At 37.7% G+C, this 72,089-nt stretch overlaps 4 protein-coding genes and 1 pseudogene across 4 annotated transcripts; 1 reads left to right on the top strand and 4 right to left on the bottom strand.

Annotated features, from left to right (window-relative positions):
* Window positions 1–10,506: 10,506 nt before the first annotated feature.
* LOC100763442 lies at window positions 10,507–11,434 on the bottom strand (annotated as a pseudogene).
* A 9,084-nt stretch (window positions 11,435–20,518) lies between these two features.
* On the bottom strand, window positions 20,519–21,460 carry LOC100763150 (olfactory receptor 145-like). The gene has a single exon (XM_027412245.1). It carries the CDS (start codon window positions 21,449–21,451, stop codon window positions 20,519–20,521), a length of 933 nt encoding a protein of 310 aa, XP_027268046.1. The 5' UTR covers window positions 21,452–21,460.
* An 18,457-nt stretch (window positions 21,461–39,917) lies between these two features.
* On the bottom strand, window positions 39,918–40,856 carry LOC100762859 (olfactory receptor 145). Its single transcript, XM_027412244.1, has one exon. It carries the CDS (start codon window positions 40,848–40,850, stop codon window positions 39,918–39,920), a length of 933 nt encoding a protein of 310 aa, XP_027268045.1. The 5' UTR covers window positions 40,851–40,856.
* Window positions 40,857–46,578: 5,722 nt separating this feature from the next.
* On the bottom strand, window positions 46,579–47,508 carry LOC100762573 (olfactory receptor 8B3-like). Its single transcript, XM_027412243.1, has one exon. The coding sequence runs from the start codon at window positions 47,506–47,508 to the stop codon at window positions 46,579–46,581; it is 930 nt and encodes a 309-aa protein (XP_027268044.1).
* Window positions 47,509–63,876: 16,368 nt separating this feature from the next.
* On the top strand, window positions 63,877–64,809 carry LOC100760648 (olfactory receptor 145). The gene has a single exon (XM_027412242.1). The coding sequence runs from the start codon at window positions 63,877–63,879 to the stop codon at window positions 64,807–64,809; it is 933 nt and encodes a 310-aa protein (XP_027268043.1).
* The last annotated feature ends 7,280 nt before the right edge of the window (window positions 64,810–72,089 follow it).

Below are 72,089 nucleotides of genomic sequence, written 5' to 3'. Positions count from 1 at the left end.
GCTTTTTGACAAAAACGCTAAATTTATACAAAGGAAAAAAGAAAGCATCTTCAACAAACGGTGCTGGCACAACTGGATTCAGACATGCAGATGATTGCAGATAGATCCATATCTATCACCATGCACAAAACTTAAGTCCAAATGGATCAAAGACCTCAAGATAAATCCAGCTACATTGAACCTCCTAGAAGAGAAAGTGGGAGATACTCTTGAACTAATTGGTACAGAAGACGGCTTCCTGAACATAACTCCAGTAGCACAGACACTGAGATCTCCTATTAATAAATGGGACCTCCTGAAACAGAGAAGCTTCTGTGAGGCAAAAGACACAGTCAGTAAGACAAAAAGAACAGCCCACAGAATGGGAAAAGATCTTCACCAACCCCACATCTTTCAGAGGCCTGATATCTAAAATATACAATTAATTCAAGAAGCTATCCACCAAACCACCAAACAATGCAATTAAAAAGTGGGGTGCAGAACTAAATAGAGAATTCTCAACAGAGAAATCTAAAATGGCTGAAAGACCCTTGAAAAAGTGCTCAACATCCTTATCCATCAGGGAAATGCAGCTCAAAACCACTCTGAGATACCATCTTACTCCTTTCAGAATGGCTAAAATCAAAAACAACAATGACAATCTATGCTGGAGAGGATGTGGAGAAAAAGGAACACTCCTCCATTGCTGGTGGGAGTGCAAACTTGTAAGACCACTTTGGAAATAAGTATGGCAGTTTCACAGGAAAATGGGAATCAGTCTACCTCAAGATCCAGCAATTCCTCTCTTGGGCATATACCCAAATAATGCACATTCATACATCAAGGACATATGTTCAACTATGTTTATAGCAGCATTATTTGTAATTGCCAGAACCTGGAAACAACCTAGATGCCCCTCAACTGAAAAATGGATAGAGAAAATGTGGTACATTTACACAATGGAGTACTACTCAGCAGAAAGAAGCAATGGAATCTTGAAATTCGCAGGCAAATGGATGGAACTAGTAGAAACCATCCTGAGTGAGGTAACCCAGTCACAAAAAGACAAACATGGTATGTACTCACTCGTGTATGAATTTAGACATAGAGCAAGGATTACTAGCCTACAGTCCTCATCACCAAAGGAACTAGGAAACAAGGACTCTAAGAGAACAATTCTTGGAACCCAGAGAAGGGGAAGGGGCAGGATCTCCTGAGCTAATTGGGAACATGTGGGTAGGGGAAAGGGAGCTGGGAAAATGAGAGGAGGAGGAGAAGAGGAAGGGAGAGGAGGAAATGGAGGGGCAGGAAGGTTGAGTTGTGAGAAGAATAGAGGACACCAGGATGAGAGATACCATAACAGAAGGAGCCATTATAGGTCTGAGGAGAGATCTGGCACTAGGGAGATTGCCAGAGATCTACACGAATGACACCAACTGACAATCTAGTCAATGGTGGAGAGGCTACTATAAATGCCCTTCCCCTATAATGTGACTGATTACTGCTTTATATGCCATCCTAGAGCCCTCATCCAGTGACTGATGAAAGCAGAATAGGACACCCACAGCTAATCACTCTGGTTCCCAGTTGCAGAGAAGGAGGAATGAATAACAAAAGGGTCATAACCACGCTGGTGAAACCCACAGTAACAGCTGACCTGAATCAGGGGGAGCGCATGGACCACAGACTGATGTCTGGGAGGTCAGCATGGGACTGATCAAGACCCCTGAATGTGGCTGTCAATGAGGAGGCCTTGGCACTCTATGAGGTCCCTGGTAATGAATCAGTATTTATCCTTGGCTTAAGAAGGGACTTTGGGAGCCCATCCTACATGGAGGAATGCTCTGTCAGCCTGGACACATGGGGACAGGCCGAGGCCAGGCCCAGGATGATATGACAAACTTTAGGGAACCCCCATGGATGGCCTTATGCTCCCTGGGGAGCAGAGAATGAGGTGGAGGGATGGTAGGGGCTTGAGGGGAGGGGAGGGAGAGGGAGAAGGGATTGAGATGTGAAGTAGCCTTGCTTCTAATTTGAATTAATAAAAAAATAATCTCTTGGGGAAAAAAGAAGCATCTGGGGAAAAAAACTGAATTTCAAGAAAATATCATCACCCAACTATATGACTTAGCTATGATGTCCTTAACATTCCTCTGGTTTCTACTGATAGATGACATAATTTCCCATTTTTTAATCTTAAATTTCTGTTAAGTTCTGTTTATCTTTTGTTCATTTGGCAGAAAATTTTTAATGTCAATATTTTAAAACATTCATTGTTTCAATGACACTTTTTCTGTTATTTATCATTTTGTAAACTCAGTTCAAATCTTAATTATGGCTTACCTATATCTGTATTTTTCTTCTGATATTTTTCTGGCTAGTGAAAAGTGATATAATATGGCTGTTCAGCTATAGCTATGATGTAGCAGATTAAAGACCCATGTAGTCAGAAAAAGAGATAGACAGAAAAGACAGATTCAGAGAAACAAAACCTCTAAACATTTTACAGCGTATTTAAAAATACATGTAGGCTTGGGGAGAAAAGAAAAAGGATAGAGAAAGTCCTTAAAAAAAGATAGAGCATCTGGGCATGTTGGCATTATAGGCATACATACCTATAATCCCAGCACTTGGGAGGCAGAGGCAGGTGGATTTCTGTGACTTCAAGGCCAGTCTGGTAAACAGAGTGAGTTCCTGATGGGGAATGTTTTGTGTATGTTTATCTTATTGATTATTAAATAAAATACTGTTTGGCCAATGAGACTAGGAGTCAAAGAGGATTCTGGGAAATGTAGTAGAGAAGTGGTGATCCAGGCAGGAAGTGACATAGCAAGGAGACTCATATTTAAAGAAGGAGAGACAGGAAGCATCCCTCTTTTCCCCTCCGCTCCTGCTCCAGCGGCACAATGTGATCCATCAGTAAGGAGGGAGGCCAATAAGGCATCTGATAAAATAAGTCTTACAACATATATAGATTTATGATAGTTAAGACTGAGCTAGCAGATGAGGAATCTTAGTCATTGGCCAAGCTGCTTTGAACTTAATACAAGTTTCTGTGTATTCATTTGGGCCTAACTCGGGTGGGCGGCTTTTGTCAGAAAGATTTATCATAACAAGTTCCAGGACAGTCAAAGATACACAGAGAAACCCTGTCTCAGAAAAATAAAAAGTAAAAGAAATAGAGTTTTTTTAAAAAGGCCATATAAAGGTGGAAAATACACAGTCTAGATATTATATGTTATTGTGTTGTCTTTGAATTGTTTGATTGCTAAACAAGGAGTAAAGGCTGCTAAAAGACATTTGATTATAAATGTTTCTGGATTCACTCAATGTTGAAAAATGACTTAACTTCAAATTTAAGTATAAGTACATGTTACTTTGGAAAAGCAGTTGTGCTTTTTGTTTCCACAGAAGAAAAGCTGTGAATTCCTCCCAGACTATTATGGTTTGATCAAACAAGGCCCCCTGAAGCTGTGACCCATGTGTTCCAACATCCAAAACAGCTGAGACAATGCAGCCTCACAGACCACTACAGGCAGGATTTGGCAAGGATTTTGGGCTTTCTCAGGTTCCCCTTGGGACTGACAGCACCTGCAAATAGGAGGAAGGAATTTGGAAAGAACTACACTCACATTCCCACATATTGTTTATAAATGTTTGTTTTCATTTAAACAAGGTTGAATATAAATTGTTAAGGATCACAGTCAATCTCTTTCTGAAGGAAAAAAAAGGAATATGATATAGAAATGAATATTTTGCATTGGTATGGATTTTGGTTTATTGATACAAATTTAAGGTCAATTTTGTTATATGTATATTTCTACTCTTGTTTAGCTATTGTGTTCATGCAGCTTTTTTAAAAATGCAATGTATAATTAAAACCAGATTATATATAGTCACCTATAATAGCCAAAACTTAGTTATGTTAATTAGGTTTTCCAGATATACAAAGATATATTTCAAATGGATAGGTATTCTTCAAAACCTTTCTAAGACCAACAGAATATGACATTTTAAATTATTTATTAGGATTTTTCATGACAATGAGATACAAATTCTCCTGGTGATGCCAATTATGTCAGAGAGGAAGATGGGCATCAAAAAAAACTCATTATGAAGTCTGCCATCAACATGACAGAAATAGCCATTTGGATAAGAAAATGCTCTAGCCTGGACTGCTTTGACAGCATGCTGTCCAAACTAGACAAGCAGGTTACAAAGAAAAGTAACTGCTGATCTTGCCAAGGGACAGGATGGTCCTTCAAGATTCCTGCTTCATCAAAAAGTCTGCCAGACATTATGGGTCTATAGACTGAAGAGGGATGCCATAACATTACAGAGGAACTTTGGGTAACTCTCCAGGCAGCAAGATGTCTCTGTCAATTCTAGAGTTTATATATTATCCTTCTGGTGTCTCTGATGGAGTTGAAGATATGAAGTCATGGTTATGGTTTTCCTTAGTCATCATAAAAGATAAGTTACATATAAAAGCTTACACTCACAAAGATAGGGTAGACGATAGAATATTTTCATTAAATTTTGCCAAATGTTTTTGAACTAAATATTGTTAACTATAGTTCTTGCTTGATAACTGTTTTGTTATGCATAATTTTACTATGTTAAAGGTATAAACTTTTTTATTTATACAGAAAAGAGAAGATGATGGAAGATATCCTTTTGTGTGCTGTGAATATGTTTCTCTTACTGGTTGATGAATAAAAGTGTTTCAGCCATGACTACTCTTTTTGCCATCCTAGAGCCCTCATCCAGTGGCTGATGGAAGCAGAGACAGACATCCACAGAAACACACTGAGCTGAAATCTGGAATTTAGTTGAAGAGAGGGAGGAATGAAGATCGAAGGGGTCTGTACCAGGTTGGAGAAACCCACAGAAACAGTTGGCCTGAACAAGGGAGAGCACATCGACCCCAGATGCTACCTGGGAGACCAGTACAAGACTGATCCAGCCCACTGAACATGGATGTCAATAAGGAAGCCTCTGCACTCCAGGGAGCCTCTGGAAGTGGATTAGCATTTTTCCCTGGTGTAAAAAGGGACTTTGAGAGCCCATCCCATGTAAAGGGATACACTCTGGCCCTGGACACATGGGTAGGGCCAGCACAGGAAGATATGGTAGACTTTGCAGAGCCCCTGTTGAGGGCCCTACCCTGCCTGGGGAGTGGTGGGTGGATGGGGTGGGGGTAGGTTGGGGTTGGAGGAGGAGGGATGGGGTGAGGGGAGGGAGAGGGAGAAGGAACTTACATGTGAAACAAGCTTGTTCCCTAACTTGGATTAATAAAAGAAAAAGAGAGAGAAAAAAAAAGTGTTTCAGCCAATGGACAGGCAGGATGTAGCCAGGTAGGAAGTATAGGTGGGACTACTAGACTAGGACAATTCTGGGAAGAGGAACACATAAGGTGAGTCTCAAGGGAGATGCCATGTAGCTGCCAAGGAAGAAGGAGGCCCAGGAATCACCATGCAGAAATACACAGGTTAATAGAAATGGTTTAATAATTAAGAGAGAACTAGCCAATAAGAAGCCTGAGCCATAAGCCAAACAGTCTATAATTGATTTATGCCTCTGTGTGTTTATTTGAGACTAACCAACTGAGGGACCAGATGGGACAGAAACTTCTGTCTACACATATGAAATGCATGAATTTCTTTTTGAATATGATGTACGAAATTGAAAAAGAACATATTGACAAATCTCTGAGATAATTAATGATAAATAATGTATAATGGTTGATGCAGTAATAAAATTCTCCCACAAATAAGATGGCAGGGCATTTTGAACTCATGCCTGAACTATACCAGAATGCTTTGGAACAATTGATACTAACAATTTTAAAAATGATTCCATAGATAGCGGGTCAGAAAATATCCAATTTAATCCTATGAATACACATTTAGCCTATATCAAAACCATATAAAACACAACCTAAAATAAAAATATGGTCTAATATACCAATATTTTAAAGCCATTTATTTACCAGCATATTGAAAATATACAGAATAATCAGACTAATTCACATTAGGCTGTTTCAGCAAATATAGGCTATACTAGAATATAGCACATATTGCCACCCAGGACTCAAGCTGTCATCCAGGCCCAAGCTCCTGCCAAGGGCCATGTCTGGGTACTTGGCCCTATAGCAGCCATGGGCAGAGTTGATGTCTGTGACTCCTATTGCAACCAAGGGCCATGGAGTTGCCCAGGCTCCATTTGGGCACGTGGTACCATGTTGGTGCCTAGTGCCTATGCTATATCTGGAACCATACAGATCTAAGAGTCAAGTTCTGCTGTTTGGTGCCATGGTGACATCCAGGCCAGGGCAGCAGCTAGGGCCCATGTCTGAGTCCAGGGCCCTATTGCACCAAGGGTCTGTGATGATGTCTCTGACTCCTGCTGCCATGAGGGCCATGTGGATTCCTGGGGTTTGGGCCACCACCTGGAACCATGTTTGTGGCCAAGGGCCACATTACCACTAGTACCATGCTGATCTGGGTGGCCTTTCTGGGGTCATGGTGATATCCAGACCCATGTGACTCCCAAGAACAATGTCTGGGTCCATGGTCCTACTGCAGCCTGTTTCTATGTTGAAGTCCATGGCCCATGTGGCCACCAGGGGCCTCACTGTGGACTGGGGTCTGGGGCACAATTTGTGGCCTTGTTGGAGTCTGGGGGACATGCTACAGCCAGGTCCATGCAAATCTGAGTGCTGTAGTTGTGTGTTTGCTTGTTTTGTTTCATTTGTGGGGCCACTGCAGTGGGAAGGGAAGGATATGGAAGTAAAGCAGAATTGGAGTGCTTGATGTGAAATTCCCAAAGTTTCAATAAAGAAAATATATAAAAAATAAATACTATTATTTTTAAACAAGAATATAGCAAATAGTATAATGCTAAATCATACAGTGATTTCAGTACATGTGGAAATATTTTAACAATTTTCCAAATATCCTCATAATAAAATACCTGAACAATAGAAAAATAGGTATCACACATCAAAATAATAAGGCTATGCATACATAGGCAGAGTCACACTAAATACAGAAAAGTTGGAAGCATTTTCTCTAAAAAAAAGAGGAAACCAGATGTCCAATCTCAACTTTCATTTGTTTTTCTTTTTTTTCTTTTTTTTTTTTCTGGTGTTTCGAGACAGGGTTTCTCTGTGTAGCTTTGGAGCCTATCCTGGTACTTGCTCAGGAGACCAGGCTGGCCTCGAACTCACAGAGATCCGCCTGCCTCTGCCTGGGATTAAAGGCGTGCGCCACCAACGCCCAGCTAAAGAATGCACGAAGTCCTTCGAGCCGGAATCAACTTTCATTTAATATAGTAATTAGAATCTACTGATGAGTAAGGCAAGACAAAGAAGAGTGAAACAAATAGGAGATAATATGATCCATATTTACAGGATCTGGGAAATTCTGTCATATCTGATGAACACTTTAAGCAAAGCAGCAGTTGTATGTCCCAATAATGAACCCACTGTGAAACAGATCAGGAAAACAATCGTACTCAGTTTCCTCTAATTGAAGACAAATATAGAAGATTTAAGCAAAGAGGTACAAATCAACTAAAGTCAAAACTGCAAGACATCAAAGAAATCAATGAGTTAGATGGAAGAAATTGGAAAGACCTCCATGTTTGTGGCTCAGCATTTTTAAATGTAATGAAATGGACTTTTAATCAAAAGAAGTCAATGTACCAGACATCAAAACTAAGGTGTTATTCTTCACAGAAGTGAAAAACAGACACATTCATATTGAAACAAAGAACCAGAAAATGGAAACAATTCTGATCAAAAAGAGCCATGTCAATGGTATTGTGACCCTAATATCATATTATACTTTAAAAACACAGCTTGTAAAACAACATAATGCTAACAAAAAGACACACAAATGAATCAATAGAATAGAATATTGGACATTAAAATAAAATCTCACAGCTATAGACATCTTATTCAAGACAAAGATGTCATAAATATATGTCAGAGCAAAGACAAAGTCATTGAACTGTTGTTGAATTTAGGCATGGTGACATATCCCTACAACATCCTCACTCAAAAGATTAAAATGGGAGGATCAGGAGTTCAAGGTATTCTTGACTATCTAGTTTGAGACAATATTGGGTCTATAAAGTCTTGTTTCTACATGTAGAACAGATAAAAACACAACAGTAGCAGTAAAAGAACACACTGAGGCTGGCAAAAATGAATATCAACATGCAAAGAAGAAGACATATATCCTTCTCATCCTGTACAGAAATTTTAAAAGATATATGAAAAATTTAAATGAAACACTTAAAACTTTGAAGATAATGTGGAAACATAAGGGGAAATAATCCAAGACAAACAGGGAATCAATGAATTTCTGAATTTGAATAGGTACATTTAACAATCATTTCTTATTTTTGAGATAAGATCTCTCTCTCTCTCTCTCTCTCTCTCTCTCTCTCTCTCTCTCTCTCTCTCTCATGTGTGCAGAGTTATTTCCATTACAGTTTTCCTCTGTTTACTGGTGTAAATTTATTCTACAGTATCTACTTTTTGAGATTATGTCATTGCTCTTAAACTCTTCCAAATATTGCTTCTTTATTCCTTTCCAGTTCATGAGAGTTTTTTGTACATTATTAGTTATGATTGGGTAATTGGCTGTCTTTAGTCCATTGTCATCATGCCTCAAGGCAGGAAGCATTGTGATGATATTTTGTTTATGATCTAACAAATGAAGCTTGCTTGAAGATCAGAGAGCAAACCTAGCCACACTAGTCAGACATACAGGCCAGTCAGAGGTAGCACATACATTTAATCCCAGCACCCACACTAGTTAGCCATAAAGGCCAGGTGGTGGTGGTACACACCATTAATACCAGCAGTAGAGAGGAATATAAAACTGGATGAAACAGGAACTCGGTCTGTTTTTTCAGCTCTTTAGTGGTTGACTGCTTTGCTTCTCAGATCTTTCAGCTTGAACCCCAATATCTGTCTCTGGATTTTTATTATTCATGTTACAAACCATAGTAGTGTGCAGCAGACATGGTGCTTAAGAAGGAGCTGGAATTCTACATACTGATAGGCAGGCAGCAGGAAGACACTGTGTGTCACAAGTCAGGCTTGAGCTTCTAAGACATCAAACCCCACCCATCTGCTAAAGCACTACCTCCAACGAAGATACACCTACTCCAACTAGGACACACTTCCTAATAGTGTCACTCCCTGTGAACCTATGGGGCCATTTTATTTCAACACACACAACAGCAAAAATGATAAATAAGATTTCATCAAAAAATCCACAGCAAAAGAAACAAGAAAAATCAATAGAGAGATGTGTTTACCAGTTCTTCCTTCTACAAAACTCAGTAACTGGAATATATTAAAGAACTCAAACATGTTAAACACCAAAAGGCCTAATATAATCATTAAATGTTCAAAATAACTGAATAGTTATCAAAATAATAAGTGTAAGAGTCTAATACGCACACACACACACACACACACACACACACACACAATTCAATACCTGTAGCCCATCAAATAGAAATCAAACTACATTGATAGACCATCTTATCTAACTAACAATGTGTGTAATCAAGAAAAATAAATAATAAATAGTAGCAAAATTGTGAAAAAATAAACAGTCTGTCCTGCAGCAGGAAATGTAACTATGGAAATAAGTAGAGAGATTACTGGAAGAATAAAAACACACTAGCACATAAATGGTTGTTAGATGCTAAAGGAATCTGGTTCAGCATAAAATATGGTTAGAGATACACTCATGATTATTATAGCACTATTCACAATAACACATTCTAGAATTGGCATAGGAATCCATCCACTGAGTTTCAGCTACAGCTCATTACATTAGCTACTGGAATTGTCCTCGATTTTTTTTCTAAAATAAAAATAGGTCCATATTTCCAATCATTCTCCAACCAGCTGTTTGATGACATCATTTAAAGACAAAAATTCTACCAAAGTTTTATGACAAGTAGAGAGGTTAAATAAATATAACATTACTGACTGTCATAAGAAAGTCAAATGAATATTATTTATATTTGCAATATAGGTTGTATTTATTAGCCAATTAATAAAAACACCTGGATCATGAAGCACTTTCATTACAAAGGGACACACTGATGACCAAGAAAGGATAATAATTAATCTGATCCACATTTTATTACATATTGAATGAGAGCCATTTTGCCATAAGATACATAGACAATGCTGGATTACTTTGTATGTACATTGACAGATCACTGGTTCTTTTGGGGATACATCCCATAATTACAATGACAAAAAGAGGTTTAATTAATTATTGTTATTCTTAGTTAAAATGATGAAAGAAGATTTTGCCAATAGTATAAAATCAAAGGAAATTTGTACCAAAATCATCTGGAAGAAAAAAAAAACATACCAATGTTTTACCAATGATCAGATTTTTTTGAAAAATAGATAAAAAGGTAGTTTTGATTAAAGCTATAGAAATACTCACTGAGAAAACTATAGTGATAAACATTTTAATTTGGTCAAAGCCTCCTGCTAAATGTTTTTCTCAGGAGAACTTTAACAATCTTGTTTCTCAAGCAATAAATTAAGGAGTTCATCATGGGAAACACAATGGTATAAAAGACAGAAGATATTTTTCCCTGATCCATAGACTCAACTGAGGAGGATTGAAGATATATAAATGCACATGATATAAAGAACAGAGAAACAGCAAGGATGTAGGAGCTGCAAGCACTAAAAGCTTTGTATATGCCTTCATTGGATCTTATTGGAAGGATGCTACAGAGGATGAAGCCATAAGAGGTAAAGCCATTGATACTGGGCACCATAAAATCTTTCCCACCTACAATAAGAATCTCTATTTCCGTGAAATAAGTGCCAGTACAAGAGCTGAAGCACAGGGCAAAGATCACAGAAATAGTGGTTGCTGGTGTTCCTGCACAGAAAGTCAGTCTTAGGATGCATCCAGTATGGATCATGGCACCACAAAGTTCCATCATGTATGAACCAAGCATAAGATAGGAACATACCTTGGGGGACATAGCCACATGATACAAGAGTGGATTGCAGTTAGCTACATAGTGATCCATAGGCCATTGATGTCAGCATGTAACATTCAGAAATCCCAAAAGAAGCAAAACATGTAGAATTGGGTCATGCATCCTGTGCAAAAATTAACATTCTTCTTCAGTAAAAAGTTCATCGGCATTTTGGGGATAATCACTGAAGAGTAACAGAAGTCTATGATAGACAAGTTTAAGAGAAAAAATACATGGGGATGTGTGGGTAAGAATTAAGCACAATTAAAATGACCAGAGAAAAATTCCCCAATATGGTGGTTGTATATATTATCAGAAAGAGTAACAACAGGGGCAATAGGAGGTCAGGATCATTTGTTAATCCAAGTAGAATGAATTCAGTCACCAAAGAACCATTCTCCAAAACCATTCTTCTTTAAGATAATCTGTAAACACAGAAGAATATTGTGACATTATAAGACCACAAAAAGTTACTGGCATAGCATTTGTGAACTACATGATGAGAATGCCTATACATCTGAATTCACAGAAATTACTGTTCATGCTATCATGATTTAGAGTGTTATTTCCCCATATTAGAACATTGAAAGTTAAATAGAATAAACTAATCTCCAACAATCTAAAAAGCAATGATCATTGCTGACACTTGTTAGCATGACAACTCAGATACACAAATAAGAGGAGGCAGGACAAGAACAGAATTTCCCATTCCTCATCTCATCATTTTGTCATTGCTCTAGCCCTAGATGGATATGTGGAGAACCTTGTTGCAACCTGGAGCTAATCTCATCCAGATACAACTGTGGCATCAGGAGCACCTTCATTGTTTCAAGTGTAAACTTTAGTTTAGAATTAGTTGGACTCTGGGAATGATTAGAATCCCATGCTTGATAGAAGAAAGCATTAATCTAGAAAGATTTGAGAGATGGCCCTCAAAATGAAAATTCCTGACTGTGGCATTGTAATACTTATGTCTCCTGAAACTTTCAACACCCCATACTCTTTTCCAGGATACACTTGGGAATTTCATTGATTTCCAGAATTGTATAATATGAAATGAAAGGGCACTCATCAGAACCTTGGACTTTAATGTCAAGGTAGTGTTCAAGACACTAAATGGAAACACTGTATCATCTCTCCAGTATGTGCAATAAAACCAGTTACAGTCAAGAAGAGATATTGCAGTATTCATAGCTGGGCCCATGTGGTTGGAAATCAAGCACTGCTTGCTAAATTGAAAAATTATTTAAATAAGAAACACAACAAAGTCTAGAGAGACACTTTTCAACAAGTTAAAATAATTAAGAATGGTATATTCTTCAATTTCCTACAAATAAAAGAACATTTTGAATTATATTACCATTAACTGTATATGCATTCAAAACTCAAATAGCAAGCCTATACAAGAGAAAATACATGTATGAATCATCTCCATTTTAGAGAATCTTATAATCAATACATATTTCAAAGCAATTATAACATGTACCTTTTATTGAAAAGGACCATGCAAGTATCAATACAGGCAGTTATCTGCAAAGAGTTGAAAATGAAAACTCAGTTGAGATTCACTTTGCCAACCTGGATCAGACTTGGGCAGTTTGTTGTCAGCATATTTAAAACACAGTAAAATTTGGGGAAAAGCTTCCAGCAACTAACATTCCCATTCTTGCAATCATTCTGATACCACATAGATGATAAAGCTTAAAATGTGACTACTTAGAAACTCCTTTAAAAAGTACATGTGACAATGAGGGTGGGTTTTATACCTAAAGGGCCTAGATTCTACTGTGATCTGTGACTAAGATGTCATAGAGGTCATCCAGCTATAAAGTACATGTAACATCCTCCCTAATGATGGGTTCTCTTAACTGAAATATAGGGAGGGAAGAATCTGGGATAAACATTCTGAGGTACTTTATGAAGTCTGCCTCTGTAGCAAAGGGTGAATTCTGCCTCCACAGATAACCAAAAGGTCTCTAGGTCATTAAGAGTCTACTGAACAGAAAATAGGTATTTTACCTCCTCCACTGAGGAGAGGCACCTGTATGTTTAAAATTCCTGGTTTTCTTAGTAATCTGTGGTGCAAGAATCTTTGTGCCCCCAACAATATATGATTTATACCTGTTGGAGTTATATCAAAAAAGATGCTTCAGAAAAGTGAAAACACCAGCAGAAAGAAATTTCAACCTACCTCATTATGAGAGAAAGGGTTTTATTTCATTCCTATACCCTTGTTGTGTTATAGGGCTCTGTAAGTCTCTGAGGATTTCAAACATTTGATTGTAAGAGCACACAGCACAAAATTAATTTTTAATATGTACTGGAATCACCATTAATTTTTCATAATTTATAAAATACCCTTAAACAGTCTGAAGGGGTATCTTTTCTATTCTCCATTTATTTTGTTTAAATGAGAAATAAGATTGTTTTTGTTGTTGTTGTTGTTGTTGTTGTTGTTGTTGTTTTGATTTTCAAGACAGGATTTCTCTGTGTAGCTTTGGAGCCTATCCTGGCACTCGCTCTGGAGACCAGGCTGGCCTCAAATTCACAGAGATCCACCTGCCTCTGCCTCCTGAGTGCTGGGATTAAAGGTGTGCACCACCAATGCCCTGCCTCAAAACAAGATTGTTTTACATGTCAATCCCAGTTCCCTCTCCCTCTCTTCCTCCCTGCCTCCCACCCCCCACCATCCCACTACCCCCACCCCCCGGCAACTAACACTCTACTTATTCCATACCATTTCTGCTCCCCATGGAGAGTGAGGCCTTCCATATGGCGTCTTCAGAGTCTGTCATATCCTTTGGGATAGGGCCTAGGTCCTCCCCTGTGTGTCTAGGCTCAGGGAGTATTCCTCTATGTGGAATGGGCTCCCAAAGTCCATTCCTATGCTAAGGATAAGTACTAATCTACTTCAAGAGGCCCATAGATTTCTGAGGCCTCCTTACTAACACCCACATTCATGGGGTCTGGATCAGTCCCATGCTGGTTTCCCAGCTATCAGTCTTGGGACAAAGAGTTCCTTCTTGTTCACAACATCTGTTTCTGTGGGTTTCACCAGCCTGGACTTGATCCCTTTTCTTTTCACTCCTTCTCTGCAACCGGATTCCAGTTCAGTTCAGTTTAGCTGTGGGTGTATCTGCTTCTTTTTAATTCACTTGCCACCAAATGAGACAGCAGGAATTTTGCATAGTTGGCTGGAATGATATACTTGGCTATGAACAAGGTAGAGTCTTTCTCAATCTTCTCTCAGAGCACAGACATAAGAGGTAAAAAGGACATGAGGAGATACTGTTTACATTCTAGACCAGGATGTTTCTTTTGTTCCTTTGAGAATTGGCATTTAAGAAACACATGTGCTTCTCTTTAGGGACTGTACTTCTGTGCTTGAGCCAACATTGAACCCCATCTACCAATAATATTCATATCTTAAGGGAATTCTATTGTGCAGTCCCCTTTGCTCATTGTTCCTCTATCCTTCATTCCCAGTATTCCTTTTTACCTTTTAATTATTTTCTACCATGGTATGCAGCAAAATTGCTAAGGTAAGTTCCCCAAATCACTTTACTAAATAATCTACTGTTGCTATGATCTGTCTTCAGTGCTCATAATCAAGATGAGAAATCCTCAAACGAAGCATGCTCTATCCCATTCAGCAACATCCATAGACACCCAAGTCACATTTAAAATCTTGCATCGTACCAAATCATTTCAATACTTGCATGCACTTCTATGTTAGTTTCCAGTTTAGTTCTCACATGAAGCACTTTATAGATGAGTTCAACATCAATACACATTTTAGAAAAAGTAGGATACCAAGGTACTTTCTGATAGAAGCTACTTAACTAATTAACACATTTTCATAGAATAGGAATTATAAAAATATCATGTCTTTAGTTGTATTGTTGTGATGATAAAACAGAACAGAATCATAAAACTGGTTACAATAAATCTCTGCATAATGGGATATAGTGAAATTCAGCTATTAATATAAATCCTACTGACTTTATGGAGGAATCATTTCTTGATTTATCACTAGTTTAAAATATCCTATGTCAAATGTATTTTTTCATCTCAGAGCAAAGATTAGCTTATTCTTTCCCAGAGATTACTAGACATAGAAGGGTATCTTTGAAATGGGGTAGATTACAGCTATTCACTGGAACATGCTTGGATGCCTATTGGTGGATGAATAAATGAAGAATAAGTGGTATTTATGAACACATTTGTGCTTTTTAAACTTCAGTGATAAAGAAAACCACGTAATTAATGTATGTCACAGAAAAAAACAGAGTTTGTGAACCATTTCTATAAATAAACATGGTGGTGTGTGCCTATAACCTCCTCACATTGGAGGCTGAGATAAGATCAGATGTTCAAGTTGTGCTTTGCTACCTAGTTTCAGGCCAATATAGGCTTCATAATATATTTTTTTCAAATAAAAAGGTAATAAGAATAAAAGCTACACTAATGACAGCAAGACTAGATATACACATGTATATAAAGGCAATTACATTCTTATTTCTCATTATGTAAAAATCAATAGGAATTTTTTCAAGTACTTATATGAAACACTTGAAAGCTTGAAAGTAATAGAAAAACAAAAGGAACTTCTGGAGGCATCACCATCCCTGACTTCAAGCTCTATTACAGAGCTATAGTCCTGAAAACACCTTGGTATTGGCACAAAATAGACAGGTAGACAAATGGAATAGAGTTGAAAACCTTGATATTAACCCACACACCTATGAACACCTGATTTTTGATAAACAATCCAAATTTATATGATGGTACAAAGAGAACATCTTCAACAAATGGTGCTGGCATAACTGGTTGCGGACATGTAAAAGACTGCAGTTAGACCCAAGCCTATTGCCTTGCATAAAACTTAAGTCAAAATGGATCAAAGACCTCAACATAAATCCAGCTACAGGGAACATATTAGAAGACAAAGTGGGGAATACCTTTGAATTAATCGGTACAGGAGACTGCTTCTTGAACATTACACCAGTAGCGCAGACACTGAGAGCAACAATTGATAAATGGGACCTCCTGAAAGGACACAGTCAGCAAGACAAAATGGCAGCCCACAGACTGGGAAAAGATATTCACCAACTCCACATATGACAGAGGGCTAGACTCCAAAATATACAAAGATCTCAAGAAGCTAGTCTCTAAAACACCAAATAATGCAATTAAAAAGTGGCTACAGAGGTAAATAGACAATTCTCAATAGAGGAATATAAAATGGCTGAAAGACACATAAGAAAGTGTTCAACATCCTTAGCCATCAGGGAAATGCAAATCAAAACAACTCTGAGATACCATCTTACTTCTGTCAGAATGGCCAAAATCAAAAATACCAATGACAATTCTTGCTGGAGAGGATGTGGAGAAAGGGGAACACTTCTCCACTGCTGATGGGAATGCCAACTTGTACAGACACTATGGAAATCAGTATGGCGACTCCCCAAGAAAATGGGAAGCAGTCTACCACAAGAACCAGCAATTTCACTCTTAGAAATATACCCAAAAGAAGCACATTTATACAACAAAGACATCTGCTCAACGATGTTCATAGCAGTACTATTTGTAATAGCCAGAAACTGGAAGCAGCCTAGATGCCCCTCAACCGAAGACTGGATAAAGAAAATGTGGTACATTTACACAATGGAGTACTACTCAGCAGAAAAATAAAAACAATGGAATCTTGAAATTTGCAGGAAATTAGATGGAACTAGAAAAAAAACATTCTGAGCCAAGTAACCGAATCACAAAAAGACAAACATGGTATGTACTCACTCATATGTGGATTTTAGACATAGAGTAAAGGATTATCAGCCTACAATCCACACTGGCAAAGAAGCTAATAAACAAAGAGGACCCTAAGAGAGACATACATGGTCCCCTGGAGAAGGGGAAAGGGTCAAGATCTCCTGAGCAATTTGGGAGCACTGGAAGAGGGGGGAGGGAACCAGTCAAAGGAGAAGGGGAGAAGAGGAGGGAGCCAAGAGGACATGAGGGAGGAGAAAGTTTGTGTCAGAGGTAGAATAGATGATAACAAGAATGGAGATGCCATAATGGAGGGAGACACTTTTGGTTTACAGAGAAATCCGACACTAGTGAAATGTCTGGAGATCTACAAAGATGACACCAGCCAACAATCTAAGAAACAGTGGAAAGGCTACCTTAAATGCACTCCCCTGATATTGAGATTGATGACTAACTTATTTGCCATCCTATAGCCTTCATCCAGCAGCTGGTGGAAGTAGAAGCAGACACCCACAACTAATCACCGAACTGAACTGGAACCCTGATGCAGAGAAGGACGAGTGAAGAGCAAAGGGGTCCAGACCAGTCTGGTGAAAGCCACAGAAACAGCTGACCTGAGCATCGGGTAACTCTTGCTCCCCAGACTGATAGCTGGAATACCAGCATGGGACTGATCCAGACCCCAGGAACATGGGTTTCTGTGAGGAAACATCAGAAATCTACAGGACCTCCTGTAGAAGTTCAGTACTTATCCCTAGCATAGGTGTGGACTTTGGGAGCCCATTCCATATAGAGGAATACTCCCTGAGCCAAAACATACAGGGGTGGGACTAGGCCCTATCCCAAAGGATACAATAGACTCTGATGACACCCTAAGGAAGGCCTCATCATCCAGGGGGATCAGAAAGGATATGTGATAGATAGGGTTTTAGTTGAGGGGGGAAGGGGAGTACAGGTGGGAGAGGGATGTAAAACATGTAAAACAATCCTGTTTCTAATTCAAATAAAAAAAAGTTGAAAAAAAATAAAGTAATAGAAAAACATGAGTGGAATACTCCAAGACAGACACAGAATCAATAAATTTCTAAATAGATACTTCTAATTTTTGAAATAATAATTATATCATAAATCCTTCCCTTTCCTCTTTCCGAGCCCACTCATATAGTCCTCCTTGTTTTATTTCAAAACCATTTATCAAAAGTCCTATTTATATGTATGCCTTTAGTTACACAGACACTGAAAATAAAAGCAGACAAATAGGTTTAATTCAGTTAAATGCTTCTCCACAGCAAGAGAAATGCTTATAAAGACTGGGGTGGCTGTGTCTGCCAGTTTTCCATCAACAGGAGGTCAGTATTTGGAGTATATAAAGAAATCAACTATGTTGCTCAGCAAAAGAAGTGAAAATGGCTCTCATAAACACACACACACACACAGACACACACACACACACACCTTTATTCTTGATGAAATCCAAATCTGATCTATATGATATTCTATCTCTTCTAACTCACAATTGATATCATCAAGAAAAGTAAATAACAAACTATAGCAAGCCTGTTATCAAAATAAAACATGTGAGCTACTGCAGGACATGTAATGATGGAAATTAGAAGAGAAAATACCAAAAAACAATGTGTAAAGGACAACCACAATCCTGGATGTTATTTACCTAAGGAAATCAGCCCTAGCATGTAACATAGAGAGACATGCCCACAATTTTTCCAGAACTATTCACAATAATGAATTATGGAATTAGCATAGGATCTCATCAAAGAATAAAAGGATAAAATGCAATATATATGAATGATAGAGAATTATTTAACTAAAAGAAGAAAGAAACCATTTCCTTACAGGAAAATGCGTGTGACTAAATATTATCATGTCAGTAGACATACGCAAGAAACAGAAGAAAAGATACTGCATGTTTTGTACCATATGTGGGATAAAAAGGCACCAAAGTACCAGGGGTGTACTGAAAAATAATGAGGACAGATAGGAGGCAATTTAAAGGGGGCAACTGTTAAGAAACATATTAAACATGAGTTTGTTCAAATGTTACAATGAAACATATTTCTGTATAGTTAGTGTACATTAAACATAACACTTAAAGATAATAAATTCATTTAAACATTAAAATTAAAGGCTTAAGATAGGAAAGCAGATTTTAAAAGAAGGCAATTGTTTCTGGTATGTAACTCCATGATATATATATATATATATATATATATATATATATATATATATATATATATATATATGCTTATGATGACTTTTGAGGGTCTCCAAACAAAACAATTCTAACTAATTTAATTCACTGATAGTAACTAAAGGAATAATGAAATCTACATGGGACAACAACACCCTGCAGTGCCTAAAAAGTGTCCCATATAGTAAACTTGCTGTGTTCTCAGTGAAGCACACAACCTTAGTCAATCCAAAAAAAAAAAAAAAAAACAATGTTAGCCAACGTAGAGGAAAGATTTTCCCAAGCAAACTCAGCTCTTCTATGCCAACAGAACATTTTGAAAGAAACCACAAGAAACTGTGTCCTGAAGAAATGGTATAGTGGTTAAGAGCACTTTATGCTCCCACAGAGAAGTGGGGTTCAATTCCTAGCACCCACATGATGTCTCACCACTATCTGTATCTCCAATTTCAGGCCATGGACCATCCTCCTCTGACCATAGAAGACAATGCATGAAAGTGATAACACATTCCTGCATGCAGGTAAAACTCTCATACACATGAAAATAAACAAATACATCTTTTAGAAGTGCCAGTATTTGATATTTGAGTCATTAGGAGGCCAAATGGTTGCCTTAAAGTAAGAATAAATGTGTTTACTCAAAACATATAAAATCAAACAACCAAGCAAAAATTACTTTAAACAAACATCCAAGCACTTAAAATTGACTGGGCTGTAGACAAAAATAAAATAAAATTTCTTTATATCATTAAAGTTCTCATATAACATACATAAATTGTCACTTAATATCAGATTATAAATTTTCCTCTAAAATATTTCCCCATAAAATTCCCATTTGCTTAAATATTTCTAGGACCTTCTATAAAGAGAAGAGCTGGTAACATGCCATTTGCCCATGTTGTCACTTTGCAAATTTCTTCCTATATTGAGCTTCAACTACAAATCTATTCTAACTCTTGTGAGTATGTTCACTCTGTGTCCAATATAAAAATGAGTCTACATTTTCAATAATTCTCCAATGTGATGTTAGACTATACTCTTCAAGTATGAGAAATTCTGCCAAAGTTTTATGAAAAGTAGAGGTAAAGTACAGTCACTAAGGCTCTGTGTTGTATGTATAAAATACTTACATTCCTTATAAATTCTTCAGTTTTATCTTATAAAATAAATATAACACACCTAACATCAGAAAGTCAAATACATATTACATACAGCTATAATCAGTAGCCAGTTAATAAAAGCACCTTGATCATGAAGCACTGGGATTTCCAAGATGCAGAGTAATGCCCCAAAAGGGTAAAAAAAATATCTGATTCATACTTTATTACAAAGACAAATGAGAGCTGTTTTGCCACAAAATACATGGACAATGCAGTATTATTTTATATGACCACTAATAGATCATTTGTTCTGTTTTAGGATACATCTTATAATAATAAAGGAGAATTAATTACTGCTATCTTAGGCAAAATACTCTCAATAACATAGCTAAGGAATGAACATATTAAGTTTTGTTCAAAACATCCTCCTGCTAAAGGTTTTCCTCAGGGCAATTTTAACATCCTTGTTTCTCAAGCTATAGATTAAGGGGTTCATCATAGGAACCAATATGGTATAAAAAATGGAAGACCTTTTTCCCTGATCCATAGACCCAACTGAGGAGGGTTGAAGATACATAAATGCACCTGAACCAAAGAATAGAGAAACAGCAAGAATGTGGGAGCTGCAGGTGCTAAAGGCTTTAGATCTTCCCTCAGTGGATCTCATTTGAAGGATGTTAGAGAGAATGAAGCCATAAGAGGTAAAGATGATGACACTGGGCACAATGATATCTATCCCGCCTACAATAATAATCTCAATCTCATTGGCATAAGTGTTGGTACAGGAGAGCTGCAACAAAGGGAGAAGATCACAGAAATAGTGGTTGATGGTGTTTTTGTCACAGAAAGTCAGTCTAAGCATCCATCCAGTATGTATCATGGCACCAGAAAATCCCATTATGTATGAACCAAGCATAAGATAGGAACACACCTTGGAAGACATAGCAACATTATACAAGAGCGGATTACAGATAGCCACATAGCGATCATAGGCCATTGATGTGAGGACACAGCATTCACTGACAGCAAAAAAGCAAAAGAAATATAACTGGGTCATACATCCCACGTAGGAGATAATATTCTTCCTTACGAAGAAGTTCATCAGCATTTTTGGTGTAATCACAGAGGAATAACAGAGGTCAATGAAGGACAAATTTAAAAGGAAAAAGTACATGGGGGTATGGAGGTGACAATTCAGTACAATTAATGTTATCAAAGCCATGTTCCCCAGTACTGTGGTTGTATATATTAACAGAAAGAGTAAGAATAAAGGTAATTGGAGATCAGGATCATTTGTTAATCCCTGTAGAATGAATTCAGTCACCAAAGAGCTGTTTTCCAGACCCATTCTTCTTTAAGATAATCTGTAACACAAAAATATCATAACATTATAAGACCCCTAAAAAATCACTTACAGCTTCTCTCACACTTAAGTAGATGGTAGAAGTGTGTTACAAGTACCTGTTTGAATTCACAGCATTTGCTGTTCATGCTATCATGATGTATAATGATATTTTTCCCAGATTAGTGCATTAAAGGCTAGAGTAAAGTCAACTACCCACTGTCTAGAATGTCATGACCATTGCTGTCATTTACTAGCAAGACTTCTCAGATATCAATATAAGAGGAGGGAGGACAAGAAAAGGTTTCCCACCCCTGATCTCATCTTGTTAATGTTTCAGTCCTGGGCAAATACATGCAAAACCTGTGACAACTTAAGATTTACCCCATTCAACTTATCACAGGTGGCTTCAGGACCACAACATTGTTTCAAGCATAAGCTTTAGACTTAGCCAGAGTTTAGGAATGATTAGACCTCTGCTTGCTACAAAAAAAATATTAATCTAAATGGATTTGAAAGATGGCCCTCACTAAGAAATTTACTGAATGTAACATTGTATCACTTTCATCATCTAAACCTCTCAACAATCCCTGCTGTTTTCTCCAGAATATTCTTCTTGGAATTCCATTTTATTCTTAGAATTGCATGAAATATAATCAAATGACATTCATGAAATTCTTGTACTTCAATGTGACTTCACAAGCCAAATGACACTAATGGAAACAGTGCATCACCTCTCTGATGTGTGCAATATAAAACAGTTACATTAATCAAAAGAGGGTAGAGTGTTCATAGCTGGTGCCTATAGGATTGGAGTTCAAGTGCTGGTTGCTAACTTGCAAAATGATTCAAAAGAGGAACATAGTTAAGTCAGAAGAGCTAATTTCAACAAATTAAAGAAGTTAAGAATTGTGTGTGCTTTGATTTTCTAACAAAAAATTAATTATCGATAGCTGTGTGTATCGACTCCAATGTAGAATGAAGACATGTGAAGAAACTCCATTTTGGAGAACTTTACAACTAGCAACCGGGTCAAAAATAGTTAACTCATATTTTTCATTTTAGATATTGTATCTAAGGATGTTAAAGGAAAAACAAAATACCAGCATGAAGAAATTTGAACCTACCTCATCATGAAAGGAAGGGTATTATTTCATTCCTTTACCGTTGTGTTTTATAGGGCTCTATAAGTCTCTGAGGAGTTCACACCTTTGATTCTAAGATGACACAACACAAATTAATTTTTAATATGTTCTGGAATCACCATTAACCTGTCATAATTTATCAAATACCCTTTTAAACATTTGCAGTGCTACCTTCTTTTTATGTACTTACCACCAAATGAGACAGCAGGAATTCTGCATAGTTTGCTAGCATTATATACTTGGCTATGAATAAGGTAGAGTCTTTCTCAATCTCTTCTCTGAGAACAGACACAAGTTATAAAAAATACATGAGATGATAATGTTTACACGCTGGACCAGGATGTTTCTTTCGTTCCTTTGAGACTTGGCATTTAAGAAATACATGCAATTCTCTTTAGGGAGTGTACTTCTGTGCTTGAGCCAACATTGAACTCCATCTACCAGTAATCTTTAAATCTTAAGGGAAATCTATTGTGCAGCTTCCTTTTCTCATTTTCCCTCCATCCTTAATGGTAGTTTCTACAGATTCAATTCCCATTATTCTTTAATACCTTATCATTTTTTAACCATAGAGTGTAGCAAAATATCTAAGGTATTGTCTATCATGAGTATTCCCAAATCATTTTACAAAAATAATTCATTGTTGCTGTGTTTTGTCTTTAAAGCTCAAAATCAATTTCAGGACGTCCTTGATAACAGGAGTGAGTTCTCCCATTGAGCAATATCCCTAGAACTCCCCACTCACATTTAAAATGTTACATCATTGTTAAGTCGCTTCAATACTTACATGACATTTACTTTAGTCTCCAGTTTAGTTCTTACATGTAGCACCTTAAAGATGAGTTCAACATCTATACACATTTTAGAAAAAGTATGATACCAAGGGAGTTACTGATAAAGGCTATTTAACTAATCTATGTATTTTTATAAAATAGAAATTATAAAAAAGATCATGTCATCAGTTGTATTGTTGTGATAAAACAGAAAAGAATAAAAAAACTAATTATGTTAAAATCCCTGCATAAGGGAAAATAGTGAAATGTCAGCTATGAATAAAAATCGTATTGGCTTTATGAAGTAGTCATTTTTTATTTATTTGTCATTAGTTTAAAATATCCTATGCCAAATGTATTTTTCATCTCAAAGCAAAGTTTAGCTTGTTCATTTCCAGGAGATTATAAGATGCAGGTGGGTTTATTTGAAGTAGGTTGGACTGCAGTTACTCACTGAACTTCTGGTAGTAGTTATTTAGGAATGAATGTTTTGTGAGTATTTTAACATCTCTGAATTGCCCAAAGAATTTTCCAGTTATTCAGTAACTCTCCATTCTTACTTTGCTTTATTTTGTTGTTCCCAAAGCATGTGTGATCAAATATTAGTGCTTCTGGACCAATTTATGGGTATCCATGTCTTTCCAATTGTTTAATATACTGAGTCAAACTTGTTAAACCCTGTGTCTACTCCTCTGTAGTAGACCACAAATCAAGTGGTAGGAAGTCTGAAGCAGGAGGGTTACAATTAAAAATTTCTTTGGACTCAGCAGCAGGCTTCAGGAAAGGTCTTAAGTATAAACAAGTTCTTGACTCAAAAGCCATAAAACAGAAAAAATAAATAAAAACAGAAATTGAACCAAAAGTTTAAAGTAAATCAGAAATTGCAAATTTACCTGCTTTTTTAAAAATAAAAGTAAGATATAAGGCTTCATAGACAATTATGACTTTTATTATTTTTAAATCTCTTTTAGACAATAAATAATAATTTCCAGTAAATTCTAATAAAATTTATTTGTAGAACCTAAGAGTACAGGTCAGTGGTAGATGTCTTGGCTAACATACATGGGGCTCTTTCTATTTGTCCATCACTGACAACAACAAAGAGATAATTGTCTATATGAAGCTCACAGGTGTAGATGTGGTAACCCTGTGCAAAATCAAGATCAATTTAAAAAGGCAAATCATCTTATTCTAAGGTAGAACATACATATAACATTCAACTTTAAAAAACAAAATATTTTAATTTGTGGCAAACCACAAAGACATTGCTATATCTCTGATAACAGAGGATAAAAGTCCTCTTAAAGAATGCCAATGACCTATAAGGAATAATGTTCAAAATATAAATAAAATTTAGAAAGCTACATATGAACAAAATGAATTTGATAGACAAACAGAAGCAAACAAATGAAAAGAACATCAACAACATTAAGAGAAACCAAGATAGCAGATTAGAAGCACAGAGCCCTTTTCAGAATTTCAGCTGCCTGGAATCATGGCATTGAGAAATTACCCTGCTAGTGACGCAGGTGTCTAAGCCATAGGTTAAGAACTGTCTTAGACTCTGAAGACACTACATGGAAGGCCTCACCCTCCCTGGGGAGCAGAAAGGGTATGGGATAGGTAGGGTGTTAGTGGGGGGGGGCAGGGGAAGAGGGGAGGGAGAAGGAACTGGGAGTAACATGTAAAACAATCTTGTTTCTAATTTAAATGAAAATGGGAAAAAGAAATTTAAAAAAAAAAGAACAGAGTCTTAGAAACTTCGGTTTGAAGTTTGTTAAAAACAGAGACTTGGTCTAGCCATTAGCCTAAGTCTCTTTTTTTAAGAAACAGCTAGGCTAGCCTGGCTCATGGGAACTGACAAGAATCTGAACCAATAACCAGGGAGCCTGCATGGGACTGACCTAGGTCCTCTGTATATGTGGCAGTTGTGTAGCTTGTTCTGTTTGTGGGACTCCTAGCAATGGAAGAAGGGCTGTTCCTGGTCCTTTTTCTGGCTCTATGAAACCTCTTCCTCATGCTGGACTGCCTTGCCCATCCTGAATACAGATGGACGTGTATTATGCCATTTTTTTTTAAATTTTATTTTATTTTATTAGTTCTAGTTAGGGAACAAGCTTATTTCAAGTCCCTTCTCCCTCTCCCTCCCCTCACCCCCAAACTTTCTCCCCCACCCCCAGCCCATCCCCCCAACCCCATCCACCCACTACTCCCCAGGCAGGGTAGGGCCCTCAACGGGAGCTCAGCAAAGTCCACCAAGTCTTCCTATGCTGATCCTGGGCCCTTCCCCATGTGTCCAGGGCCAGAGTGTAACCCTTCATATGGGATGGGCTCTCAAAGTCCCTTCTTGCACCAGGGAAAAATACTAATCCACTACCAGAGGCTCCCTGGAGTGCAGAGGCCTCCTTATTGACATCCATGTTCTGGGGTCTGGATCAGTCTTGTCAGGCCTCCTGGACAGCATCTGGGGTCGATGTGCTCTCCCTTGTTCAGGCCAACAGTTCCTGTGGGTTTCTCCATCCTAGTACAGACCCCTTCGTTCTTCATTCCTCCCTCTCTTCAACTAAATTCCCGATTTCGGCTCATTGTATATCTGTGGATGTCTGTCTCTGTTTCCATCAGTCACTGGGTGAGGGCTCTAGGATGGCATAAAGAGAAGTCATCAATCTCATTTTAGGGGGAGGGTTTTTAGGTTATCCTCTCCACCATTGCCTGGATTGTCAGATCGTGTCATCCTTGTAGGTCTCTGGAGATCTCCCTGGTTCCTGATCCCTTCTCGGGCCTACAGTGGCTCCCTCTGATATCGTATCTCTCATCTTGCTCTCTTTCCTCTATTCTTCCCCCAACTCAATGTTTCTGCCCCTCCATTTCCTCTCCTCTTCTCCTCTTCTCTTGCTCTTATTGTAGCAGCTCCTTCCCCCCCCCACCCTCATGCCCCCAATTAGTTCGGGAGTTCATGCCACTTCCATTCCTGGGGACCATTTAACCCTTAGAGTCCTTCATGTTTCCTAGTTTCTTTGGTGAAGAGCATTATATACTGGTAGTCTTTTGTTCTATGTCTAAAATTCATATATCAGTGAGTACATACCTTGCTTGTCTTTTTGTGACTGGGTTACCTCACTCAGGATGGTTTCCTCTAGTTCCATCCATTTGCCTGCGAATTTCAAGATTCCATTGCTTTTTTCTGCTGAGTAGTACTCCATTGTATAAATGTACCACATTTTCTCAATCCATTCTTCAATAGAGGGGCATCTAGGTTGTTTCCAGGTTCTGGCTATTACAAACAATGCTGCTATGAACATGGTTGAACATATGTCCTTGTTGTAAGTACATGCCCTATTTGGGTATATACCCAAGAGAGGAATGGCTGGATCTTGAGGTACACTGATTCCCATTTTTCTGAGCAACCGCCATACTGATTTCCAGAGTGGTCTTACAAGATCGCACTCCCACCAGCAATGGAGGAGTGTTCCTTTTTCTCCACATCCTCTCCAGCATAGATTGTCATTGGTGTTTTTTATTTTAGCCATTCTGACAGGCGTGAGATGGTATCTCAGAGTTGTTTTGAGTTGCATTTCTCTGATGGCCAATGATTTTGAGCACTTTTTTAAGTGTCTTTCAGCCATTTCAGATTCCTCTGTTGAGAATTCCCTATTTAGTTCTGCACCCCACTTTTTAATTTCGTTGTTTGGTGTTTTGGTGGCTAGCTTCTTGAGCTCCTTATATATTTTGGAAATCAGTCCTCTGTCAGATGTGGGATCGGTGAAGATCTTTTCCCATTCTGTGGGTGGTCGTTTTATCCTACTGACTGTTTCCTTTGCCTTGCAGAAGCTTCTCAGTTTCAGGAGGTCCCATTTATTAATTGCAGACCTCAATGTCTGTGCTTCTGGCGTAATGTTCAGGAAGTGGTCTCCTGTGCCAATTTGTTCAAGGGTAGTTCCCACTTTCTCTTCTAGAAGATTCAGTGTGACTGGATTTATGCTGAGATCTTTGATCCATTTGCACTTAAGTTTTGTGCATGGTGACAGGTATGGATCTATCTGTAATTTTCTGCATGTCCGAATCCAATTGTACCAGCACCATTTGTTGAAGATGCTGTCTTTTTTCCATTGTATAGATTTAGCACCTTTGTCAAAAATAAGGTATCCATAGGTGCGTGGGTCGATATCAGGGTTTTCAATTCGATTCCATTGGTCTATCAGTCTATTTTTGTGCCAATACCAAGCTGTTTTCAGAACTATGGCTCTATAGTAGAGCTTGAAGTCGGGGATGGTGATGCCTCCAGAAGATCCTTTATTGTAAAGAGTTGTTTTGGCTATCCTGGGCTTTTTATTTTTCCATATAAAGTTGAGTATTGTTCTTTCAATGTCTGTGAAAAACTGTGTTGGGATTTTGATGGGGATTGCATTGAATCTGTAGATTGCTTTTGGCAGGATTGCCATTTTTACTATGTTAATTCTACCTATCCATGAGCATGGGAGATCTTTCCATTTTCTGGTATCTTCTTTAATTTCTTTTTTTAAAGTCTCAAAGTTCTTATTGTACAGATCTTTTACTTTTTTGGTTAGTGTTACCCCAAGATATTTTATGTTGCTTGTGGATATTGTGAAAGGTGATGTTTCCCTGATTTCTTTCTCATTGGATTTATCATCTGTATATAGTAGGGCTACTGATTTTTTTGAGTTAATTTTGTATCCTGCTAACTTGCTGAAGGTGTTTATCAGCCGTAGGAGTTCCCTGGTAGAGTTTTTCGGGTCACTAATGTAGACTATCATGTCGTCTGCAAATAGTGAAAGTTTTACTTCATCCTTTCCAATTTGTATCCCTTTGATCCCCTTTTCTTGTCTTATTGCTATAGCCAGAACTTCAAGTACAATATTGAAGAGATATGGAGAGAGTGGACAGCCTTGTCTTGTTCCTGATTTTAGAGGAAACGCTTTGAGTTTCTCTCCATTTACTTTGATGTTGGCTATTGGTTTGGTATATATTGCCTTGATCATGTTTAGATATGTTCCTGTTATTCCTGTTCTCTCCAAGATCTTTATCATGAAGGGATGTTGGATTTTGTCAAAGGCTTTTTCAGCATCTAGTGAGATGATCATGTGGTTTTTCTTTTTCAGTTTGTTTATATAGTGGATTACATTGATGGATTTTCGTATGTTGAACCATCCTTGCATCCCTGGGATAAAGCCTACTTGATCATGGTGGATGATTTTTCTGATATGTTCTTGTATTCGGTTGGCCAATATTTTATTGAGTATTTTAGCATCGATGTTCATGAGGGATATCGGTCTGTAGTTCTCTTTCTTAGTCATATCTTTGTGAGGCTTGGGTATCAAAGTGATTGTAGCCTCATAGAAAGAGTTTGGCAATATCCCATCTGCTTCTATTGTGTGGAACAGTTTGAGGAGTACTGGAATTAGCTCTTGTTTGAATTTCTGGTAGAATTCTGCAGTGAAGCCATCTGGCCCTGGGCTTTTTTTGGTTGGGAGGCTTTTGATTACTGCTTCTATCTCATTAGGGGTTATAGTTCGATTTAAACTGTTTATCTGATCTTGATTTAATTTTGGTAAGTGATATTTATCCAGAAAGTTGTCCATTTCCTTTAGGTTTTCCAATTTTGTGGAATACAGGTTTTCAAAGTATGACCTAAAGATTCTCTGGATTTCCCCAGTGTCCGTTGTTATGTCTCCCTTTTCATTTCTGATTTTGTTAATTAGCGTGCTCTCTCTCTGCCTTTTGGTTAGTTTGGCTAGAGGCTTGTCTATCTTGTTGATCTTCTCAAAGAACCAACTCTTTGTTTCATTGATTCTTTGTACTGTTTTCCTAGTTTCTACTTTGTTGATTTCGGCTCTCAGGTTGATTATTTCCTGGCGTCTACTCCTCCTTGGTGTGTTTGCTTCCTCTTGCTCTAAAGCTTTCAGTTGTTCTGTCAATTCTCTAATGTGACTTTCCTCCAGTTTCTTCATGTGAGCACTTAGTGCTATGAACTTCCCTCTTAGCACTGCTTTCAGGGTGTCCCATAAGTTCGGGTATGTTGTGTCTACATTCTCATTAAATTCTAGAAAGTCTTTGATTTCTTTTTTTATTTCTTCCTCAACCCAGGAATGGTGCAATTGGGAGTTATTCATTTTCCACGTAAATGTAGGTTTTCTGCAATTCGTATTGCTGTTGAATTCTAGCTTTAATGCATGGTGGTCTGATAAGATACAGGGGGTTATTTCAATACTTTTGTACCTGTGGAGGTTTGCTTTGCTGCCAACTATGTGGTCAATTTTTGAGAAGGTTCCATGTGGCGCTGAGAAGAAGGTATATTCTTTTGTGTTTGGATGGAATGTTCTATAGATATCTGTTAAACCCAGTTGTGTCATAACTTCTTTCAGATCCTTTGTTTCTTTGTTAAGTTTCTGTCTAGTAGTTCTGTCCAGTGGTATAAGGGGGGTGTTAAAGTCTCCTACTATAAGTGTGTGTGGTTTTATGTGTGGTTTGAGCTTTAGTAATGTTTCTTTTACAAAAGTGGATGCTTTTGTATTAGGGGCATAGATGTTCAGGATTGAGACTTCATCTTGATGGACTTTTCCTGTGATGAGTATGAAATGCCCTTCTTTATCTCTTTTGATTGCTTTCAGTTTAAAGTCTAATTTGTTAGATATTAGTATTGCTACCCCAGCTTGTTTCTTGAGCCCATTTGATTGGAAAATCTTTTCCCATCCTTTTACTCTGAGGTATCGCCTGTCTTTGAATTTGAGGTGTGTTTCTTGTAAACAGCAGAAGGATGGATTCTGTCTTCGTATCCATTCTGTTAGCCTATATCTTTTTATGGGTAAGTTAAGACCATTGACATTCAGGGATATTAACGTCCATTGTTCATTGGTTCTTCTTAGTTTTGGATTTATTGTTGGTGGTATCATTGCGTGTGGATTTTGCCCTTCTGTTTCTTTTTGTGTTTGGTGAAATTCGATTAACTACTGCCAGTGTTTTTGTGAGTGTAGTTATGTTCGTTGGGTTGGAGTTTTCCTTCCAGAGCCTTCTGTAGTGCTGGATTTGTTGATATGTATTGTTTAAATCTGTTTTTGTCGTGGAATATCTTGTTTTCTCCATCTATAGTGATTGAAAGTTTTGCTGGGTACAGTAGTCTGGGTTGACATCCATGCTCCCTTAGTGCTTGTAGGGTATCTATCCAAGACCTTCTGGCTTTCAGAGTTTCCATTGAGAAGTCGGGTGTGATTCTGATTGGTTTGCCTTTATATGTTACTTGGCCTTTTTCCTTTGCTGCTCTTAATATTTTCTCTTTATTCTGTAGATTTGGTGTTTTGATTATTATGTGTCGGGGGGACTTCTTTTTGTGGTCCAGTCTGTTTGGTGTCCTGTAAGCTTCTTGTACTTTCATAGGCATATCCTTCTGTAGGTTGGGGAAGTTTTCTTCTATGATTTTGTTGAATATGTTTTCTGTACCTTTGAGCAGTATTTCTTCACCTTCTTCTACACCTATTATTCTTAGGTTTGGCCTTTTTACGGTGTCCCATATTTCCTGGATATTTTGTGTTAGGGTTTTGTTGGACTTGAGGTTCTCTTTGGTGGATGAATGTATATCCTCTAGCGAGTCTTCAGTGGCTGAGATTCTCTCTTCCATCTCTTGAATCCTGTTGGATACACTTACATCTTTAGTTCCTGATCGTTTATCCAACCTTTCCATTTCCAACATGGTCTCATTCTGTGTTTTCTTTATTGTGTGTATTTCAGCTTTCATGTTTTGAACTATTTCAAGAGCTTCCTTCACTTGCTTGGATGTTTTTTCTTGGCTTTCTTTAGATTCTTTAAGAGATTTATTTATTTCTTGAATTTTTTGGTTTGTCTTTTCCTCCAATTCATTTAATTTTTTGTTTGCTTTCTCTTCTATTTCTTTAAGGGATTTTCTTGTTTCCTCTTTAAAGGCCTCTATCAACTTGCTGAGATAATTTTTGAGGTCCATCTCATCTTCATGCTCTGTGTTGGGCTTTTCAGCTCTTGCCGGAGTGGAGTCCCTAGGTTCTGGTGGTGTCATGTTGGTCTTTGTGTTGTTGAGTGAAATCTTATTCTGTCTTCTCCCCATATCCTTTTAGTGGGTGCGGGTGGGTTCTCTCTATCTCCTCTTGTGGCCCAGTGGTGTGTGGGGGCTAGGAATTCGATGTCCACAACTCTAGATGATCTCGACGCTCCTGGTGGTCTCCTCGCTAGTTCCTAGTTTCTCGGTCGTTCGGCGGAATGGAAGAGTGGGGTGCTACCAGATTTGGGGCACAGGGAGCTCCTCCCTGCCTGGGCTTGTCTGGCCCAAGCCGGCAGGCACAGGCGGGGGTGGTGGGATGGGGGTGGTGGGGTGTTCTGGTCTGGGGTCGGGAGCGGGCAGGAGCTCACTCACCTAGTTCCAGGTCAGTCTGCGGCGGCGGAATGTAAGAATGGGGTGCTAGCAGATTGGTGGGGCAGGGGGCTCCTCCCTGCCTGGGCGTGTCTGGCCCAAGCCGGCAGGCACAATTGGGGGTGGTAGGGTGTTCTGGCCTGGGGTCGGGAGCGGGCAGGATCTCACTCACCTAGTTCCAGGTCAGTCTGCCGTATTATGCCATTTTGATATGCTATGCTTTGTTAATGTTCATGGGAGGCCTGCCCCTTTCTGAATGAATACAGAAGAGTGGTAGATTGAGGGGGGATGGAAGGAAGGTAGGGGGAGCCAGTGGGAGAAGAAGAGGGATGGGAGGCATTAGGGATGTAAAATAAATTAACTAATCAATTTTAAAAACCAGAGACTTAGAAATCCTTTGATTCTAGTCATTAGAACAGATGGTATGAAACAGTTCATCATCACTGACCCCAAGTTTTCCTGGAAATGTGGTAAAGAAGAGGGGTTATTAGAAGGGAAAAATGTTTGGGATGTCTCTAGGGAAAATGGACAGGGAAATATGCAAGATAAAAATGCTGGCTGAATTTAACTAGTCTGGAAGCTGTATTTTAGACTATTTAGACAAGTACTCTGACTTTTTCAATATAAAAGCATGCTTCAGCAAGGAACCATGTATGAAAGATGTGCCTAAGATATCTGCTTTGAGAAAAAAGTATACTAGACTTTCCTTACTTCTGGAATTTACAGAGAGAATTACTATACCACCCTGATGGGCATCTACTTTGTGAACAAGTATGGCTCTGGCAGACTATAAGTAAATGAAGATCATGAATGATCTATACAGTAAGACTGGTTTCAGAGACTGTTGAACCTCAGGGCAAGATCCTGTATGGAGTAGCCAAACAGTGAGCTCTGGGTTCAGTTGAGCAACCTTGACTCAATAAATGAAGCAGAGAAAGACCACATCAAGGAAACTACCATACATTAATTCAGGCTTCCACATACAAATGTGCATGTATATGTGTGCATCCACATATATGTACACATAGAGTACACATACACACTTGCACTGTCCATCCAATGGTAATTGGTATTGAAAGATTAAGTCGTGAATGATAAATTATTATGGCAAAATAGCATTCTGAAATATGTTTTATTTAAGCCTCATGTAATCATTAATCAAATACAAATATAAAATTACTCAAAAAAAGAGCCCACAACTATTTGTAACCCCAGATCCAGGAGTTTACTGTTCTTAGTGGATATACAAAACCATATACAAATAGGCAAATACATAAATAACTTTTAATATCTTTATTTTAGAAAAAAAAGCATCATGAGTGAGGTAACCCAGACCCAGAAAAGGCAAACAAGATATGCAGAGGAGCTAGATAACAAGGAGGACCCTAGGAAAGACATATATGGATCCCCTGGAAAGGGAAAAAGAACAAGATCTCCAGAGTAAATTGGGAGCATGGAGGGAAGGGCAGGGTAGAAGGGGAGGGGATGGGGGAAGGACAGATGGAGAGCAAGAAAAGAGATATCTTGCTAGAGGGTGCATTTAAAGAGAAACCTGGCAATAGGGAAATCCCCAGGAATCCACAAAGATCAACCCAGCTAAGACTCTAAGCACTAGTGGAGAGGGTGACTGAACTGGCCTTCCCCTGTAATCAGATTGGTGACTTCCTTAATTATCATCATAGAACCTTTGCTCAGTAAATGATGGAAGCAGATGCATAGATGCACAGTGCCGAACTCCAGAAGTCCATTCAAAGAGATGGAGGAGTGATAATATGAGCAAAGGGGTCAAGACCATGATGGGGTAATGCACAGAAACAGCTGCTCTTAGCTAGTGGGAGTTCACTGACTCTGTACTGACAGCTGGGGAACCTGCATAGAACCAAACAAAGACCTCTGAATGTGAGTGACAGTTGTGTGGCTTAGGCACTTTATGGGACCACTGGCAGTGGACTAGAATTTATCCCTAGTGCATGAACTGGCTTTGTGGATCCTGTTACCTATGGAGAGATATCTTGTTTATATACAGAGGGTATACATAGAGGGTAGTGCCTTGGTCCTGCTTCAAGGTGATATGAAAGATTTTGTTGGCTCCCATGAAAGGCCTCACTCTCAACGGGGGGTGGGGTGGAGGGAAGGTGGGTAGGGTTGGGGAAGGTAAGGGGAGAAGGGAGTGGGAGTGGAAAGGGACGGAAAACTGGGATTAGTATGTAAAATAAAAAAGATTATTTCAAATTAAAAAATATTTATTTTAAAAAGTCAAATTATCTCAGATTATATAATCTTATATAAAACATCTTACAAACATCTCTGTAAAACTTGTAGATCTGCTAACTACTTTCAGTGAAGTAGCCACATAAAAACTTATCATCCCCAAACAAGTTCCTTCTCTATATACAAACAAGGAACTTACTTATCAATAGAGAATTTAGGAAAAATTCGCCATCCATATCCACTTCAGAAATGCCTAGGAACAAAATTAAGTGAAGACCTGAGGACACCAAAATTGAGACTTTAAAACTGTGGATGAAATATTAGAGGATGGCAAAACTAATGCTCATGGATTAGAATAATTACTACCATCAAAGTGGCTCTGTTACCAATAAGGATATGCAGATTCAATGCACCTACCATAAATTCTCAATAATATCATTCACAGAAATAGAAAAGTCCTAAAATTAATAATGAAACATAAAAAACTCTAAATATACAATGAAAATCCTGAAAAGATAGAGGAATGCTGATGGAATGAGAACACCTGCTGTCAATGCACACTATAGATCCGGGGGGGGGGGATCATGGTACTGAACAAAGGCAGATGCTTAGAGCAATGAAATAGAATAAGTGACTTATCTCTAGGCATGTGATTTTTTGACAATAATGTCAAAACACACTGCAAAAACATGGCCTCTTCAACACAACGGGTCAGAAAAATTGCATATTTATATGAGAAAGAGTACATCTTGATGACCTTCTAACACTTCATAGGAAAATCAAATTAATATGGATCCAGACACTAATGCAAGTTCCAAAACACTGATGTTGGTAGAGGAATAGATAGATAAACTATACATATAGTGCTAAAGACTCTGAAAAGATCTCTGAGAACTTTAGAATCAATAGCAAAGATAAAGTGATAAGAGTGCATGAAATTAAGTCTCCTGCCACGGCAAAGAAAATGATCAACAGAGTGAAGAAACAGGCTGTGGATTAGGAGAAATCTCTGCCAACTCATTTTCTAATAGGACATTGATATATATACTGTGTAAAACTGCAAAACAATAAATGTCAATATACAATTATTCAGTTAATAAATGGATAAATGAATTGAGCATCCAGTTTTCATCACCCCAGCCATACAGATTTTATAGCCTTAGTTCCCTAGTCCTGACTCATAAAAGGAACACACAGTGTAATGTAAATGATAGAGTTTATAACACAGCCAGGTTGGGCATTCTCAAGGGGTAAGAGTGGGCATTGATCAACATGATCATTGTAGAGCAGAGCACTTACAGATGGAAATGTAAAAATAGAGACTTCTGCACTGGTTTGTATTTTAGGCAGGCTGTGTTCCTTCAAAAACTGCGAAGGCAGACAAGGGCATTTTCCTATCCAGGTGATTAGCGAAGTACTTGGATTAATCTTTATGTGATGGGACAGTGATATACCCCTGTTTTCCATCAGAAAGCTTCATGATGGACAGAAATAGTATGACCTTATGGACAGTTATAATGTCAGGTACCACCCAGAGCCATAAATATAACTCAAGTTTCAGACAGAGGACACATTATCAGAGTCCTGTAGTTTAAATTCTTAATTATAGAAGATGCCTATTAAAAGGGAAAGCCATGTCTACAAAGACCTCCAAGACTGCTAATATCTAACTATGGACATAACATTCCTCTGTATATACTCAGAAGAATCAAAGACAGTACCCCACCGAGCACTTTGTACACCCAAGTTTATTACAGTATTAGTTACAAGAGTTAACAAATAAAACATGCCCAGATGCCCATCAGTGGATGAATGAATGTAGAAGATGTGGTATTTATAAACTCAGTGGAGCTTATTAACCTGTAACAAAGAACGCTATGCTAGCTACAGGAAAATAAATGGAAATGCAAATCCTCTCGTTAAATTAGGTAAATGAGACTCAGAACAGGATCTCGGCCTAAATATATATGACATGGATCTAAAAGAAATGGTATATGACAGAGAAAGAAAACTAATGAGTTGGGCCAAAGAAGGAGTGGAACATAATATAAGGGAAAAGAAACACAAATAGCATCTTTTTCCTCATTTGTAGAATCTAATATTAAATATATATGTACCCTTATATTGATGTATGAAAATTCCATGACATCAAAGATAATGGATGACTTTATTGGGGACAATGCTGATTAGCAGGAGGAGAATGCAATGATATATTTATGAAAATTAAGTAGTTTAAGCCATTATTTTGATTGCTACATAAAAAATACAAATAAAAGTATGACTATAAATAAATGATACACTTGAAAACTCACTAAACAGATTACTTTCATATGAATGATCAACTATAAACACAACCCTAGCTGTCTTGAGTAGTTAATTAAAATGTCTTTTTCTGGTAAGAAGTTAATGGTTAGTTAAGTATCTTCCATAATAGAAACTGTATCCATAGATAATACTGTTGGTTATTGTATCAAATGTTTATTATTTAAGTGAAAGTCTTCTACAGTTGGTATACAAAAACATTTGATCATCACATAGAGCTTATAGATCACAGACAGAAAATAACATAGACACAATATGCACAAGGGCTAGTATTCTGTTTTTGCCAATAAAACACGTAATAAATAACAACTATACTGCAAATGAAGAAATAAGTAACTCCTTTTTAATTAATCACAGTTAATTAATTAATTAATTTTACATCCAGGTTGCAGGTTCCTATTCCTCCTCTCTTCCCAGGCCCTCCCCATCTCCATCCCTCTATTCCCACCCCACAGTCCTTTCCCGAACTGTTTCTGTTTAGGAAAGGGCAGGCCTCCCATGAATATCAACAAAACATGGTAAATCACTTGCAGTAAGACTAAGTCCTTCTCCATGTAACAAATCTGGGCAATGTATCCAAGAATAGGAGTAAGTTCCCAAAAGCCAGTAAAAGAGTAGAGATAAACTCAGCTCCAGCTGTTAGGAGTCTCACAAAAGGACCAAGCTACATAACACTACATATGTAACTCTCATAACAGCAGGTATGACACAGAAAATGTACTCAAAAACAATCCCCACTAAAGCTACTATTTAATAATTGTGCCATATAATATGACAATTTGTTTAACAATTTGTTGCCCTAACAGCATTCCATAGACAGGATAATCAGCTGCTAGTTCTGAGTGCTACACTATCCACAGTCAGGCTATTTGAATGCAGTCAGGGTCTTGATGCAGCTGCATCTAAAGTCAGAAAAAGACACAGAGCCTGAGAGGAAGTCATGACACAAGGGGGAGAATGATCAGTGGAGGGAATCCACTTTTATAAGGAATCCAATTTCATAAAAATGAATCCAGTTCTTCAATAGCTTTATTAGTGTAACCAGAAAAACATCTGTCATGAACTGATCATCTCTTCAAAGCACTCATATAGCACTTTACACTGGCAATTACATTTTGAAATGTCTTTGAAGAGTGAGATTAAACCTCAGTAAAGCCAATGTCATTTGCTCTTACCATCAAGGAGTACTTGAAAATGAAAACATTTCAAGGCTGTTATCATACAACAGCACCCAAAACCCAAACCTCAGGGATACCTCAAAAAGATATGTGTAGCAGAGATTTTGTTATCTATTGAAAATTGTTTCATGACATCATCTTTGGAACTTATTTACTTATATATTTTAGTAGTGTGAGTTTCTATATGTGTCTGTGCACACACATACACTAGAGTTCAACAACAGGTTTATTTCCTTTGAACCATTCACCTGACTTTTTCAGATAGAATCTCTCTGTAACTAAAAGCACCATGATTAAACTAAGCTTGCTGGCTAGTGAGCCTAAGGATCTGCCCTTCTCTGACTGGCCAGTGAGGGCATTAGAAATGACTTCCATCAAACTTAGGTTTTTCCAGGGAAGTGTTTAATCAAGCTCTCAAGCTTGCAAGCACTTTGCCAACTGCACTTTCTCTCCAACCTCATCTTCAGTTTAAAGTGATTGAGTAATAAGACATTTGCAGCATACTTCGTCCACTGAATAGAGAAAATGGATTTTGAAATTTGAGTATGCAGAAATATTTAAAAAAGAAAAAAGGAAGGAAATTTTTAGTACCTTATAATTCATTCTGAAAGTTTTATTGACCATCCATCTTGGCTTTCTGTGCCTGGAATTACTTTGAAATTTTGTTTAAAAACTATACTGTTCCCCTTTCTTCACATCCTTACCAGCATAAACTGCCATTGGTGTTTTTGTTCTAGCCATTCTGACAGGAGTAAGATGTTATCTCTGAGTTGTTTTGATTTGCATTACCCTGATGGCCAAGGATGTTGAGCAATTCCTTAAAGACCTTTCTGCCATTTGAGATTCCTCTATTCCTCTTTGACTGGTGATAATACATGGGAGGAAGGGTTAAAATCTGCTTTATGATTGGATATGAGGCCTACTCTGTGGGAAACAATACAGGCCAGAGAGTGTAAACCTGGTTCAAAGCTAGTATTCATAGTTTGCTAAATGAACATCTCACCTGTAATCTACACGTGTATATTTATGCCCATAGACTAGTGCTACTCTCAGCCTTATAGTAGACTGTGGCATAGGAATCCTATAGGGAAAGGAGGAGAGTTTAATAACTAGGAAGGGTTGAGAAACTGAAACACAGGACACTTAAAATCACTTCCACTTTTGACTTGGTTAATCTTCCACCAGATGGTAGCTGGTCATAGTCATATATCACTGATACTAACTCACAATACCAGCTTATGATAGAACAGAAATCTATTAAATCAATCCATGATATGATCAGAACATTCCCATTCTGTGTTCACTAGGAAGATAATTTTTCACTGGAATATGAAAGCCTAAACTTTCTGACTAAAGCAGAAACATCCTCTTTTTCATACACTGGCAAACATGAGTCCTACGACTTCCAGTTTAACTATCAGCTGTGCAGCCTTCAATGTGGTTATGTCTCTTATGTAGTAGTGACAGCAGTGGTAGTAGTAGTTTTATGAATAAAGGCTAACTCTGCTTTGCATGTAATCACACATACTTCTTTAGACTTTAAATAGAAATGTTAATAATGATTAGGGAAATGGTTCAGTTGCTAAAACACTTGCCTTGGAAGCAAAACAACCACAGCTATATCCCCAGAACCAATGGGTAAATGCCAGATGTGGTGGCATGTGCACTCCTAACTGGCAATAGGAAGTTAGAGACAGGAAGATTCCTACGGTGCCTTTGGATACCTAGTCTAGCATTATTTGTATACTAGGAACAATGGTGGACCTTGTCTCAAAGGTGGGTGGACGTTGTTAGAGAAAGTACACACACACACACACACACACACCCACACACACACACACACACACACACACACACACAACTAAAGTAAAAACTAAATAGTTTTTCTTTACAAATATTAGGAGAAAACAGCTAAATATTTTTAGTTTGTCTCTCAAAATTAAATATATGATTGCTAACAAAAAGAAGTTGAAGTGCACTGTATCACAGCTGTGATGTGATTATATTTAATAGTTCATGGTGAAAGAATGGGATAATAGAGGACTGTCATATCAAACTGACATGTGGTCATCCAAGAAAGGAAAAAGAAGCAGGGGCAGACTATTTGACTCACAACTTAGAAAAAACAGTGACAAATAAGAACCACACTGCCCAAAGTTATGCTGACATTTGTTATTTATGTAATCCTTTTTAGAACTTGTTAGAACAATTAATACTTTTGAGAATGCAGTCTAACGGCAATGAGAGGGGGAAGGATTTTCACATACAGTTGTTCTCAAATTGCTAAACTGGTGAAGGACAAAGAAAACCTACTGTAAATAAAACAGGTTACAATGTCCCCTCTCCATGGTAGGAAAAAAATGTAATGAAGAATGCAGGAAAATATATTAATTAATATACACTAACTCTTGGTGATATACATACAGGTATAAAGATGCCAAGCTGTGATTAAAACTTTCTTTTGGTTAGAGTTTTCTTCAGAGCAATTTTAACATCTTTGTTCCTAAGACTATAGATTAATGGGTTCATCATAGGTACCACAATGTTATAAAAGACAGAAGATATTTTTCCCTGATCCATAGACCCAGCTGAGGAAGGTTTTAAATACATAAATGCACATGATCCAAAGAATAGAGAGACAGCAATTATGTGGGAACTGCAAGTGCTGAAGGCTTTGGACCTGCTTTCAGTAGAACTTATTTTGAGGATGCTGGAGAGGATGAAACCATAAGAGGTAAAGATGATGACTGTGGGCACAATGATGTCCTTTCCTGCTACAATGAACAGCTCTATCTCATTGACATAGGTGCTCGTGCAGGAGAGCTGTAGCAAAGGGAGGAGGTCACAGAAATAGTGGTTGATAATGTTTCTATCACAGAAGGTCAGTCTCAGAACACATCCAGTGTGGATCATAGCACCAGAAAACCCCATCAAATATGAACCAAGCATAAGATAAGAACACACCTTAGGAGACATGACAACATTATACAAGAGTGGTTTGCAAATAGCTGCATAGCGATCATAGGCCATGGCTGTTAGCACATAACACTCAGAAATAACAAAAAAACAAAAGAAATAGAATTGGGTCATACATCCCTCATAAGAAATAACATTCTTCTTTAGTGTGAAGTTCATCAGCATTTTGGGTGTTATAACTGAACAATAGCAAAGGTCTATGCAGGACAAATTAAAGAGGAAAAAGTACATGGGGGTGTGAAGGTGAGAATTAAGCACAATTAGCACAATCAAAGCCAAATTTCCCATTGTTGTTATCATGTACATCACCAGAAAGAGGAGGAACAAGGGTATTTGAAGCCCAGGCTGGTCAGTTAACCCCACCAATATGAATTCAGTGACCAGGGAAGCATTTTCCAGAACCATTCTTCTGTAAGAGAATCTGTAGGAATGAAAAGAACAACAAAGATGAAATCAGGTAACATAAATGAGCACACCACCCAAGTTTCTCTCACATAAGTGAGGTATCTAGTAAAAATGTCTGAAATTAATCAATTTGAAACCAAAGAGCCAACTTCATAGTACCACATTATTTAATGTCATTATCTTCCCAGTATCAAACTTTAAACATTAAGTACAGCTGAGTGTTGGTGGCACATGGCTTTAATCCTAGCACTCTGGAGGCAGAGGCAGGTGGATCTCTGTGAGTTTGAGGCCAGACTGGTCTACAAAGTGAGTGCCAGGATAGGCTCCAAAGCAACGCAGAGAAACCCTGCTTGAAAAACCAAAAACCAAAAACAAACAAGAAACGCTGAGTACATTACAGGGCATGAACAACATTGCATAGAAATTGTCTGCAGCACTGTTGTGCCCAATATGACTACTAGAAAAACTAAGGGAGAAGAGAAAAACAGATTGTGTCAAGACAAATTGCCCCTTCTCTTTTTTACTATTGTTTCTCTGACACAGCTTCTGCCTTAGGCTAGAAGAGGCTATACCAGCATGGTACTGAGCTTCATATAAATTGGACCCTTGTGAAATAAACATAAACAAATGAACCTAATTCTAGGAATAGCTAGTGTAGTGGACTCTGTGTACTCTCTTGTGGTTTAAAGAGGACTGGCAGGTGTTGGTGGATTAACTTCTTAGACAAGGAAACCAATGGTTTATTGAGTATGCTTCAAAATGTAGCAAGCCTAGAACTACCTATTGCACCAACAGTGAGTTAAAATGATCACATTTAGAAGTGCTTTTAAAGTGTGGTTGAGTCTCTCTCTCATATTTCTGTGTGTGTACATGCACATATTTGTGTACATGTGCATGCATGTATTTTCCATGCATCTGGTTCATACCAAAATAAAGATGATAAGCTGAACTGAAAAGTGAACACTTTTGGGAGGTTAATGGGAACTACACTGCAAGTAGGAATCTCCAGTTGGATTATCTCTGTCAAGCAAATAGAGACCATGCTTATAAGTGCCATCCAAATAAGGACTCTCTGTGGTCTTGCAATCAAGTACTGGGGCTAGGTTGCAGTTCCTTGAAGTCAGCAGCAGCATCCCTGATGTTAAGAGTTTGGGAATCCCAGAACTTTCTTGTAAAAAATTGCCTAGAGAGAACTACCTTCATTTTCTCATTTCTTATTGATGGCTCCCTCTCCAGTTTAGATACAGCCTTCTCTCAACAACAACAAAAAAAATTAATTCATAAGTGAGATGTATTTGTTGAAATCAAACTTGATACGACACCACAAACAATTCCTGTTTTAATCAACTCTACAAAAATCTTCTGCCCAGTTTGCAGGACAATTCCCAGAGAATTTTGGTGAAATTTTATGACTGCACATATTGGGAAAGAAAGGAAGATCTTTGATGCTGGGCTTCAGCTCAACATGAAGCCTTTCTTCAAACAAAATAAGATCAAAACTTAAACTAGAAAACCCTTCATGAACTTCATGATATGTGCAATCTAACGTAGTTATAGCCACACAAACAGGAGAGTGTTGTTTACTAGAGAAAATGGGAGCAGAAAATCAGATTATTTTTTAATTGGTAGAGGAATCTCAAATGTCACTCTGTAAATTGATGAAAAGAAAAAAAAAAGGAGTTACAGATCCAAGATTTTGGTTTTAAACATACAGAAACTCTATGATAAAAAGAAATCATTCAACTGGGAAAATGCCTAGACCTGGAAATCTAATGTTCAACATGTTAACAGAAATAATGGCCCATTGTCAACCTGAATTTCTTAAGAGGTTATATCTCAAGGTCATCTTCTCATTACATGCATACACGTTAAAACCAAGTAAAAGTAGGTCTGTATACAAGAAAACCATATTTGAAGTAGCTTCATTGTTGGGCATTGCTCATGTAACACATGGGTCAAAACAAACATCTTATATTATCATTTTAGAGTTTAGACATATCTCAGTGACAGGTTCAATGATAAAGTAAAATATCAACACAGAATTCAAAACTTACTTTTGGTGAGAAAACTTTCTTGCTTATTTGCCAGTTTTATTTACCCTGAAGTGCTGAAGAGGACTTATATTTCCTTGATTCCAAGGTAATGTTCAATATTCTTTTGAAATTTTTCTGAACTACTGATCATAATTCATAAAGCTACTCCCTAAACACTCTGAAGAATCACAGGGAAGCAAACAGCCTTTCTTTTCATCACACTGTCCACTGCATGAGACACCAGAACATTTGACACAATTTATTACTATTCCAAACTTGTCTATGGGAAGGCGCTTATTTCTCGTTCACAGAGGCCAGCTATAAAGGAGAAATAGGATTACTTCATTTACATGCTAGGCAATAATGTATGTCTAGATCTTTAGGGACTGTTTCTCTATTGAGGTACACCTCCTTCTTTAGGGATTGTGCTTCCTCATTGATTGGACAGATAATGAACTCCTATCTGTCAGTTACCTTACATCTCTTAAGGGAAACCTGGGGGTTTTGTTTGTTTGTTTGTTTTTGTTTTTGTCTTAGTTCCCACATGCTTACATGGTAATATTGCAGAGTCTACTTTCATTATCATCTACTGTCTCATTATTATTTTTTTCAAGGAAGTCATATTTTGGAAATTATTTTTCTCATGGTCTTGTTTTGTTTAAAGATCTGAATCAAACATATTAAAAGCTTACATCAAATAAATTCAAGATAAAGCCACCAAATCTCCCTTGTATTTATTAAGACGGAAACTACTTTTCTGTTATTCTGTGTGCCCAAGCCTTCTTATTGTGTTACAAACATGTTCCTTGTTATCAGTAGGAACAAGTGAGCCCCATGCTTTACTTCCAGTTTAATTCTTAGCTGTGTTAACTGTGGCAATTACTTCTTCTCTCTGTCTCTCTGTCTCTCTGTCTCTCTGTCTCTCTGTCTCTCTCTCTCTCTCTCTCTCTCTCTGTCTCTCTCTCTCTCTCTCTGTGTGTGTGTGTGTGTGTGTGTGTGTGAGTGTGCACATTTTAGTATTGTTTAAATGTGTGATGTCTGCACATGTGTACCATGGGAGGGTGTCAAGTGTCCTGCTTTATCATTCTGTTCCTAGGTCTTTGGAGATATTATCTTACTAAGTCTGGAGGTGATACCAGCCAGTAGTATTGAGCATTCCTCCTGTCTCCACACATACTACAGCTCTTGTGTTATAAGCATACATGTGACAAATCATGAATTTATTTTACAGTCGGTGCTGAGCTGCACACTTAGACCTTATGCTTGTACAGCAAACACTTATACTAAAAGAAAGATCCCTCCATCCCCAGCTGAGTATTTTAATAACATAATTTTTTCAATGTTCCCCTCTGTAAAAAAATCAAATAAGTACATCTTAAAGTCAACAACAAAAAGTTATCAAGTATATCAAGTAATACTTTTATTAAATCTTAAATATAAAAATTCATTATTTAAAAATAATTTATTCCCCAAATTTCCTTACATAACTAGAACTCATCAAAATATATGTATTTTTCTAACAAAAATTTTATTTATATTTTGAGATTTGTTGGATGAAAACTTAGCAAGATAATTCAATATGGCTATTCCAATTAGTGATAAAATTTGTAACAGTGGAAGTGCACCCCTACACTGAGGAAGCAGAAACAATGGAAATGTTATTAAAACATTTATAAATATTGTCCATTCTATAAGAGAATTCTTTTATCCAAAATAGAAAATCTACTGGCAAAAGAAAATTGAAAGAGAGGTCAGATGTTTTATGTAAATATAAATTTTGGGGTGAAAAATAGTGTTGTTAGTGGCCAACATCTAATCACAATGTACAAAGCAACAACTGCTTATACTAAATTTCAAAACACTTAAATACAATGTTACAATAAAATTATAAAATAGTGGATAATTTTGTAACACAAAGCTTTCTGTTGTTCTTTGATTACTGATCTTCTGTACAAATATCTTTTGGCCATTTTCAAGTGAAGAAAGAATGAACCCTCATATTCTAGAAAACAAATATGATAATTTGGGTTTGACCACACAACTTCTTTCAAATTACTTCGTTTATTCATTTGTTCAACATTTGGATGTTTAGATTTTCCCTGCTCAAATAACAGGCTTTAGTGACTACAGATCTATAAAGAATTAACAAATAAAAGCCCAGAGATCAGAAAATTTTATTTGTTCCCAGATATTCTGACCTACAGAAATTAATTCTTTATGATCAATAGATTAAACCTATCCTACATAAAGAAATCTAGAAATTGCAATATATTTAAGGCCTTTTAATTTGGAGATTTGAATAGTAGGGTGCTATAATTTTCAAAAGTCCTAAGTTGAAGCTTCACTTATCGTTCCCTTTTTTCTTAATTAATTAATTATTTTGTTTGTCTGTGTGTGGTAGGTGCAAACAACAGTACATGTGTGGACTCAAAGCACAACTTTGAGAATCATCTTTTTTCCTTCTATCATGTGGGTATTAGGAATTGAACACAGGTTATCAGGCTTGGCAGCAAGAGCCTTTACCTGATGAGTCATCTCATCTGACCATTATTATATTTCTTTTCCACTCAAAAGTAGCCCCTCTTCACATCCCAGCATCATTAGCATATGGCAGTTGTGGACTGTAGCTTTTCTCAGAATTTTGAAAGAGGAAGATAATGCATTGTCTCACTGAGATATGTACTTACATTGAAATGTATCTTCTAAACCCTGGTAGAGAGAGAACTCAAATAATCTGACTTTGTGTCTGTTACAATATGGAGGAATATGCTAGGCTCCTTTCCTTCCTATACTGTTATTCTTAAATATCAAACACATGAAAACATTTGAAATTCATATTTTTTATTGTTTTTGTACAAAATCTGCCTTTTTGAACTGATCACTTCTAAAATATCTTAAACCACAACAAAAGGTTGTAACAAAATAACTAAGTTATTTTCTGTTGGAAAGTAAATCAACATTTACCCTGGGAGATGTTTTAATCATATAAAAACCAAGGCAGTCAGCTTTCAAAAAATTGGTTTTTTCTTCACATTTACTAACACAAAACTAATAAATATTAAGTGCATTCAAAAGTAACAAGAGAGTACCCTTTAACTTAAGATTTCTTATTACAATAACTGTGACACTTTAATTATAAACCTTGCTGCACATTGGTATACTACCCAGGATGTAAATACATAAGATAAATCTAGTGTGATTTTTGGTACAATGAAGAATCTAAACAAATATAACAAGAAAGCTACATGTTTATTACAGAAAAATGGGTTATATTCAATGGCCTTTGTAGAACTTTGTCTGTATTGGAAATAACATTTGGAAGTTGTGTGAAGGAAATTAACAAAAAAAGTATTTTCATTTGTGTGTTCAGTGAAATATAATAAAAGAATCACCCCATTCCTTAGCAAAACATCATCTTAACATTTCCTTAATAGTTTAATGAATAATTTATCTTTCCTAAAAAATATCAATAATGACAATAAAAATGCATTGGGTTAAATCTTCTTTAATATGATAAAACATATGTACTAAATAATGAGGAGAAAGGAATAGTTATTATTAACAAAATCTGAAGGCAAATTGATAATATACCTACTGATTACATAATAAAATAGGAAAACATGTTTCATCTACTATTTTAATAAATAAAAAGATAAACTTTCACATAGCTACGGCAAGCAGAGATGCTGTTTCTATTATAATTTCCACCTGCTCAGGGTTTTTCTCAGGGCAACTTTAACATCTTTGTTCCTCAAGCTGTAGATTAAGGGGTTCATCATGGGAACCACATTAGTATAAAAGACAGAAGAGATTTTTCCTTCGTTCCTCCCAGCTGAGGAGGGTTTAAGATACATAAATGCACCTGATCCAAAGAACAAAGAAACAGCAATGATGTGGGAACTGCAAGTGCTGAATGCCTTGGACCTGCCCTCAGCAGAGTTGATATGGAAGATACTGGAGAGAATGAAACCATAAGAGATAAAGATGGTGATGCTGGGCACAATGATGTTGATGCCCACCACAATGAAAACCTCCAGTTCATTGACAGAAGTGCTGGTGCAGGAGAGCTGCATCACAGGGAGGATGTCACAGAAGTAGTGGTTGATGGTATTTGCATCACAGAAGGTCAGTCTCAGCATGCACCCCGTGTGAGCCATGGCACCAGAAAACGCCATCAAGTATGAACCAAGCATTAGATAGGAACATATTTTAGGAGACATAGCAATATTATATAAGAGTGGATTGCAGATGGCCACATACCGATCATAGGCCATCGACATTAACACGTAACACTCAGAAATAACGAAAAATGAGTAAAAATAGAGTTGGGTCATGCACCCTATGTAAGAAATAATATTCTTATTTAATATGAAGTTCAACAGCATTTTGGGTGTAAACACAGAAGAATAGCAGACATCTATCAAAGACAAGTTAAAGAGGAAAAAGTACATGGGGGTATGAAGATGTGAATTCAGTCCAATTAGAATTATCAAACCCAAATTCCCCATGATAGTCACCAGATACATTACAAGAAATAGGAAGAACAGAGGGAGCTGGAGATTGGGCTTGTCTGTTAAGCCAATCAGGATAAATTCAGTCACAAAAGACCTATTATCAACAGCCATTCTTTTTCAGTTGGAATTTGTAGGCACTGGACAATGTGTTACATTACAAGAGAATTTAGCTCTTCCCACATTATATCTCTTGCCATCAACTTATATTCACAGGAAATTTCCAAGTCCACCCCAGTCTCAACATGTAGAATCTTCCTTTCTCATGACATTGAGTGCCATAGTTTCCCTTATTACATTCTTGCCAAGTGAAGCATGCCAAAGTACCTCAGCTTCTTAAATACTGAATGAAGCCTGAATCATTTCATGTAAAGATGGCTGCTCACAAACCAAGGAAGGTGTGTGTGAACAGGAATACCTTTATCTCATCTCATTACTTCTTGGTTTACTTGATTAACTTGCTTTCTAGAAAAAAATGGAAGATTTTACCATTAACATTGTACTTCATTCGGAAGAGATAGTCAGAAAGGCAATCAAAACATTATCCATGCACAGAAAAAGGCTCTGACTATAGGCAAGTTTACTAAGTGGCATATGTCACAGAATCAAACTTCTAAGTCTACTTTTAACAGTTCAGTACTGGAAGAAGGAATTTATTTATACTGTGTTTTTACAATAAGTTTACTTATTTTTCAGGGTTTTAATAAATGGGAAAGAAATGGAACTGTCATATATCCCCGAACTTCCATCATAAACAAAGACATTAAGGTACATAAAGTTCATAAACTCACCATTGTTGAACCAGAAAACATTGGTGTTTGCTTATTGTTGCTTGAAATGAAAATTTCAGGATTTGTATTTTATGGGATTTTGTTGCTGCTGTTACTAGGACATAATTATCAAAGTGCCTTGGAAATATTTTTGAATTGTAGCTTGCATTTGCTAATCATGATCTTTATCTATTTGCTCACATTGGTAAAAATCTTCATATTGGTCTATTTGTCACTTTGTAATATGGAGAAGTTTCAATGTGATTGTAATGATATTAACATACCAGGCTTTAAACAGAATGAAAGCTTGTTGGTTCTTGTCCCATGAGAATAGAACCTTGTGTAAGAAGGGAGTAGAAGTATTTTATTATTTACACACTGGACCAAGATCTCTCTTTAATTCCTAAGGGATTCACAATTTTACTGAAGTTTTTTTATTCACCCTTGGGCTTGTACAATTCCCAAGACAAACCTCAAAACAAGATCCCATCTCCATATTGTTTTCACAACTGAAGGGTAATGTGTTGCATTATATTATTTCTACCTACATCATAAGAAAAAAATGTTATCATATATATTTCCTACTTCCTTTGGCTGAAATATTTCAATAATTTCAGTAGCTCAGTTCAATAGTCTCTCGTTATTTTATTTTATAAAATTTCTCCATTCCAAAGTTTTTACTTTTATAATGATTAGAAATTGCAATCTGAAGGTGCTCCTGGGGATTTATTATAATTATTCTATCAAACATCCTTTGCTTTGTGATCACAATTTATAAAGTAATGATGATGAGTAAGAGCACATATTTTGTCAGGTTTCTATTATAGCTAAATGAAATAGTAAATTAGTGATAACATGATGGTACATGGCAAATATCTAAAACAACAAAATGTATTGCTATTACTCTTGGTGCCCAAACTAACCAGGAGGAAAGACCCTATATTTGAAGAGGAACTTTTAGCTGAAGGATATACATAAATCAATCTTGAGCAGAACAGGAAACTCTACTTTCTAGGTTTCAGAGTACTGAGAAGCACTGTGCAAGATGATAGTTATAAAAAGGCATCAATGATGTTACACACTGATGGACCCTGCATACAGCAATGCCACCTTGCAAAGCAAGATGTCCCTACTGGTGCAATAATGGAGAAACTATTTAAGGATGTATAAGTAAGTGTTCTCTAGAGTCACAGAACTTATGGAATGTGTGTGTGTGTGTGTGTGTGTGTGTGTGTGTGTGTGTGTGTGTTAGGGTTTCTATTGCTGTGACAAAACATCATGACCAAAAAGCAAGTTTGAGAGAAAGGGGTTTATTTGGCTTACACTTCAAAATTGATGTTCATTATTGAAGGAAGTCAGGACAGGAACTCCAAACAGAGCAGGATCCTAGAGGCAGGAGATGATGCAGAGGTCATGGAGGGTAGCTGCTACTGGCATGCTACCCATGGCTTTCTCAGCCTACCTTCTTTTTAATAACAATCTTATTTTACATACCAATCCAAGTTCTCTCTCCCTCTGGTCAACCCACTCCCCCCCACTATCTCCCTATCCTACCCCCATCACTCCTCAGAGAAGGTGAGGCTTCCCATGAGGAATCATCAAAGTCTATTACGCCATTTGGGGCAGGACCAAAGCTCTCTCCTTGTGTCTGAGCAAGGTAACTCTCCATAGGGAATTGGCTCCAAAATGTCACTTCATGCACTAGGGATAAATAACGGTTCCACTACCAGTGGCCCCATAGGCTTCCCAAGCCCCACTACTGACACACATGTTCAAGGGGCCTGCTTTGGCCTTATGCAGGTTTCCCAGCAGTCAGTCTGGAGTCAGTGAGTTCCTACTTGCTCAGGTCAGCTGTTTCTGTGGTTTTCCCCATGATGATCTTGACCACTTAGCTCATCACTTCTCCCTCTCTACAACTGCCTTCAGAAGTTTGGCTCAGTGTTTAGCTTCTGCTCTCAACAGTTACTGGATGAATGTTCTATGATGGCATTTAAGGTAGTCATCAATCTCACTATAGGGGAAGGGCATTTAAGGTACCTTTGGGTATATGTCCAATAGTGGTATTGCTGGGTTTTAAGGTTCAGCCCATCTTCTTATAGGACCCAGGGCCAGCAGCCCAGGGATGGCTTCACCCACTATGGGCTGAACTCTCCTCAACTGATCACTAAAAGAGAAAATGACTTGCAGCTGGAATCTCATCAAGGCATTTCCTCAACTGAGGCTCCTTCCTCTGATGACCCTAGCTGTGTCCAGTTGACACACAAAATCACATACATACATACATACATACATACATACATACATACATACGTGGAATTTATTGGAATGACTTAAAAGGCTTCAGTCCAACAACAACTAGCTATGAATGGTAAATCCAGAAATCTAGTAGCTGTTCAGTCCCATGAAGCTGGGTGTCCCAGCTGGTCTTCTGCATATGCTGTAGTACTGAAGAGGGAGACTCCAATGATGGTGAAAGAATTAACATGATGGCAAAACAAGGTCAAAGAGGCAAAGAATGAATAATTCCTTCCTTTTTCCATTGTCTTTATATAGGCTTCCAGCAGAAGGTGTGGCAAGATTAAAGATGTGACTTCCTATCTCACATCTGGATTAAAGGCAAGTGTTAGACCACCTCAAGGTTGAAATCAAAAGTCTGTGTCTTCCAGCTTCAAGATCCAGACTGAAGGAAGACATGCTGTCTCCCTGCCTTGAGATCTGGATTACAAGTGTGCCCTCTATTTCTGGATTGACACTGACAAGCAAGAATAGTCATCACAAAGGGTATAACCAATTGTTCACTTTATTGAATTAGTGTACTGTTCCATAGGATGGATTTCTCTTTTTTATTGAATTAGGAAAAAAATTTACTTCTGAGATCTTCAAAGATTATTTATAAACATAAACTTTCCTTCTAAAAGTATCCCCAATTAAATCAATAACATACTTATGACATTAATTCTTTTAAGTTGTAATATTTTCATTTTTTTTAATCAATTGCAATGTTCTGAATGTTGGTCACATTTTAAACATTTTTAAAGGCATAAGCACATTTTAAGAGCTACAAACCCAATTATAAATTGTAAACTAAAGGAAACAAAGAAATATCTAACCATCCTCCGATGGGGGAAGTGCTTCTGTGTATGTGTTTGTCTTATTGGATGATAAATAAAGTACTGTTTGGCCAATGAGGGAGCAAGTTAGGCAGGAATAGGAGTCAAGGAGGATTCTGGGAAATGTAGTAAAGAAGTGGTGATCCAGGCAGGAAGTGACAATGGCAGGAGGACTCATATATATAAACAAGGGCAAAAAGGAAGTGAGCCCCCTTCTCTCTTCCTCCAGAGTCACCATGTGAGCCTGGGAAGACAGGACACTTGCCACTGGTGTCCAATAAGATAAGTTTTATAAAATATATAGATTTACAACAATTAAGACTGAGCTAGCAGATGAAAAATTCTAGTCATTGGCCAAGCAGCATTTGTACCTAATATAAGTCTCTATGTATTATTTTGGCCACCCACGTAGTGGGCAGAACTCAAGCGGGTGGCGGAAAAATTTATAGTACCTCAAAATGGGCATCCTAACAGTACATTAGTTCTTTCAGTTGGCTAAGGAACTCTCCCAAGTCTACTGTCAAAGAAAGACCATAACTCATTAAGGAATGAAACAGTCTTTTTAAAAAATTTAGGATATAAATTATTCCCCCAATTTTATTTATTTTTTCTCATTTAGTAATTATAAATATGTTCTTAAAATACTATTTCGTGTAGATTAAACAATCATATTTTATATACCAATCCCAGTTTCCTCTCCCTCCCATGCCCCCCAGAGACTCCCCATCCATAACCCAGGGAGGGTGAGGCCTCCCATGGGGATCCTCAAAGTCTGTCCCATCATTTGGGGCAGGACCTAGGCCTTCCCCTGTGTATCTTGGCTGAGAGAGTATCCCTCCATAGGAAATGATCTCCCAAAGCACATTCATGCACTAGGCTTAAATACTGGTCCCACTTCCAGAGGCCCTATAGACTACCCAGGCCTCCCAACTGACACCGACGTGCAGGAAGCCTTGTTCGGTCCTATGCTGGTTCCCCAGTTGTCAGATTGGGGTCCATGAGCTCCCACTTGCTCAGGTCAGCTGTTTCTGTGGTTTCCCCAACATGGACTTGACCTCTTTGTTCATCACTCCTCCCTTTCTACAGCTGGATTCTAGGAGTTTGACTTAGTGCTTAGCTGTGGAGAGGCTGCCTTAAATGTCCTTCCTCTATAATGAAATTGATAACTACCTTAAATGTCATCCTAGAGCCTTCATCCAGTAGCTGATAGAAGCAGAAGCAGAGATCCACATTTTCTTTATCCATTCTTTGTTCAAAGGGCATCTAGGATGTTTCCAGTTACTATCTATTAAAAATAAAGCCACAATGAACACAGTTGAGCCACTGACATTGTGGTAGGAAGCAATGTCCATGCCCAAGAGGGATATAGTTGGGACTTAGGGAAGATCAATTCTCAATATTCTGATGAACTGTCCTATTGATTTCTATGGAGGCTGTACAAATTTTCACTCCCACCACCAATGTAGGACAGTTAACCTTGTTCCATATCCTCACCTGCATGATCTGCCATTATGTAATTGTTCTTACCAATTGTGACAGCTGTAAGATGGAATATCAAAATAGTTTTGATTATAATTCCCCTGGTGGCTAAGGATCTTGAACATTTCTTTGTTTCTCAGACATTTGAGATTCCTCTATTAAGAATTCTATTTAGATGTGTTCCCATTTTCAATTGGATTATTTGGTTTTAATACCTAGTTTCTTGAGATATTTATATATTTTGGCTATTAGTCCTCTATTTTATGTGTTAGTGAAAAAAAAATCCATTCTATAGGCCAATATTTTGTCCTGTTGACAGTATTCTTTGCCTTACATGAGATTTTAAGTTTCTGAACTGGAATCCAGTTGCAGAGAGGGAGGAGCAATGAGCAAAAGGGTCAAAACAAGCTGGTGAAACCCACAGAAACAGCTGACCTGAACAAGGGGGAGCTCATCTCAGACTGAGAGCTGGGAAGCCAGCATGGGACTGATCTAGACCCCATGAACATGGGTATCAGTGAGAAGGCCTTGGAAATCTATGTGGCCTCGTATAGTACATCAGTATTTATCCCTAGCATAGAAATGGACTTTGGGAGCCCATTTCACATAGAGAGATACTCCCTTAGCCTAGACACCTGTTGGAGGGCCTAGGCCCTATCGGGAAGGATATGATAGACTCTGAGGATCTCCCATGGAAGTCCTCACCCTCCCTGGGGAGTAGAAAGGGTATGGGTAGGTAGGGTGTTAGTTGGGGGGGTCAGGGGAGAAGGGGAGGGAGAGGGAACTGGGATTGACATGTAAAACAATCTTGTTTCTAATTTAAATTTTAAAAATGGAAAAAAAAAGATTTTAAGTTTCTTGAGGTCCTGTTTATTGATTGTTGTTGTTTATGCCCACACCTACTGGTGTTCTGTTCAGAAAAGCAGCTCCTATGCCAAGGAGTTCAAGTCTGTCCCCCAAGTTCTCTTCTAGTGTATCTGGTTTTATGTTGAAGTCTTTGATCCGTTGCAGTTTTGTCCAGGATTAGAAATATGGATCTATTTGAACTCTATCCAGTGTGACCAGCACCACTTTTGAAGACGGTGTCTTTTTTTCAATGTGTATTTTGGCTTCTTTCTCAAAACTCTAATGTCCATAGGTGTGTGGATTTATGTCTAGGGCTTCAATTGTATTCCATTAATCAATGTATCAGTTTTTAGTCCCAAATCACAACATTTTTATTACTATAGCTCTGTGATACATCTTGAAACCAGGGATGGTGATATATTCAGCAGCTCTCTTATTTTTCCAGATTATTTCAGCTGTCCTGGGTTTTATGTTTTTCCATTTAAAGTTGAGAATTTTCTTTTCAAGGTCCATAAAGAATTGTATTGGTATTTTTATGTTAATTGCATTGAATCTGTAGATTGTTTTAGGTAGAACAGCCATTTTTACAATGTTAATCCCACTGCCAAAATATTTTATATTATTGGCTATTGTGAAAGATGATGTTTCTCATATTTCTTTCTTTGTCCATTTGCCATTTGTATATAAAAGGTCCACTGATTTTTTAAGTTAATCTTGTATCCATCTCTACTTCACTGTGTTTATCAGCTGCATGAGTCCCCTGGTGGAATTTTTAGGGTCAGATATACATACTACCATATAATCTGCAAATAACAATACTTTGACTTCACCTTTCCAATTTGTAGTTCTTGATTTACTTAAAATATCTTATTACTCTACTAAAACTTCAAGTGCTATATTTAACACATATTGGAAGAATGGACAACCATGTCTTGTTTCTGATTTTTGTTGAATTGCTTTGAGTTTCTCTCTTTAATTTTATGTTGGCTTTAGGCTTATTTTAAATTACCTTTATTGTGTTTTGATATATCTCTAATCTCTCCAGAACTTTTGTCATTAAGGGGGATGAGAATTTGCAAAGGACTTTTCTGCGTCTTATGAAATGAAAATATGCTATTTTTCTTTTCATTTTATTTATATGAAAAATTATATTTACTGATTCTTATATGTTGAATTATCTATCCCTGTATATCTGGAACAAAGCTTACTTGATCATGGTGGATGACTATTTTCATGTGTCCTTGGATTCAATTTGCAAGTATTTTATTGAGTATTTTTGCATCTGTGTTTATAAGGGAAATTGGTCTACAATTCTTTCTTCACTGAGTTTTTATGTGTTTTGGGTATCAGGGTAATTGTAGCCTCCTAAAATGAATTGTACAATTTTCTATCTGTTTTGTTAAATAATTAAGGAGTATTGGTGTCAACTCTTCTTTGAAAGTCTAGTAGAATTCTCTGCTAAAATTGTCTGCCTCTGGGCTTTTATTGGTTGGGAGACTGCTTCTATTACACCAGAGTTCAAAGGTCTATTTAAACTATCCTGTCTTGATTTAACTTTGTTAATGGTAACTATTGAGACTATTATCCATTTTTTGAGATTTTCCAATTTTTTTGGGGGGGGGGAGTACACTTTTCAATGTATGCCCTAATGATTCTCTGGATTTCATCTGTGTTTGTTGTTACAACCCCTTATTTTCCATTTTGGCTAATAATTCTATGCTTAGTTTTTGCATAGATAACTGTCAATTGGTGAGACTAATAACTGCAGGCTCACACAATCAATGTGTAAGGGTCAATGTATGATTTAAGCTGTAGTATTGCTTCTTTTACAAAGATTGGACTCTTTATGTTTTGGGGCATGTATGTTACAAACTGAGATGTCATCTTGGTGGACTTTTTCCTTTGATGAATATGTAGTGTCTTTCCCAATCTCTTTTAATTTGGAAAATTACCAGTACAGAGCCAGGTAGAAATACAAGGGACTTTAATAGGGGAAAAAGCCTTACTTACAGAGCGACCTAGCCAGTATTTTGCACCTTTGCATCTAGTTTCTGGGTAACAGCACCTATCTGAGTTTCTAGCTAGCTACAGGTATTCTTTTGTTCATCACTGTCCTCTAACAGCCTAGCCTCTAACGCCTCAGACATGGAGGATCTCTCTGTGTTCATCTTATCATAAATATGCTGTATCTCATCTTGGGTAACAGACAGCTCTGTCTTTAATGTATTGGACACAGAGCCAAGCTTATCACCCAATTTCTGTTATGCTTGCTGCACAATTGTGGTCTGACCTAATCTGTTCTCCAAAATCTCATTGCGTAAAACTGTTATTTCCTTTAAGTAGGTGATGAGGTTATCCTTGTCCCTGTTCCTGAGATCTCTGGCTAGTAATTTTATTTGTAGCAGCAAGCTAACTGTCATTACTACATATAGGCCAGTAATTGGCAGATTAGCATCCTCCTCAAACATTGAATTAACATAATAAGCAAAAATATTACCAGTTTTAGCAAATGATAAGTATTACGCCATAATTTTACCTGATTTCTACTCCAGATGCAGTAACTATATTTGACCAGCAGGTGACAAAGGCATTCAGTTGGTCAGCATGGCATTTGGCAGTGGTTGGTGAGGCAAGATGGTGGCAGCAGTGGAGAGAGGTCACAAAAGCAACTGCGCTTAGCTAAGAGAGTATACGACAGAGCGACCTAGCCAGCCAGAGTGGCAGCAGTCTGTACAGCAAGCCAAAAGTGAAGCCGAAACTGAAATCAGCCACCTGAATGCCTCTCACTCTACGTCACCCTGACCATGGCCTCACAGGTGTGGTCAGGCACACCTGTAGCCAGCCCCTAAGTAGGCATTGCTACAGCATCCCCTACACTCTTCTGAATAGTTTTATTTTGAAGTCTAGTTTGTTCCATATTGCAATGCTTTCTTCTTGAGTCCATTTCCTCAGAATATCTTTCTCCCAAACTTTTACCATGAGGTAATGTCTATCCTTGTTGAGGAGGTCTGTTTCTTGTATGCATCGGAGGGATGGATCCTTTTTTTGTTTTGTTTTTTTTTTTTGTTTTTTTGTTTTTTTGCATACAATCTGTTAGTCTGTGTCTTTTTCTTGGGGAATTGAGACTATATTGACAGATATCAATGATTCTGTATTCCTGCTATTTTGTTGCTGTGAGTGTTGTTAAGGGTGTGTGTTTGTAAGTGTGTGTTGGTATGTGTCCATAAGTGTTTATGTGTGTGCATTTCCCTTCTTTTAATTTTGCTGTTGTGAAATACTTATTTCCTGTCTTTCAGTAGGTATAGTTAATATCCATGAGTTGGACGTTTGCTTCTTGCACTTTTGTGTGTGGCTGAATTTGTACATAGTTATTGTTTAAATTTGACTTTATCATGGAATATCTTTTTTTCTCCATGTCTGGTGATCCAGAGTATTGCTGCATATAGTCATCTTGGCTGCCATCTGTGGTCTCTTAGACCACATTTTTCTAGGCCCTTCTGCCTTTTTGAGTCTCCATTGAGAATTCAGGTATAATTCTAATCAGTTGTCCTTTATGTGTTTCTTGAATTGTTTCCCTTAGAAATTTGAATATTCTTTCTTTGTTCACTATGTTTAGTGTTTTGTTTATATGTGGCAAGTGGACTTTTTTCAGTTCTAATCTATTAGCTGTTCTGCATGCTTCTTCTAGCTTTATGGGCATTTCTTTCTGAAAGTTAGGGAAATTTCATCCTATGATTTTGTTGAAGACATTTTCTGGGCCTTTAGTTGGGATTCTTCTCCTCCTTGATTCCTATTATTGGAATTTGGTCGTTTTATAGTGTCACAGATTTCCTTGATGTTTCCTGCCATGAATTCTCTAGATTTAACATTTTATTTGTCTGATTTAGCCATTTCTTCTATCTTCAATGCCTGAGATTCTCTCTTCCATCTCCTATATTCTGTTGGTGATTCTTGCATTTGTAATTCCTGTTTACTTCACTTACCTAGATTTTATAGCTCCAGGATTCTCTCAATTTATGTTTCCTTTCTTTCTTTCTTTCTTTCTTTCTTTCTTCCTTTTTTATGGGGGAGCAGGGTTTCTCTGTATAGCTCTGGCTGTTCAGGAACTCATTCTATAGAATAGTCAGGCTTTGAAATCACAGAGGTCCTTCTGCCTGTGCCACCCTGAGTGCTGGGACTAAAGGTGTGCATCACCACTATCCTGCTAATTTGTGTTTTCTTTATTGCTTCTATTTCAACTTTCAGGTTTTGAACTGTTTCATTCATTTCCTTCAACTGTTTCTTTTTCCTAGGCTTTTTTCAAGGGATTTATTTATTTCATCTATTTTTTTCCTTAAGGGATTTATTAATTTCCTCTTTAAGGACCTCTATCAACTTCATATAGTTGATTTTAAGGTCATTTTTCTAATGCTTCACTTATGTTGGAATATCTAGGGCCTTCTGTGCTAGGATGTCAGGGCTCTGCTAAAGACATATTTCCCTGACTATTTTGATTTTGTACTCATTCTGGCATCTAGGCATCATGGTTTATGGCAATTAAAGATCTAGGTGCTTGTTTCTGGCTTGTCTTGGATGGGTGACTGGTTTTTTCCTTGGTTTCTCTTTTCTCTTTTCAGCTAGTGTGATGACTGTGCATTGCTTGTTTTACTGACCCGCTCTTGTTTACAGGGAATATCTACTGAGGTTGGAGATTTAGATGCAGTGACAAGTGAGAGAGGGAAGTTAGGAGGGGGTGGTCTGTGGAAAACACAGGAGACATGAAAAGAGGTGAAGGGAAGGTGCATCTTGTAATATGTTACAATGCTATGGAGCAGACTGGAGGATTGATCTAGGGTAGCAGTGATTAGAAAAGGTCTAAGGGCAGATCATCTGGTTTTCTGGCTGGCATAACATGAAGTTTAACAGAGGCAATGTTCTTGAGTTGGGGATTGGGAAAGAATATTGATTTGTAAGAGGAGGCTATGAAGGGTAGTCTGTAGGAGACAGAGGGTGGGGGAAAAGAAGCAGGTAAAATTCTTCTATGAGTGCAAATTGACCTGCAGGCATATTTGGTGGAATAATTTTATTATTTTATTGATGGAACTAGAAGAAACCATCCTGAGTGAGGTAACCCAATCACAAAAAGATAGACATGGTATGTACTCACTCATTTTTTATTTTTATACATAGAGCAAAGGATTACCTGTCTACAATCCACACTGCCAGAGGATCTAGGAAACAAGGAGGACCCCAAGAGAAGATTGTATAGTCCCTAGAAGAAGAGGATGGGGACAAGAATCCCTGACCAAAGTGAGAGCCTGGGGGTGGGGTGAGGGGAAGGAGGTGGGAAAGGAAGAAAGGGAGGGAGAGAAAAAGAGGACTGAGACAGGGGAGGAATAGAGGAGGGCAAGAAAGGAGATGCCTTGATAGAGGAAGACAGTTACAGGTTCGGAGAGATGTCTGGCACAGGGAAAATGTTAGGGGATTCACAGGGATGACCCCAACTAAGAAGCCAGGCAGTGGTGGAGAGGATGCATTGATGCCCTTCCCCTATAAAGAGATTGATGCCTACCTTGGTTAGTCCTAGAGCCTTCTAGTCCTACTAGAAGTCCTACTAGTCCTAGAGCCTTCATCCAATAGCTGTTCAAAGCAGAAATAGGCAACCACAGCTAAGCACTGAACCATACTACTGGAATTCAGTTGTGGAGAGGGAGGAGAGATGAGCAAAGGAGCCAAGATGGGGCTAGAGAAACCTGCAGAAACAGTAGACCTGACCTACTGATAGCAAGGAGACCCTAGTCATAAAGCTGGGGAAACAGCATTGGAACAAACCAAGACCTCTGAATGTGGGTGCCATCTAGGAGGCCAAGACAGGTTATGGGACCTCTAATAGTGGAGCCAGTCTTTATCCCTAAAGCACAAATGAACTTTGAGAGAGCATTCCCTATGGAGGTATACTATTGCAGCCCAGATACAGCAAGGAGGGCCTAGGCCCTCCCCCAAATTACATGACAGACTTTGAAGGTCCCCCATGGAGGGCCTCACTATCCTTGGGGAGGAGTTGGGGGTGTTGGGGGGTTGATGGGGAACATAGGAGGATGGAGGGGCAAGGGAATGGGGGGATGGATATATAAATATGATTAATAATTAAAGAATTTAAAAAAGAACCCCCCCCAAAAGAGATAATGCATTGGCTTCACCTTAGTTTCAATACAGAATTAGCCTATTATTTCCTGAAGCCATGTGCTGACCATTGAAACTTGTAATGATAATTCTTTACTCCAAAGCTGCCCAAGCCCTGCTGCCACGTTGGTGCTTTCTGCCAAGCCGCCTGAGTTCTACCGGCCACATCAGGGCCACAAATAACACAGACTTACGTTAGGTACAATGCTGTTGGCCAATTAACTATGATTTCTCATATGCTAGCTCAGTCTTAATTATCCATCATAATCATATGATTTATCTTAAAGGATGTTTACAGCAAGCGTCCTGTCTTCCTGGTGTCACATGGCGATTTCAGAGCAGAGGGAAGCAGGAGGAAGAGCAAGAGAAAAGGGGTGATTTCCTGATTGTCTCTGCTTATTTATGAGTCTGCCTGCTATGTCACTTCCTGCCTGTATCACAAGACTTCTTTTTACTACATTTCCCAGAATCCTCCTGGACTCCTAGTCATGCCTATCTTGCTTTCCTATTGACCAACAGTACTTTACTTATCAACCAATAAGACAAACACTTACACAGAAGGACCTCCCCCATCAGAAACTCTTTTATTCAGTGATATACAATAAGCCCAGAACATCATATGTCCTATTCAAGAACTATAACACTGAGCTGTATCCTTAGCCCTTGAGGATAAACAAAAAAATTTATAAGAATTGATTCACAATTGTTTACCTCTTATCTAAAATATATTTTAGATTGTAACATCAGGGTCTTCACCTTCACAAAACCTTAAATATCTTTCACAAAACTCTCTTATTTTTTGTAAATAAAACTAAGCCTGACCATTTACTAACTTACTGCACCCTGAGATTCAAATTTTATTTACTTACTTCATGTTTCTGTTTATAAAATTTTGGAGACAGAAATTTGAAATACATTCTGGGTTTTCTGTGAAACTCATTGTACTATACAGAAAACCATCATCTTGTAATCCTTCTAGCTCAGCCTTCTTACTGGTGTGACTAGAGGCATGTGTGATCACAAATGATTAGACGTGATAAATGGAGTAAACTGAACTTTTGAAAGGACATTGATATTCTCAAAAGCAGCCCCTTAACAATGACCAGACAGCTTAAAACTACAATTTTCAATCATAAATGCTTTGGGAAGGTTTTAAACAGATCTACAAATTAACCTCACCTGAAAAACCAGTTCCAGAGCAATCCCTACCGCTTGGTATGTATGGAAATGTACAATGTACACCTGTAATCTCCCCACATCATGCAACATCTCATGAAAGCAGTAATATATATCATAGAAACAGTCATTATTTGCTTTAATTTACATACAAATTCAACTTGTGTTGTCTTCAACTACTGACATCTTAATCTGGACATAATTCCTTCCCAAATTCAAGAGCACTAGTGATTGTGGCTGACATTTTCCTATTCCTCAAATACAATGATGTTCTTTTAAAAAAAATTCTTTTTTTTAACTTTTTATTGATTCTTTGTGGATTTCACATCATGCATCCCAACCCCACTTAACTCCCTGTCCCCTCAACTCTGCCATTTGCATTTATGAACCCCCCAAAAGAACACAATGTAAAATTATAGCCAAAAATGAAAACAAAACAAACAAGCCAAAAATGTTGGCATTGAAGTGTTGTATGGCCCAATGAGTTACACAGTATATTCTCTACATGAATCTTTATCTGTAAGCATTCTTTGCAATGGACCCTTGGTCTGACTCAAGGCCTCTGACTTCTGCTACACTATCAATACTGGGCTCTCAATGTGTCTCCTCCTAGTTATCCTGTTGTCCTGTGTCATGGAGATCATGCTGGTTTGTATCTGCAGATCTAACCTCTTCTCATATTCCAGAAGTTCATAAATAATGTGGATGTTGGGATAGGCTAACTCACAGCCCTGTTCTGGGCCTGGACGGCAGTCAGTAAACATCCAACTTGTTATCATTTTAATTTAATTACAAAAGCTCTCAAAAAAATAAATGATAGTTTAGTGAAGTGTTCGTCTAATTGTTCTTTAGCAATAAAACTTGGCAGTCAGAATGATCTATGAAGCATCAGAGAAGTGACTGATGACCCTCCTTCTCTCTCCTCCTCCATCTAAAAGGGCCAAAATTCTCTCCCTCCCCTGACCTAATACTTCTTGTGTCTTTCTGTCTGTCCTTGGTCCTCCAAAACTTCTATGGCTAATTTTGGTCTAGTAGCTATCTCCACCCTGTGATTAAGGCAAACTTTTTTGGCAGTCTCAGAAATGTCAGAATACAATCAAAGTATTCCACAACAGTTTAACCATTCCTACTTTACACAAACAAAACTGGGAAACGGAGGTATTTAATAAATTATCTAGCTAGCTACATGTCCTCTACTCTTATTATGATGAGTGCAAAAAAAATTGGCCTCATTAATATATTGTACATTTAAGGACTAAACAGTGTACTTGCTTTGACTATTTTGATATTTATTATAAATATTTCATTGGTACGTGTGGTGGTTTGAATGATAATGACTTTCTTGGATCATATGTTTAAATGCTTGGTTCCATTTAGTAGAACTTTTTGGGAGGAGGTAGGAGGTGTGGTCTTGATGGAGTAGCTGAGGTCTTAGTGGAGGACATGTGTTACCAGGTGTGGGCTTTGTATTTTCAAAAACCCAATCCAGGTCCTGCCTTGCCTGCAACTTGGGGACTAAATGTGATCTCTAAGCTATTGCTCTTGCCCCATGCCCACCCCCCAAGTGTTCCCTGCCATGTAGTCCCTCAACTAACTGATGTTCTGAATGTTCAATAATCCCCCAATAAAATGCCTTCCTTTATAAACTACCTTGGTTATAATTGTTCATCACAGCAGTAGGAACACTTAGACAAAGAGAAACATAGTAACGTGATTCTGGAGAGAGGGAGTGATGATCAACAACAGTGCTTATTCAAGAGCAGGGCGGGCTTTGTGGTTTTGATACAGCTCATTGAAAATAAATGCAGTAAAAACACAATTTCTTAAAAGTGGTTTGGGTAAATCTCAAGAGAGATGATACAATAAATATATTTCGACATTTTTTGAAAGTTTTTAATATAGTATAAGAAAACTTAATGGAACTCTGTGGAATATTACTGTTAAGTATTCACAAGGAAGAAAAAATAACCAAACAAAAGATTTCCCTCATGAGATGAAGGTCAATGAGAGATGGGAGTTCAATAATGGCATAAGTATAGAAGATGTGCCAATTCCTAAGAAAGGTCATACATTATTCTCTTAGGAAATAAAGATATATCATGGTCTAGCATGCAAAAGAAACCACCTCATTTCATTTTTTAAGTGGCATCTGTGCTCTGGAAAACGACTGAGGAAGATTCTACAATGGATTAACAGGCAAGTACATTAAAATACATAAAATTGAAGTGAAATATAACAAAATTTTCGTGTGTTTTCTTCAATAGCAAGAGTGAACACAAGAAAAGTGGTGTATTTTATCTAGTGTGTCAGAGGAATAAAGATTTACATTACACTTAATAAGTAGCATCTCAGAAAGATTTTCAAGAAATAAGAGAAATTATTTTGTGTCCTCAGATACTTGGATTCCAAATAATGCCGTGTCTTGTATCTTGAAACTCTCCTTTGAGATAGCAAGGCCAGGTAATAAAGAGACATCACTGTTTTAAATTAATATTTAATTGTTTCTTTCTTCTTTGAGATTATGACTATTTCATTACTTAAAATTATCCCATATAACCCCCTATGCTATCTTTCAAGTTCATGCCTCATTTTTTATTAACTATGTGTGTATGTGTGTGTCTGTGTCTGTGTCTGTGTCTGTGTGTCTGTGTACCCCACATAGGTATATATATGTACAAGTTACTCAGTCTGTAAGTTATTTGCATGGTTGTTTTGAAATTTATGCTAATGTCTAACATTAATCATGTTTTATACTGAATCATTTTACTATTTAATTAGCATCTCTTAACTTTGCCTCCCATAGACTAAAGCATGTGGGTGATTTTCAGGCATGCCCAGGGTATGTATCACATGTATGAGAGAAGAAACACTGGTAAATTCTCTGTGGCACTTTGTTTCTACTGTTTCTTTTCTATCTCCACAGATTCTCTTAGAGAAGAATGGTTCTGACAAACAGCTCTCTGGTAACAGAATTCATTCTCTTGGGTTTAACAGACAACCCTGACCTACAAATACCCTTGTTCTTAGTTTTTCTGGTAATGTATATGATCACTGCCTTGGGGAATTTGACTTTGATCCTTCTAATTGTGCTGAACTCTCACCTTCATACCCCCATGTACTTTTTCCTCTTTAACTTGTCCTTCATAGACCTCTGTTATTCTTCTGTTGTTACACCCAAAATGCTGATGAACTTTGTACTAGAGAAGAATATTATTGGTTTTGCAGGATGCATGACTCAACTCTATTTCTTTTGCTTTTTTGTCATCTCTGAATGTTATGTCCTGACAGCAATGGCCTATGATCGCTATGTGGCTATCTGCAATCCACTCATGTATAATGTTGTCATGTCCCCTAAAGTCTGTTCCTATCTTATGCTTGGCTCATATTTGATGGGGTTTTTTGATGCCATGATCCACACTGGATGCATCCTGAGACTGATCTTCTGTGATGGGAACATCATCAACCACTACTTCTGTGATCTGCTGCCTTTGATGAAGCTCTCCTGCACCAGCACCTATGTCAATGAGATAGAGATTTTCATTGTAGGAGGGAAAGATATCACTGTACCCAGTATTGTCATTTTCATATCTTATGGCTTCATTCTTTCTAGCATCCTCCAAATAAGGTCTACCACAGGAAGGTCCAAAGCCTTCAGTACCTGCAGTTCCCACATAATTGCTGTTTCCCTGTTCTTTGGATCATGTGCATTTATGTACCTAAAACCCTCCTCAGTTGGAACTTTGAATGAAGGAAAAGTGTCTTCTGTCTTCTATAATATTGTGGTCCCCATGATGAACCCTTTAATCTACAGCTTGAGGAACAAAGATGTTAAAATTGCCCTGAGAAAAACTCTAAAGAGAAGAAAATTTTGAAGAGAAACATACTGTCTTTGTGTCAAACATTCATAAACCATGATTTTCTAGGTGTAGCCCCTGCTTCAATACCTTATTCCTTCATTTTTTTTCTTTGTCAGCATATTGCTACAAAATGGTGTTTAATTATGACTCTTTGAAATGACAGATTCCATATTCGGTACTTTCTCCATTGATTAAATACAATTCTCAAAACCTTCATTTGTCATATTAGTCATATGCTTATTGTAAGAATACAACATCTTAGATCACACACACACACACACACACACACACACACACACACACACACACACATATATATGCTGGATGATCAATATTCTAAAGTTTAACGAGACTAGCAGTCCTTAGCTTTAAAAAGTTCATTAAATATTGAGTTCATAGTAATCTATTAGTAATAATTTCAAGTCTAGTACTTGTACTTTTTAACATTTAAATCTACTGCATTTTAAAATTCTTTTACAGTAAAATAAAATATGGGTTAACAGTTCCCTTTTAAATTTTGCTCATTATAATGCTAATTCACACAGCATTTTTTATCACTTTCTTTCTTTTTCATATCTGTTTTTGTTTAGAAAAACAAGCTGAGCTCTCTCCCTCTCTCTCTCCCTCCTTGCCCATCTCTCTTTTTTACCAAGGATGCATGTTTTTCCAGTGCAGCTGGGAAAACACTGGATGAAATTTGGAACTGGTGTTTCTTACAAAAGATTTTGGCATGCTTTCATCATCTTATCTATCTGTTGATAGTGCTTTTAGCTGTGATTTCGATTTGAATGACTGACCATCTCATTTCCAGTGTCTCTGTTAGGATCTTTTCAGTGTCTTAGTTTCTTTGCTGGAATTTTCCTCCATGCTCTTCAGTTTCTTCTCTTTCTGGGTCCTAAAGTGATTTCCTTGGTTCATGAATCTGCTTACATGAGTCCTCTACATGGTCAATGATCCTTTTGTAAAGTAAAACTCTTGAATTTTTTCTGACATTACATCTGTCTCGATGACTTTGTTTTGTCTTATTGGGGATGTTGTAGGTGTGTCTTGGTGATTCAAGGGAGGTTGAGACCCATTCTTAGGGCTCTTAATCTCGTAAAATTTAAGAATGGACTCAAAGAAAAACTTGGAGACTTTTTTATTAGAGTTTAAAAGGGAAAAAACAGAAATGACAAAGTGTAAGTCTCAGTGTCTGCCTTGTGTCAAAGAATGGATAAGAAAATGAAAAACAAGTCATACTGTTTAAGCCAGCATGAAGTTCAGACTCATGACAGACTAGCAGCCATGTGGCAGGGAGCTCTAGAGAAGGCATAAAGAAAGAATCTCCAAATTTTGAAGAAAGTCAAAGCTTTAGATAATGTATTCTTGTAAAAGACACAGAAAGAATAAAATATTTTGTGAATAATTTAGAAAAGTTGACAGACTTGTTTTTTATTGTGTTTGTTTACTTTTACTTTAATTAGAAACAAGCTTGTTTTATATGTCAATCACAGTTCCCTCTCCCTCTCCTCCTCCCCTGCCCCCCACCAACCCCCCTATCCCATCCCCTTTTTGCTCCCCAGGGATGGTGAGGCCTTCAATGGGGGATCTTCAAAGTTTTTCATATCATTTGGAGTAGGACCTAGACCCTCTCCTATATATCTAGGCTGAGAGAGTATCCGACTATGTGGAGTGGGTGCCCAAAGTCCGTTTGTGTAATAGGGATAAATACTGTTCCACTACTAGAGGTCCCATAGTTTAACCAGTACTGCAAACTGACATCGACCTTCAGAGGTCTGGGGCAGTCCTATGCTGGTTTCCCAGCTATTAGTCTGGGGTACAGGAGCTCCCGCTTGTTCAGGTCAGCTGTTTCTGTGGGTTTCTCCAGTCTGGTCTTGACCCCTTTGCTCATCACTCCTTCCTTTCTGCAACTGGATTTCAGAGTTCATCTCAGTTCATCTTAGCTGTGGGTGTCTGCTTCTGCTTCCATCATCTACTAGATGAAGGCTCTAGGGTGGCATATAAGGTAGTTATCAATCTTATTATCAGAGAGGGGCATTTAAGGTAGCCTCTCCGCTATTGCTTAGATTGCTGGTTTGGGTCAACCTTGTAGATCTCTGGACATTTACCTAGTGCCAGATTACTCTTTAAACCTATAATGGCTCCCTCTGTTATGCCCTTTTCTTGCCCTCCTCTCTTCATCCCCTGACTTGATCTTCTTGCTCTCTCATGTCCTCCTCTCCCCTCCTCTTCTCCTCTTCCTTTCTCCTAACTCCTTTTCCCTTCTGCCCATGGTCCCTATTAGCTCAAGAGATCTTGTCCCCTTCCCCTTCTCTAGGGGACCATGTATGTCTGTCTTAGTGTCATCTTTGTTTCCTAGCTTCTCTGGAGGTGTGGATTGTAGGCTGGTCCTCCTTTGCTCTATGTCTAAAATCCATATATGAGTGAGTACATTCCATGTTGGTCTTTTTGTGACTGGGTTACCTCACTAAGGATGGTTTCTTCTAGTTCCATCCATTTGCCTGTGAATTTCAAGATTCCATTGTTTGTTTATTTTCCACTGAGTAGTACTCCATTGTATAAATGTACCACATTCTCTCCATCTATTCTTCAGCAGACTTGCAAATTTGCATGGCTATGACACAGAAAGCTACTGCACTAGGAATGAGCATCTGGGAAGGACTATCCTAGTATCTCATTAAAGGACTAATTATTCTATCCACTCTTTATCATGGCTTAAGTTGGACCTCCTTCCTAGCAGTGGTCTCTTGGCAGGTGACTGACTTGGCCAAACTGTGAGGTCTCAAACTAAGACAAATACTCAATAGAGAGAATACTCTTGACCAGAAAGTTTTTGTTATTGTCCTTTTTTAATATTGTTTGAGTATGTCGTTGTTGTTGTGTTTTGTGCATATAATGGGATTGACGTGTGTTCAATTTTAATTGTCTCCTTTGTTTATTTTGTTATGTTTTATGGGATTCTTCTTACAGGTTAATCTTCACTGGGATTGATTTCTGCTACTATATAGTCAAGAAAGAGAAATGGCTGCATATCCTGTAATGTGTATCATACAGTCCTGGGGTGGACTTTACATAGGAGACACTTGCACACATCACTTATGTCTTTGGTAAGACTCAGGTACTAAGACTTCAGACTTTGATTGGAGGAAAATGTAGTCAGGGATGGTTTCTAGCTAAGATGTGGATTATGTTATGAAATTGTGAAATGAAGAACAGTGAGGAAAGGAGGATAAGAGCATGCATTATGAATCAGAGAGAAAGTGCATAGGTTGAGGGTATAAAAGGTAGTAGACACTATTTTACGTATATAAATGGAGAAAAGAATATTTTGCTGTAGAAAGATCATCACAAAAGTCATTTCTGCTGAGATAAAAGTTAAAACACATTAGCTTACTAATTATAGTACAATTTATTGATAAATATAGAAAAAATTAAGAATAAGATTCCAAGTTACAAAAATTAGCAATAACATGAAATAGAAGACATTGTATCAGTATTTCTTCATACTGGAATTGTATGTATTCACCACCCCAGACTGTCATTGCTATCAGCATCCACAACAGGAGGGAGAACTGCTCTATTAAGTCAGTAAATAGAAGGAAAAGGATTTCTGTGAGTGTAGACTACTTCAAGCCAGAATTCTCTGGCCACTATCTACCTGCTTCCATGCAAGTTACAACTTATTCCCAGTGAACAGGGAATGAACGCTATACAAGCAGGGCTTTCTGTGGCTCAGGAACTAATTGTGTGTGACACTACTGCATACCTAGTAACTTTGTGCTGACAGGGTAGGTGCTGGATTCCTCTGGATGCTTCCCATGTGCAGCTTGCATCCAGCAATAGTCATTTTCCCTTATGACTGTTTCAGGTTCTCATCACTAGGCTACACCACTGATCACTCTGTCACTTGTGCTAGTCCAGTATGATATCCATGCTTCTTTTAAACCATCAGGATATTTTGTTTACCAATCTCCTCATGCTGATAATTTGAGAAGTTTACTCCTGGTGATAATTAACTCCTGGTCAGTTCGGTGGCTGGAGCAGGTTGTTCCCTGACAGCAGGAACAGTGTTGGCAGTAAGGGACCTGCAAGGCAGCTCAAGTTCACTCATGCAGTGATGCTGGTCAGTCTGTGGAGGAATCTGGGTAGTAGCTTGGAAGAGTGGCACCACAAGTTCTTCTCCTTTTTTAAACATTGTGTATATTCTCATGGCCTTTATCTCTCCATCTTACATAGAAATCCTAATCTATTTCTATGTATTTCTTTGTTCTAGAGAAAAATAAAATAAAATTGCATACTATATTGTCTTTTCTGATTGTCTTCTTTCAATTAGTGTATATACTTGTTTGAAAGATTTATTGATAGTTTAGAGTGAGCCTCTGATTCATTCCATTTTACAGATAAGTAATATTCTGAATAAAGAATACAGCACACGTTGTTTATCCATTCAGTAGTTACTATATAGCAGAGTTGTTTGCTCAAAATGAACCCTATGGTTCTTATGGGATTTTTGCTTCATTTTGTTTTGTTTGTGCATTTACTATTTTATTGTATTTTGTTTTGTTTATTTTTGTTTTCTTTTGAGAAAGAACATAAACGTGAGTGGATAAAGAGGTAGAAAGATCTGGAATGAGTTGGCAGGTAAAGTAATGATGAAAGCAAAATACATGAAAAAATATTTTTATAAAAGTATAAAAACAAGTATTTCATAATTTACAAATAATGCCCTGATAAATACATATGTAAACCTATAACCAAATTTGTTGTGTGAACATTTGTTTTCAATTCCACTTAGTATGTATTTAGAGATCAAATTGCTAACACACATAGTAGCTGTTTCTCACTTTTTGAACTGTGTTTCCGGACTGTTAAAGTTTCTGTTTCATTGTTCATGGTTATGAGCAACATGTGAAGGATGTCAAATCTCCATTTTCAAAAACATTTGTTAATCTTCTTCCTTTACATTCCCCATACCAGGGTTTGTCTTGGTGGAGTTATAACAAAACCAGCCTAAGATGACTTGAGTGTCCTGTGAGTTTAGCAAGTAAAATTCCCTGACAAATACAGTTTCAAAACACCTGCAGGACACAATCCACTAGAGACTGGAGGGGAGTGTGTGGACCTGGAAGCTCCTAGCAACCCAGCAACGATAAAGACCAAACATAGGCATCTTATCATCTTCAGAGAGCTCTCAGTTCCATGTTGTAGAACTAGAGTCATTTCTTTATTCGCCATCTTTTCTGGTGTTTCTTAACCATCCAGCTATGACCACGAGGGAACCATCTCTCTTTGTTCTCCTCTCTCTGGTCATTTGCCCCTAACTCTTAACCTTCCTTACTCACAAGTTACTCACACACCTCTACTCTCCCTGTCCAAGTGAGGGCCTATTCAGATGCTTAGGCACATAGAGATGCAAATTAGGAGGCATATTACCCTGAGGCCATGGTAAACAATAGTAGCCCTACTGACATTAACAATACAATGGTGAGCTGGAGCTTTCCAGTGGTCCATGTTTACAGGAGCTGGAGACTGGGCCCCAAAATATACCATAACAGAATTATTCAGTCCCCCACAATAAACAAGGGGTTTTTAAAGAGAAAGGAGGAAGTAAAGAGAGAGGAAGTAAGGGAGAGGGGAGGAATGGATATTTAATGCCCTCAGGCCTGAGCAGGTGTCCTGGAACTTTCCTGTGGTTATATTGAACACTAACCTAAGGGGTGGGGTGCTTGACTAAATTGGCTGTTTAGCATGGAGGTCGCCAGGCCTCTTGTAAAGGAGACTTTTATATCTGACCAGGGCTGGATCCTGTCAACAGGACTTCCACAGATTAGTCATTTTAAAGAGTAAAGATGACCTTATGGAATCCCATCCACATCTTTGATATATTTTCAATGGCATTTTAAAAACTAGTGGGACATCACTTTCTTTTTATATAACAATATGTTCTTGAAGACAGAGTTTTGTTTATATACCACAATTAAGAATTATCACTTCTGGGCAGTGTTCCTCCATGTCCTCTGTGTCAGTTCCTGCTTCCAGGTTTCTACCTTGAGTGCTTGCCTTGACCCCCTTTGATAATGGACTGTGCTGTAGAGTTGCAAAATGAAATAACCCTTTATTTCTCAAGTGACTTTTGGTCATGATGTTCTACCATACTAATAGAAATTTAGGTAAGACACCATGCAGTAGTGAACAACATAACTCTCAGAAAATTACATATTGTTGATAGTTGTGGGATACATCCTTATGACTTATGGTCAGATATACAAAAAAGGGCATTGCTGTTGGTCTTTGGTTGCCACCGAAGACAAGATCCTATTGCTGAGAGTACCATGCACTTTAATGACAAGACCGAGAGAAATCAAACTAGAAAAATGCTGGAAGAATCTACTCTCTTGAATAGATTTTGTGATGCCTAGATATGTCATGCAGGGTGTTGAGAGAGAAAAGTTACCAACATTCTTACACAAATGGGAACCCTAGAAGCTGTAATAACTTCCTGACAGGCATGATATGCTCATTAGTCAAGTAGACTGTTCTATGAGTACCCAGCAATTATATGTTGGAGGTTTACCCCAGGAGAGGGAAATCTGGATGGTACTGTATTTAACTCTCTGTTCAGAAACCCATGGAAAGGGTGGACATAAGCTTTGGCAGGGAACCTACTAATTTTGTTTTGCTACTGAACCTGTTAAATTACATTTTTAAATGCATGCTTCTATCCATAAATTAGGACAGACTAAGGCAGAGATTTTGCTTAGTAGAGAGCAGCAGAGTTAATGCAGATATAATAAAACTGGTCAAAGGGCTGAGAATAATTGAGAATTGAATGTTCATCTTTAAATGTGACATCTATATTACCTCTCATGTCTCAGAATGGTAGAGTGTCAAGAAAACATGTAAGACCAAAGGACATGAGTTGTAATATAAAGTGTTGTCATCAGGATATGACATACCATTGCATTCATGAGCTTATAGCAACTATGGTGACTTGCACAAGCTTGCTGTATCATTATTCCACCATGATGATGGGGGATGCCATAAAAATCTACCACTTCCTGAAAAAATCATTGGTAGTTATTGGCTGCTAGAGGAATAATTACTTTCAGTAGTGTAGCCACCAATAAGTTTTCATGTTCTAGTAAACAGCCCCCATATGCTCATATGAACAACCCTAACTAAACTTAGTGAGTAAAAACAAAATTGAAGTTAAGTGGAAAAAACATGAAAATAGAACATGGACTTATTGGGAGCAAGAAGGATTCAGCAAAACTTAAAGTGGAATAAAAGTAGAT

The sequence above is a fragment of the Cricetulus griseus genome, chromosome 4, assembly GCF_003668045.3.
Source record: "Cricetulus griseus strain 17A/GY chromosome 4, alternate assembly CriGri-PICRH-1.0, whole genome shotgun sequence".
Lineage (NCBI taxonomy): Eukaryota > Metazoa > Chordata > Mammalia > Rodentia > Cricetidae > Cricetulus > Cricetulus griseus.
The sequence above is the reverse complement of the archived record's forward strand: the minus strand, read 5'-3'. Positions and strand labels throughout refer to the sequence as shown.

Bases quoted from the DNA above. Each gene is read 5' to 3' on its own strand.
- LOC100763150 (XM_027412245.1), bottom strand. From the start codon at position 21,451: ATGGGTCTGGAAAACAGCTCTTTGGTGACTGAATTCATTCTACAGGGA.
- LOC100762859 (XM_027412244.1), bottom strand. From the start codon at position 40,850: ATGGTTCTGGAAAATGCTTCCCTGGTCACTGAATTCATATTGGTGGGG.
- LOC100762573 (XM_027412243.1), bottom strand. From the start codon at position 47,508: ATGGCTGTTGATAATAGGTCTTTTGTGACTGAATTTATCCTGATTGGC.
- LOC100760648 (XM_027412242.1), top strand. From the start codon at position 63,877: ATGGTTCTGACAAACAGCTCTCTGGTAACAGAATTCATTCTCTTGGGT.